Source organism: Anticarsia gemmatalis, chromosome 20 (assembly GCF_050436995.1).
Source record: "Anticarsia gemmatalis isolate Benzon Research Colony breed Stoneville strain chromosome 20, ilAntGemm2 primary, whole genome shotgun sequence".
NCBI classification, from domain to species: Eukaryota; Metazoa; Arthropoda; class Insecta; order Lepidoptera; family Erebidae; genus Anticarsia; species Anticarsia gemmatalis.
The window spans coordinates 370670-438290 of NC_134764.1; the positions used below are offsets into that span (position 1 = coordinate 370670).

General features: G+C 34.3%; 1 protein-coding gene across 1 annotated transcript; it reads left to right on the forward strand.

Moving 5' to 3' along the window:
- Positions 1-36189: 36189 nt before the first annotated feature.
- Positions 36190-49487, forward strand: LOC142981740 (uncharacterized). The gene is made up of 5 exons (XM_076127836.1): positions 36190-36262; positions 40837-40905; positions 41450-41523; positions 41951-42170; positions 49238-49487. Exons 1-5 carry the CDS (start codon positions 36221-36223, stop codon positions 49328-49330), a joined length of 498 nt encoding a protein of 165 aa, XP_075983951.1. The 5' UTR covers positions 36190-36220; the 3' UTR covers positions 49331-49487.
- Positions 49488-67621: the final 18134 nt, after the last annotated feature.

Sequence of the window (67621 nt, forward strand, 5' to 3'; positions counted from 1 at the left end):
TCAATTCTGATCTACTCATATTAGCTTGATCGATCCACGGAAAACGAGTAATATGTGGTTGAATTGTTTTATACCAAATACCTTTTGTTAATGATCTCACATTGAAATATTCAGTCCATGATTCAAAACAACGATTTTTAATAACATATAGCAGGTCTGTATAGTATGGACGATACGTAACTTCAAAACCGTCAATTAAAGCTTCTTTAGCTAGTTGATCGACCTTTTCGTTCTCAATCAAGCCAATATGAGAAGGCATCCATTGGAGTGTGACATTTTTGTTCTTACTCATAAGATCATATATGTCTTTGATAATAGTATAGGCTATCGGTGTTCCTCGAAATGTCGAGGTACACCGAGCCAGATGCTGGAGGGCGCTCTTGGAGTCTGAGATAATTACATAGTAACCTTCTGAAAACGAATCAACATATGCTAACGCTTCCGCAATCGCTAAAAGTTCGGCATGCATTACACTTACATTATTATTAATTTTAATTTTTATGGACACATTACACTGCGGATCGAATACCGCCGCCCCAACCCTATCGCCAATTTTTGATCCATCAGTAAATATTTTGTAAACATAATTATATTTCGAATTTATATAATGGGTAGCTAGTCGCTTAAGATTGTACGAATGATAGAATTTCTTGGCTTTTGTTACAGTTTCCATGTTTGTATTTATGATTTTTGAGAGATCCACATTGGCGACCCAGGTGTTTAACGTAAACATCTCTAGTTGTTCAGTCACATGAACTGTAATATTTTTAAGATATTCATGAACTGTAACTAACAAAGGTTTTCTCCACCGTCGCGAATTGAGCGTACTTTGACAGAAATTCTGTAGTTCATTTAGTAAAGGCATCATTTCATTTTTTGTAAAAGATTTAGATGTAAGCCAAAATTTACCCGCAAGATAATGTCTCCGTATAAATAAGGGTTGAATATGAAGTTCATTTTCCATAGTATGTATGGGAGTGCTTTTAACAAATGCCCCACTCAGTCTCATAAATATATTTTGAATCTTATCTAGTTTGCCTAGGTGTGTTTGACACGCGTCGTCATAAAACATGCTACCGTAGTCTAACCTACTCCTTATCAACGATATATATAACCGACGTATATGCATAGGATGTACACCCCATTGTGACCCGGTAAGTATCTTAAATATATTCACAAACTTAACTACCTTACATTTTGTCTCATTAATATGTTTTGACCATCTTAACGAACGATCAAGCCATAAGCCCAAATATCTAACATTGTCCACAACCGGTAATAATACATTATTTATCCGAAGATCTACAGTGTCTCTTTTAAAACCTTTTTTAAACACACAAACATGGCTTTTTGATGTTGATATTTCCAGGCCTAAATTTAAAAGTAAATTGACTAAAGTATCTAGCGCATTTTGTAAATTGACTGTTGCTATCGATATATTATCACCAGTTGTGTAAATCACGAAATCATCCGCGTATTGCGAAACATAGACCTGGCGTATATTATCACAAATGGGTATAGTAGCTATATTAAAAAGTAGTGGAGAAAGAGGGTCACCTTGTGCCAGTCCCCGACCCGTACTACGACATAAACAACCATTGTTTAGAGTAATTTTTAAATTTCTTTCTTTTAAGTAGTTCCACACGTATGTACAAATTTTATCCCCTACGCCCAATCTATCCATTGTTATCATTAAACAAGTTAAGTCGATATTGTTATACGCATTATCTACATCAATAAAACATCCTATCGTAGACTGCTTATTAAAAAACCCTATTTGTACTCTTAAAATTAAATTGGCTAAATTATCTAGCGCGGAACGACATTTTCTGAATCCAGTGGTATCGTTAGAGAAATATTTATTTGTTTCCATGTACCACTCTAATCTTCTGGTTAGAATGGTATGAAAAACTTTACAAGGACACGAGATCATCGATATTGGTCTTAATGATGATACATTATTAGGATTGCGGCCTGGTTTGGGGATTGGGACAATAGTGACATCTCTCCACTGTTTAGGTACAAATGCTAGACTGTAAAATTCATTAAATAATCTTAATAATATTTGCTTTCCCCCTTCTGGCAAATGTTTTAACATTGAATAAGAAATATTGTCATATCCAGGCGACGTATCCTTAGGACGAATCGCTCTATTTAATTCTTGAATTGTAATTTTTTCACTCAGTGTAGCGTTATGTGTATAGAAACGTAAGTCTTGTGGACATACAAAGTCAGGAGTTAAGCTTCGCAACAAAAGGTTAGCTCTATTTTCATCAATATAGTCTCCACGCGACTTAGCTCCTTTCATCCATCTAAGTTTATGCCATATTTCGTTAGATGATGATTTTTCGTTAATACTGGTGCAGAAATTTTGCCACGCCGCGGTTTTTGCATTACGAATCGATTTTTGAGCAATGCGTACCTTATCTTGAAGGACAATTAAGTTGTATGGAGTAGGATTACGCCTGAATGTCTTTAACGCTAACCTACGTTCTGCAACACATTTCGATAGTGTAGCATTCCAGTAAGGTTTCGGTGTGAATTTTGTATTAGGATTTGGATTGATAGTAATAAAAGGTATAGTAATATCTGCCGCAAGGTTCATGTAATCGATAAAAGAATTATAAGTCAGTTGTAAATTACTTGAAAATTGAAAGTTTGTATATAACTTCTCTAGTAAAGTTTTATATTCATCCCAATTGGCTTTTTTATAATTTCTACGCATGACATTACTAGGATTAACGATGAGATTTGTAGAAATTCTTATTATACAATGATCACTACCCAACGTTTCATTCATAGGAGACCAATAAAATTTTAACGCTATATCTGATGACGCCAATGAAATGTCAGGAGACGATTGTTGTAATATTTGATTAACTAATTTAATTCTGGTCGGTGAGCCGTTATTTAACATTATTAATTGATGATCAAGTAAAGAATCACATATTTGAGTACCTCTTCTATCAGTTTTACAGGACCAGTTACTATGATGACCGTTCAAATCCCCTAACACTAAAGTTTTTTTATTGCATTCAGAAAATAATTCATCCCATTCTTTTTGACAGGTTTGCACAGAGGGAGGACAATAGATCGAGACGACAAAATTAATATCCATGCAGTTAAAGACCTTTATACAAACTATTTCTATCTAGGGATTACTTAAACGAATCATATGGTGTTGAGATTTAATAGAGTTATGAATAACAATAGCAACTCCTCCGTAGTGGTCACTTCGGTCACTTCGATAAATGTAATAGCCGTTTAATTTAAAATAGCTATCTTTTTCTAGCCATGTTTCACAAATCGCAGCAATGTGGATCTTTTCTTGTACTAATAAATTTTCAAAAGCAACCGATTTAGGACGTATACTTTGAGCGTTCCATTGTACAATATTAAGTTTTTGTATCTTACCCATTAAACAAGTCTAAAAGTTTCTTCAATACTGGCCAATCCGATATATTTTCCACGATAACTAAAATTAACCATTGCACACAACATTTTATAACACTCTGAATTTTAGATTGTATTGTAACGTTTCTTAAAAAAATTATTTCCTTCAGTCTCGATAGCAATTCATCAAAGTTTACTTCTCTTTTACTTTCCTCAGTGCACTCTTCAGGTTTTTTATTAGACACATGTTCTTCAACAATAGGCTCCTGAACAACAGCTTGTGTTGGATAAAATGGTGTCTGCATTTTATTCTTAGTGAAGTAACTGTTTTTGGGTTTCTCTTTGTGTATCACAGCCTCAACCTTTACTACATCAGCAAATGTTGGTGTATTACAGCTTTCGTATGTCACAACATTTTTGGTAACGGGTGTAGTCAGTGTGGACTCACTAAATATATCATGCTTCTCATTCTTATCACTCATAGGAGGAACATAGATCATCGTAGCGCGTCGATACGTACAGTTGAACTCGGCCATCAACTCTCTTATTTTTTTCTCCTTCAAATACGCAGGACAACCATTATATAATACCATATGATTCCCTCCACAATTACTACATTTAAGTGTTGTTGAATCGCATAATTCATGGTTACCAGCACACCTAGGACACGTGAGATTCTTCGCCGAACATGTCTTGCGTGAATGCCCAAATTTCCAACATAAACTACACCTCGTGACTGGAAATAAAAAAGGTTCAACTTTGATTCTCAAGCCATCTACAATCACAAAAGTCGGTAAAGAGTTACCCTTAAAGCACAGTCTAACAGCTTCACTCGGTATCCATGTCTCGTCGCTATCTCTTTTATCAATATTACGTTTTTTGAGGCGTAATACCGATAGCAATTGCACATCATTCGAACATGTAATACTTTCTAATATGTCTTTTTCAGACATATCTATATCAACGTTTTTTATCACTCCATAAGAATATGCCATCTCCATAGCCCTTTGAAACCTCCATCCTTTACGAATAAACGACTCACATGTCTCAAGTTTAGATGCGTCTATCTCCTCTTTAAAATCAACCCGTATTTTATATAAATTCAGGTACTTCACCGTACTGATGTTGTTTATGCCTTCTTGTTTAAACATTCTTGCAAGGGAAAACTGTTTAGGCAGCATCTCTTTGCTAGTTATGTAAATTTCAAAGTTATCGTTCTCTTTTATCTTTTTTTCTTTTCTTTGAACTACTGTCCAATCGGCCTCCGTTTCTTCGCGAACTCTTTTTATTGTATTGTTACTCATATTACTATCATTGTTTACGTAATCCTCTTCTAAACGTTGTTCCATCATCTCTTCCGACATATCATTCTCACTTAATGAATCACTATTCATCAATATATTTGTATATAACGGCGTATTATTCAGTTGCAAGTTGTTATCCTCCATAGTTAGAAAAATAATACAAATGTTGATTCATAATGAATGTTGTAAAGAACGGCACCGGGCGGCCGGCCGCACTTCAAGGTCAACCGGCTGCAACGGATAGAACGAATAAAAGTATTTATTTAACTTGGTCACTCGTCTATTACGTACGAACGCCGTAACGCAACTGAAAAACGTATTTTTACTGTTTAATTTTGTTAATTGCAATTGCGTTTCCGTCCTATATGAATTGTGTGAGTACAGTGCAGCTGAAGCGTTGTTCAAAAGTAATTTATTTTATGCACTTCTCATGTTGAAATTGTACGAATAATAAATAATATGAGCCTCTGTTTTGCGAGCTTTTTATAAATATTAACTCACTGAGATCGGTAGCTAGTGTTGTTAATGATTCAGTGATGTTTTAACGAATTGATTTTTTGTATGATATAATAATGCAACGGGTCTTAAACGCAATAAATGGAAAATTAAAGGTTAGGATACCTTATTTGTTCACCTGACTTTTACATCGAAACGTCTGGTGAACAAATAAGGTACCCTAACCTTTAATTTTCAACCGCGTTTAAGACCCGTTGCATTATAATATTATGTGTACTAGTCACAAGAGTTTAAAAGCGTTAATTGATTTTTTGTCTTTGTTTGTTTTATTGAGTTATAGGAAGATAGATAAAGGTAGAATGAATTGGGGTTATGGGGTTTTGGATGAATGCACCATGAGATTATCGGTGTAGTAAACTGTAATATCATTTATGTTTTAAAGTTTGTCTTTTGATAAGGTTAGGTGTGAGAATAACAATCAAAATATTAACCTCAGGGAAAAACATCACATTTAATTTTAAAGTAGCCATTAGTACTAACGAAAAAATTAAAGCAACAGAAATAACCTTTATTTCTTAAGTAAGTTTTCATGCTCCAGTCCTACCCTTTTAATCCCTTTAAAAAAATCTCAAATATCAAAAATATACCCAACAATTAATACCAGCACACACTAACTAACTTCTGATAATAGTTGACGGTCAAAATCCTAGTGGAGTAATAACCTATTCCTAACTTTATACTTAACTCTAAAGTGAAAAGTTACACCATGTCCTAGCTCTGATATGTCACTGAAATGAACTTTGCTTTTAATATTCTACTACTTTAGTTAAGGCTAAATTATTATGAACTAAAATGCTTCTGTTTCGGGCCAAGTTTTACGTAAGTGAGAAAATAAATGAGGAATAAAGGAACGATTTCTTTTAGGACTAAATATTTTGGAGTATTTTGTCCTAAACCCATGGTTTGTGCTGTGGACTAATGCCCGGTTTCTGAGGTACACTTAGCGGTAGTTTATCTATTCAATAGTGTTTAAGCCAAGCTAAGCTAAAGCTAAGTTTACATAGACAAACTACCATCTAATATGCCTCAGAAAACGGGTATAAGTATATTATAGCTTAAAGATGATATAATAAATATTGCAGCGACAGAAACATCACCTGTAAAAATTTCAATTGTCTAGCTATCACTGTTCATGAGATACAGCATGGCGACAGACAGCAAAGTCTTAGTAAATACTAGCTGACCTGCGCAACTTCGCTTGCGTCACATAAGAGAGAATGGGTCAAAATTTTCCCCGTTTTTGTAATATTTTTCCCTGTTACTCTGCTCCTATTGGTCGTAGCGTGATGATATATAGCCTATAGCCTTCCTCAATAAATGGGCTATCTAACACTGAAAGAATTTTTCAAATCGGACCAGTAGTTCCCGAGATTAGCGCGTTCAAACAAACAAACAAACAAACAAACTCTTCAGCTTTATAATATTAGTATAGATAGGGTCGGGTCTATCCCACTAGTCCCGTTGAGTTGTCCCGTGACGGGACAACTGGCACTATTTTGTCCCAGTTGTCCCGTGGCGGGACAAGTGACACTGTTTTGGTGCCAGTTGTCCCGTTGCAGAAAAATCACGGGACTAATGGGACAGACGGAAGGGTCAAAACAACTGGTTCCATTGAGTTGCTCTGTGACAGCAGGTACTTGGTACTTTGGTAAGATAGCAGACGTTATACAAACTCGTACATTTTAACAAGGGTAGATATCTTAAATGGAATATGCACTATACTTGTGTCGATAAATTGTAAGACCAAAAGTATTTAAACCTATATCTTAGTAATAATACTCAGTGTACACAGGGATAGTTACCGGATTGTGTCCCATTACATCTTTGTTATACTAAAACTGTCTAAAAGGGTCTCTGCGAGTTGGCTTCGTACGTAGGGACGCATGGCTAACAAAAGTACGGAACTCCATAGTCCCGAGATGGAAAAGACAAACAAATAATATGTCACAGAGCAACTCAATGGAACCAGTTGTTTTGACCCTTCCGTCTGTCCCATTAGTCCCGTGATTTTTCTGCAACGGGACAACTGGCACCAAAACAGTGTCACTTGTCCCGCCACGGGACAACTGGGACAAAATAGTGCCAGTTGTCCCGTCACGGGACAACTCAACGGGACTAGTGGGATAGACCCATAGGGTCTACCCTGTTACTAACACTTTGCTGTCTGTCGTTTTTACCCTTTGGGTACGGAACCCTAAAAAATAACCTATTAATGTCTCTAATAGATTGAAATTGGTTTCAGAAGTTTAAGTTTGAATATTGCAAAGCGCCTGATTTTCTATCTGAACAAACAGATTGTTATTAACTTTCTATACAAGCAACATTCCTATACTAATTACCCGGAACATTATGAACAAGATTTCTTATAACACAAAATTCTGATCCATAATCTTCAGTATGAAATGTTTTCAAGTACAGTGTTCTACTTTCAAGAGCTAACAGATTTCAAAGAAAAGTAAATAACAATTAAACCCCAACTATGTATTTGAACAACTTTTAACGGAAGTACTGAAAGTAATTACAAGATATAAAAACTAGTGGAATTCTGCGATTTTACCCGTGTTTAAGACGATTACACTCGCTCCTGTAAGTGGTAGTATAATAGTAGCCAGCTTGAACTTTTTCTAGGATTGTGACTATCATATAAAAATCAATCGAAAAGAATGAATAATTATAATTTATTTACTAATCCGACTAGTATTTTCATAAGTAATAAAACGAACAAAAAATCTAAAGCTATATTTATTAATACTAGCTAATGAGCACGACTCCCATCACATGATTTAAAAAAACCAGCCTGTTGGTTGCCTAGGCCTTCAACTACCTATCTCAATCTTCTTCTTCTTGTCGTATGGTTAGTGGTCAACCTAGTGTCAAAGTTGTTCAAGCCGCCCAAAGGCCTTTGACGTGGCTTAACGACTGTTATCTTAATTGACAACAACCGGGACCGACTTTTTACGTGCCCTCCGAAGCACGGAGACGCCTTGTTCAAATACCACTATGCGGTCACCCATCTATGGCATGACCGCGCCAAGGTTTGCTTAACCCACAGATCGTTTACCGACCGGTGAACGCAACTGGCTACGGGCGCCTCCTATCTCAATGAAAAACTTCTTTTAAATCCGTGAAAGCGAAGCAGTCAGGATCTCGCATTTATAATACTAGTACAGATAAATAACTTTCCATAAACACACAGAAAAACCACAATTTTAATATAACTAAGCAAAACAGAGATTCAAATTAATAAAGCAAGATTTATATAGGTCGGTCTTTGCGGTCGGCAACAAAAAATGTCTGGCGTTTTTGTACAGTGGTTTATTTATTACAAGTTCACCTGGCCGAGGTAGCCTTTGTGTAATTTGTCTTGCAAATTGTCCTAAAGTGTACAAAGTATTGCAGATTTTTAACTTGGCTGTGTTTTCTTCCGTGTGCCTTTAATTATGATCTTGTTTTGATAATGTTTGAGAATTATTGTTAATTTGTTGTATTTGTTTTTGTTTGGTAAATGAAGATTGTTTAGTTTTGTTAGTATTCGATAGATGGCATTAGAAGTATTTTCCGGTAAGGTTATTGAACTTTCTTGATATTTTATTGTTCATAATGTTGTATTATCCGTCTTATACCTAATAATAAGTATAAACAATAAAGGTATGTTAAAATCGTTGTAAGCATGAACAGAGTGTGCACTCACTTTATTTTTTTTTTTGCCAAAAATATTTAAGTAACGTTACTAATATTTTCGGCAAATAATATACTAAAGTACGTACTTAAGTAGGCATATTATTTTAGAAAATGTATGCCATTGTGACATAACAAACATACTCTACCAATCTACATACTCTACCAATCTATTTATTAATACAAATAAATTCACATACCCACCATATCCTACTTTACGTAAACATAAACAAACAATTTCAGCTGACCGTCCGCCTGAACGAAGCCTTGATTATTTAGCAGTCGGCGTCCCTTCCGGCTTGAATATCATCACACACTGAAGATACGGCGACCTTTTCATTAATATTCTTATATCTAGACATTATAGCAATGTACGGATGTCTGTTTGTCGGTCCTACCGATACAGTGCAACTGCTTGGCTTTTAATAGGTTAAATTTTGAGGAAGAGTTGTGTTTTTTTAACTGGTAGCTTTGTTACAATTGTAGTTTGATGTAAATCGTATTGTTGAATTCAATTCTGTGATAGTCACTTGGGTATACATTTGAGAGTACGTTTTGCAAGCGGTAAGAGGTTAAATTTGAGATTGCCTGGCCTGCGTCAGGTAAATAAAATAATTATTATTACTCCAAGTAAAAAAATATGTTATGAAAACAACAAAATCTTTTCCTCTCTGACCAAATAACACACTTTTGTACCACTATCCACGAACCTGAAAACCGATCATTTATTGTTTCCTTTCGCCGGGTGACGTCGCGTTAGCACACTAGTCTAACAATAAACCCAACATTTTACATTTGGTTTTGCAATTTACTAACATAGCTACCGGATGCATAAGTTCAGAGGTAGCAGTATTTTCATAAGTTTATGTTAATGTACGAAGGAACTGGCCACCAAATAAATGTGAAGCTATGAATTTTGCATGTTTATTGAGCAGGTTCTCAGAGGAAAATAAATTGTTGAAATTACTGTAAAATATTTACAGTATTTTTTTAAGACACGAAGAAATATTATATTTTGAATATTTAATATGTTATGTATTATTTTTTTGGCATAATACTTTTTTATAACTAAGGTTTTAGTAGATACTTCATTGAATTATGTAATAGATAACGAATATATTACCCCATTTTATAGAGTTTACGGAAATTATAAAATTTAACTAAAATATATTATCATTATCTTACAGGTATGCGACTGAAATTAATACGAAAATTCATAGCTTTTCCCACACAACATTTTCTTATAGGCATTAAAATGTGTCAAAGTTATCATACACAATATATGAGGTAGAAAATTAAATCGACACCCCTTTGTAGCGGACCTTAGAAACAATAATTTAAAAATAAATAACATCAAAGCAACTAAAAATAACATTTCCCTTTCATATCTGAAACATCAAAACGATCTCAACACAACATTGACACAAAGGGAGCCAAGATCTTGAAGAATCAACTTGCCAACGTTAAATGCGATAGCTTGGACAATCAAAGAACCATCAAACATAGGGCTACCATTACACAAGAGTACGTCAATTTAAAGAACTTTGGATTCTATTATGGGTACCTATTTTTTTCTTATAGATTTTGATTGCAAGTTTTTTTGATAATCCGATGTTTTTAATGGGAGCTACTCACGTTCAGCAGTGGTACACAGATGCAGGCTTAAAAAGAAGAAAGAAAGAAAAGGTTTTATGTGAAAAAACTGTTAATTATTTAAAATTTAACCCAGGTTTTGGTTATATCGCATTATATTTTTGTCAAATTGGTCGAGCTAAAAAAGTTTCAAGATAGTCCTGAAAATTATTCAGACATGTTTAAAATTTTACCCGATTTTTGATATGTAGAACGCGACGTTTAACTTTTCAATCTTAATTCTAGTATGTGTTAACCCTACCTGAAGGTCACCTGCCTGATTTGTAAGGTACCTACAGACAGACGATCAAATATCACAATGTTTCGTGCACAAAGAGTTGACTCAAACAAAATATCCGTTTCGTGATTCAGTGGGCCGCATCGGGACATTACTCAGTTGAGTTTGGTACAGCCTGTAGACTGAGCGACTGGTATTATAGTAAATAACAGTCGCTCCATGTAAAATACTGGTATCCAGCTGCATCTGGTGAGACTAGAAGCCGACTCCAATATAGTTGGAAGAAAGGCTAGGCTGATGATGAACAATACATAACTTATTGCTATGAGACAACAATTTTGGTCGTGAACTCTGGTACTAATAAGGTACAGCAATCAATAATTTTCTAAAAAGGGCTAATAAATGACCTCCTGACAGTTTAATGTGACGAGTATGAATGGCTCGGAATAAGGCTTTTTAGTGGATAATGAGTTCTAAGTCATTAGTTCGAGTTCAGTTCATATTTTAAGTAAAATTAGTTTGAGAATGATATTGAAATATTGCTGAAGTTACTTTATATTAGTTTTTACTTAAAAAAGCTGCGTGGGCTTTACTAAAAATATAATTCGTTTTATATAAGTTTAAGTCGTAATCTCGTTTGTTTGTCAATCTTAAAAAATGTTGTCGTGTGACAGATTACCCATATACCTAAAACATATATATTTTTTTAATCTGCTGACACATAACCAGCTAAATAAAAGCTAATATTAATTAATTATTTTTATTAAATAATTAACGTTTTCAAAATCGCTAGATCTCATCACTTAAATCTCACAAATCGTTCCGTTCGACTTCAAATTTGAGCGAAAGTCGACAATTTTGCAATCGAAAATTTTGACCCCTTCCTCTTTGAAAACAGTAATAAAGAAAGCCTCGTCGTATTGATTGCTGTATTATTCGCTTTGCCGGAGCGATGCGAAGCGAGGCGATGCGTTGCGGAGGGAAGCGAAGCATTGCGAGGCTTCCCGATAAGTTTTTAAAGAGATTGCGGCCGAGGCTATTATTGATAGAACGATTTTTAATCTGTGCTCAAGTCCCGGGTAAAACTGTTTTGTGTTTGGATGAGGAAGGCATCTAAAAGGATTTCTGTACCGACTGAAAATGGAGTAACTTTACTTAATGGCTGGTTTGTATGGTGTAGTTTTTAAGGATCATTACGAAAAAATAATTAAAATTACGAACGAAGCTTTAATCTAATGCGTACATGCTACTGCCTTGTAAATAACTACTTAATTGAGCATCAGTCAACGCTATCACAGAAAAATATTTCTGCATACATAAGTAGGTACATACAAACAAACATACATCATGCCTGTTACTGTAATACCCAGTAGGAAGGTGTAGGCAAAGATGTATGATTTACACCCGTGTTCTGCCATTAACAATATAAGTCCCATGAATAGGGGGCGAGTCAATCATCATATACCGGACACGTTACCAAAGTCTGGACTACTATTCTGTGTAATCTAATATTAATTATAAAATACCACTAGCAATTCGCCTGGCCCCTAATCAGAGATCAGTGATAAGAAAATAAATATTTAAGGTTAGGTTTCTATGTCGCTTATACTATCGAGCATACACACCAACTATCAATAAAATTAAAATGCTATTCATATCTTTACTGTCATTTATACAAGCTCTGTATCTAGAAATGTGAATTAAGTACAATTTTCAAAAGTCCGAGGTCAATAACCTCATAAATCACTGCAGTGTACAAAGCAACAATTAAACCGTCGGTAAACTATCTTGTGTTCACCAAATCTGTCCTAATATGTAAACTTTGATAGTGCTCCCTTAACCCTACAGCGTGGAATGTGTGACACTAACACATTGACATTACTGACCTCAAACTTGACCTCTACTCAAAACTTGTGATATTTGGAGCTCGTTCAATTGTGTGTAAAACAACGTTAGGATTAATTCACACAGAGATACTAGTAAAGACATTATTGTTTACTTGCACTAAGCAACTGAAAATCTTCGTGAGAGGCATTTGTTAGCCGCGAGACAGAAATTTTGGCTAATTAAGTAAACTACTTCATAGACGTTGGTTTAAAAATAATTATATGTGCAATAACCATTCCAACACTTCAGCAGCTGATATTATGAAGACTTGACCTTTTTGATTAGCAAGAGATCAAAAGCAGGACCGATAGCTTCGCGTGATTTTCGACTTAGTTTACCTATGTAGATTTTCGATCAAAACCTTTTTGACAATCACTGAGAATCATTTTTATCAGTACTAAGTCAGGTATTTCAGTTTACCCCTTACAGAACCTCGTTTTATAACAACACATACGTAAATTCATACAAATATTTTTGACAAACTTATTTTTCTCAGCAAGCTACTATGAACAAAAGCTGTCACTTTTGTCCACTGTACAGTGCTACTACAATCTACAACCTGCCTTATACGAAGGCTATCTAAACTGACACTTATTAACTGTCAGATAACCTTACAACAAGTATCTCGGGTTGAATTGTTTCACGGAATGTTCCAGAATAGTTGAGTAGATGAGAGCCGTACAAGTGGAGGTCTAATGACGTCTTCATCAGGGTTACAAGATTTATGTTGGGAATTTATTGTAGGATTGATAGAGCTGATTGGTGATGTTTTTAAAAGAAAAAAAAATACATTGAAATCTATTAAAAATAGTGACCGGTCTCAATACTTTACATGTTTTCTTCGATAATGTCTAAATCAACTTTACTTTTTTATAAAGATGATAAAGTTATTTTATTCCATGCAAAGTTATAATTAACTATAAAAGTCATATTCGAATCTCAATACAGACGCAATTTGTCATAATCTTTTAACGAGCTCTCTATAGTAACTAAAATGTATTGGACTGACGCAAGGTTAATATTAATTATAATAATGATTGTACATAATCAGTTTTTCTTCGGTAGTTTTAATGTTGAATAATATTAATTTATGCGTTCACGTCCACACGTATATTGAAATCTAGATTCAATATTTCCAACTCCAAATGCTCTACAAAAATCAAATCCCGCAACCAAAGTGCAAAATACGATTGTCAAAAGAACCTTGAGTGCAGTACAGACAACCGCATAAATGAAATATAGTGTTTTGTTCCACACCGTCGCCTTGCAAGTATGAAAGAATTTTTGGAAAATTTCACACTCCATTTGAAATTCTTGTGGAAGGAATTTGTGTGGCAAAGTGCACCAGGTGAAACCTTGTAAGGTATTATGAGTATATTATATGAATACTGAACCGTGAAAACTGTGCGGTGAATAAAATTTCGATACAGGAAACTTTTTTATGAATAATTTAATTAGATTATATCCAACTGCCTCTGTGGCGCAGTCTATTCGATTCCCAGTGTGGCAAAGTGCTATCGGTCTTTTCTTAATATAAAATAAATATAATAATAAATTCTAAATAAAATATTTCTCTATAGCTATTTTTTTTGCCTGGAATTTGGTAACATGCTTGGTATATGGCAATAGGTTCGACCCATATAACATAGGACTTACATAGTTCATGGCAAAACTCGTGGGTGTATTTCATATATCTCTGCCTACACCTTTAGGTATAATAGGCGTGATATTATGTATATTTGTAAAGTATACCATTCTAACAACCTCCCAACTTTTGGGCTTACTCATTCCATCTTTTACTCTATATAAGTCATTGACCTTTCATCCTCAAGGTTCTTATATACAAAATAAGCACATATTAGGAACCGCAAGTCACTGGAGACGGCTTCCTTATTTACTTTCAATATAATATCATAGGCAATACTTTATTATGATTAGATATTTTATTACCTCCCTTAATGTTGGGTATTTGCATCTAAAGTGAGTTTCTTATTAGGCGCATAGATTGTAGCATATTGTAAGTACCAGATAAAGTACTTTATTCACTTTATGTTTTGCGCAATTTTGTTTGTTGTTTGCACAATGGCCTTATGTTGATTTTGTAATGGTCACAGTTAGCAATAACAAAACATAATAATATAATAAAATTATGTGGTTACTTACTACCACAATCTAGTATAATAATTGCTTATCTCGAATGCCACAATCACACATTTGTTTCAAGAAACCGATTACATAACAAAAGCAATAAAAAAAACTGAAAAGCGTGTTAATCTATAATATTGATTTTTGATTTAACGAGTTAACTTCTCATTTACCTACGAATGTAAAAGTATTTGCTAAAATTACTGACTGCTTATTTTACCGCCTATCTGTTTCAACTCACAGATCGTCTAGCAACCACTCTGCCACAAACACTACGCCCAATCTTTCCCCACGACCACATTGGCGGCAAGCCACGGATAAAACAAGCCGTTTTTATAACAGTCGGCAGCTAACTTAGTTTATGGATCGAGTTTATGATGCTACGCTTGCTTCGTATTAAGTTATTGCGTTATGAACTTGACTAGCGATGGTTAAACTAGGATAGCTTAATGGTGTTGGTTAGTGTATTTTTGCCGTTTAATTTTTTCAGTTTAATGACAGGAAAATAATATTTTTTTGAGGTGGAAGTGAGGTTGAGCTATTGTTCATTTTGCTAGTCAAGAATTATGTTTTTAGAAACTGTTTTAGAAATAAGTGGTTATGTAAAGTTTCGTCGTGATGATTTTAAATAATTTTAGATGAAAATACTGATCCTGAATTAGAAATTAACGTAAGGAACTAAACATGAATTTTAAGCAAAAATATGGTAATTTCATTTGAGTTTAACTTAACGAGAGGTATTTAGAAAGTAATTTATTTGAAATGCACTTAGCAATCGCTGGATGCGCTTTTAACTCTCAAGTACCGCACCGGTGCGAAATACTCATACAAATACGAGTAGGAGTTTTACTCCCTAGTTTCATGTTATTTATCAAACTGATGATGCTTAAACTAAACATCGATTGAACTAAAAGCCGTATAATCCATGAAATAACATTGACATCGGTACTAAATGATAGTATATCAGTGGTAGAACGTCATAAGTGCACAAACAGAACTGCGGCCGTCGCTCTGATTGGCGCACCATTGTACACGCTACATCGACAACGAGTTGCACGTACTGGAATGGAAACTACATAGTAATATTACATGAAGCACGTGCAATATTTAGATTGAAGAAGACAGGGTTTGTTATTTATTATAAACAACCCTATTCTTTGTATCCTACTAATTAAATATGCGAAAGTTTGGAAAGATTGATGTATGTATGGATTTATGAATGTATGTTATCTTTCACGAAAATCCTTCCGACGGATTTGAACGAAATTTTGTACCCAGTTACTTAATAAATTGGATTAATTTATAAGATGACGGGATATTTTTTACGAGAACGAAATTGCAGGCTGTACCTATGAAAAAAAAAAAAAAAAAAAAAAAAAAAAAAAAAAAAAATTACAAACGGAAAAGCCGTGTCTAAAATTTCAAGATAGATAAATACCTGTCAAACAGTGCGAAGAAGAAACACTAATTTAATTTTCTCATATTAATCAACAATTTATTAAAATGAATATAAAGAACAAAGCGTTATCAAATAAAACGTGAATAACAAAACAATTTATCGTTTTAACAAAGGTACAATCAAGGACAGTTTCAATTATCCTCCGCGGAGTACACTTGTGTCCACAAAACAAAGAAAGAGTGTAGTGCTTCAATGAGCTACGGTAAGGATTTATTCACACAAGTACGATGGGAGACTTAAGACTTGCTCATACCAATATCTTATACCGGACTTCGTTTGATCGACAAGATGTTATTTAAAGATCATTTATTGGGAGACCTTTAGGTAATAGGATGTCATGTCAGTGGAGTAGCTAGGCAGTCTGGTGAGCAGTAGAGCATTTTATAAACTATGTCGCCCTTGGTGCGACGCATAGCCTAGCTATGCTATAATAGCTAAGCAACTGGGCTATGTCTATCTAATGGGGTATTCTGAACTTATTAATTTGAAAAAATTATAATTAGGTTTGTTAAAAGGTTATACAATTAATATGGAGATCGTATTCTCCAAGATGAAAAACAATCACTAGAATGATACAATAATTGCAACTTGAGGCTTTGCGATAATTCCAATTTGCCAAATATTTGTGTAGTCCTTTGATCAAATCACAGGAAATACTAACAAATTACCATAACAAATATTATTCCCATAGATATTAAGGGTATCTGCAGAGAAAATATAATTAAAGTCTAGAATTGGAATTTAATCTATACTTAATATTATAAAGCTGAAGAGTTTGTTTGTTTGAACGCGCTAATCTCGGGAACTACTGGTCCGATTTGAAAAATTATTTCAGTGTTAGATAATCCATTTATCGAGGAAGGCTATAGGCTATATATCATCACACTACGACTAATAGGAGCAGAGAAGCAATAAAAAATGTAACCAAAACGGGGAAAATTTTGATCCATTCTCTCTTATGAGACGCAAGCGAAGTTGCGCAGGTCAGCTAGTTTTTAATAATCACCAATCACATCGTACAACTGATGATACACGCACAGGTTGTTACGTATATTTCTAACGATTTTTTTTACCTCAAGAAAATCGCACAAGTTTTAATAGCACTGTGGACAAAGCTCAAGCCGCTGACCCATCTCTTGATTTATTTCCTAACTTGAGCAGCAAGATAAGGAGATTTTACCCTTTTTACGTCACTTACAGAACAGGGAAGGAATATTTTTACGAATACCCGACAGGTTTTGGTAAAAAGGTTTTGATTGTACTGTGTTTTGTTAGTTAAATGTAAATTGTGTTTTTAATGAGAAATTGACGAAATACTATTTTTTACTAATTAGAAAACGTTTTTCACAATTATTTTGTAAAAACTATCATACCTAAATTATTTATATATAGACAGTTCGCAAATATTTTTGGAAAGATGCTCTCATCAACTCCGTATTTCAGCAATGGTGGCTTGTAATAATAGGTTCACATCAGAGTTGCATTCCATAATGATGAATTTTTGAGCACGAAATGGGTTGAGTTTTCATCAATTGTGACAGTCCACCGTTCAATCTATACTATACTTATATTATAAAGCTGAAGAGTTTGTTTGTTTGAACGCGCTAATCTCAAGAACTACTGGTCCGATTCGAAAAATGTTTTCAGTGTTATTGAGGAAGGCTATTGGCTATATAACATCACGCTACGGTCATTAGGAGCGGAGTAGCAACGAAAAATGTTACAAAAACGGGGAAAATTTTGACCCATTCTCTTAGGTAATGCAAGCGAAGTTGCGCGGGTCAGCAATAAAACAATAAAAACGCCAGAATTAAAATTGTCTCCGCATCCAAAAAAATCTCTATCGAACATATCTCAAGACCGTGGACGAATATCGCTACAATGTTAATAAAATTCCTATCCACATTACTCTACTCCGTTACACAGATATGTCGGCGACGGTCTGCGGTCAGCATGACGGCTGCCCTTTAATCAGAGCCCTTTCATGGCGACATCGACTTCGATTTAAAACATATCAGCTAGCGTGTTCACTGCATCCACTATCGACTATCGACCAGCTACCGACCCACTGGAGACTTGTTAATAATAATATCGTCCTGGCCGATTTCGGCTAGGGCGGCCAGTTTCTTTGAACCAAGCCAACTGTGCAGGATTTTGTTTATAGAGTTCAAGTGTGTGCACAATACACAGGTACACTCTCTATTCCTTTGCTCCATTGGTCCGGTGCATCGAAACTGACACAACCAGTGACCGGCCTGCTTGTCGCGCTCTCCGAGGCAGGAAGGTCTACCGACCTAAACTTCTTAACTGCGGGCAATCTCTGAGATTTTTTTACAGAAAATCTCAGAAAATACTTTTCGGCCTACCCCAGGATTCGAACCCGAGACCTCTTGCGTGGCAGTCGCATGCACTACCGAGTGGATCACATAGGCAGTTACATAGTAGCTGACCCGGAAAACGTTTTGCCATATAAATTAAAAAAAATGTCACTTAAAAAGATATGTTGGCCTACTCAATATGCTCACAAAATTTTAGAAGAATCGGTCAAGCCGTTTTGAAGGAGTACGGCTACTAACATTGTGACATGAAAATTTTATATGCATATGCATAAGATGTATATAGTATATAGCGACTGTTACCGAGTCACTACCGACCCGCTATTGAAACACCACCGGGAGGCCAATCAGAGGAAAACATATCATATTTGTTTCCTACCAGTGATACAATGTGGTTGATTGCGGAGTTCAATACGTTCCTAGGTAAATGAAAAATTGTATGGAGTTTTTTTTAAAGACTATTTTATAGTAAATGTGGCTTGATGAGGTATTTTCTTTGATTGAGTATTGAAACTTAGCGTGGCTCTAACAGTTGTGTAGTACCTATACCTAAGTAATTGCAAAGTCTTCAGTCTTGTTTACTATGAGATTTTTTTTAAAACCTGCTAGCATGGAAACACAAAATTATTTGCTTTCTTGTGGGTTGTTAGTATAACATATTCAGCTACATGCTACCAAATCTTAGTAAAATTTAAATGCGCTATATTGCCTTCCAGAAACGAAATGAAAAACTATACGAATAAACAAATTGGTAGGTAACTCCTGCAGTTGAAATTCAGTTACTTTTGTTTTGAGGTCAAAAAATGTATCATAAAATATGGACAGATATATTATAGACTGTACACTTCTAAATAAATATCTACTAGCTTTGAGAAAACAAAAATGGATTTGCTGTTAATTTATCTATTAGATACGTTTTCCAACACTTACCCATTACTCGTAAGACTGGTCCTCAATGTCTAATAAGTTTTTATGAACCATCTTCCTAATCAGTCCTAATGATAAAATCTTGCCCTATCATTACACCGACCAACAAATAACAATAAAGGGACAAATAAGGAAACTCACTGTTTATTGTATTCATTACTGCTGAACTATATTTAGCTAGTTTTGCTCCGAAATAATCCTGAACACGTGTAAGATAATTAGATACACGTTTCTTGAACTAACCCTTTCATGAAATTAAGAAGTTTTACGAAATTTTATGCCCACGTTTGGTCTACGTGGATTTTACTCCCAAAATGTTACTAACATTTTAGATATTATCGTTTTGTAATTTTACATAACGATACTTTATACACGTGTACAGTATATCTGTCATTCCGTTAGCACGCACAGCTTAGGCCCTTTCAATTATAACAAGTCCTCGTTCGAAGGTAGACCCTTGCCCAGCAGTAGGACAGTGGTGGATTAAACACAGTAGCTGCACTACCTCTTTACTTGATGAAACTAAATCCATAAATTTCCCGGCTGGTAGAAGTCTGCTTGGTTACAAGAACTCGTAAGGTAAAGCAACTCTGTTCAGCATAAGAACCTGCCTGCTTTAAATACTAATGTTGGGAGATCGATCCAGTCGGTAGAGCAATAGTTAAGACACAACTTTTGATCGCAAGACAAAACGAGCCACTTCAATTAATCATAATTTTACTTTTTTTAACCTGAACTAAATAAATTGAATCTCCATGTACAATTTAACAACATTCATATGCAATGACAAATAGCGAGTCATGTCCCGGGCGGGTGATGCCGGGTGACAAACTACACCCATTTGACAACGGTGAAAGATTTTTATTACGAGCACTCCGTCTTGGCGGGGGTTACGAGGTTGTTTACTTATGTTTATCGGAAGTTACGAATGAAGATATACAGGGTGTCCCAAAACTCAACGATAATCCGAGACAGGATGAAAGGCCAAGTCATACTGGTTCTAGGAAAAATAAAAAAAAAATCCATAACACTTAGTTCAGCAATAATAGACATTTTCAAAAAAGTTGAAATTCCACACCCTTGGTCGCATTTTCAAGTCCTGTGATCACCAATGTCACAATTTCGCTGTGTTTTTTTTAATTTCGTGATCTTCATTAAATATGCTATTAATCGTAAAACAAATTTATGCACAAAACATTGTTGATTTCATAAAAAAAGTTAAGTTTTAGTGAGTCATGGTTCACAAAAATATCGTTAGTTAACTTTGACGCTTCATATTGAAAAAAAAATGTACTACACTACCCTTGGCAAGTTATTTCAAAAGTTGGCGCATTTAATCAAGATTTCAAAATGGTGAAACACTTGCCACTTTTCTTTCCATAAAAATGTTATTTTTATTTGAACGAAGAGTATCCTCGCAGATGGATCGGACGCAGTGGTTGAATTTTATGACCTCCTCGTTCCCCCGATCTAAATCCAGAGATATTTTTGACTAGGAATGCATAAAAGAGGAAGTCTATTCGAAATCAATACAAAATCTATCGGAACTTCGCCAGAAAATTGACACAGCGTCAGAAGAAATAATAGCAAGGAATTTTGCACAACTGGTGAAAAGGTCTTTTGTAAGGTGTTGCAGAGCCTGTATTCGTGCCAGAGGAAAACAATTCGGATTACTTTAGTTTTAGGAGAATAATTAAATAAGAATGATGGTTCGTTCACTGTTTTTTTTTTAATAATTATTACCTATTATGTTTATTAAATTAAATATTGGTTATGGACTGACTCAATTACCTCTTTACTAAAAATAATTGCGTTCCTCTGGCACGAATACAGGCTCTGCAACGCCTTACAAAAGACCTTTGCATCGGTCAAGCAAAATTCCTTGCATTTATTTCCTCAAACGCTGTGTCAATTTTCTGGCGAAGTTCTGATAGATTTTGTATTAATTTCGAATAGACTTTTTCTTTTATGCATTCCCAGTCAAAAATATCTACAGGATTTTGATCGGGGGAACGAGAAAGTCATAAAATTGAACTACTGCGTCCGATCCATCTGCGAGGATACTCTTCGTTCAAATAAAAATAACATTTTTATGGAAAGAAAAGTGGCAAGTGTTTCACCATTTTGAAATCTTGATTAAATGCGCCAACTTTTGAAATAACTTGCCAAGGGTAGTGTAGTACATTTTTTTTTCAATATGAAGCGTCAAAGTTAACTAACGATATTTTTGTGAACCATGACTCACTAAAACTTAACTTTTTTTATGAAATCAACAATGTTTTGTGCATAAATTTGTTTTACGATTAATAGCATATTTAATGAAGATCACGAAATTAAAAAAAACACAGCGAAATTGTGACATTGGTGATCACAGGACTTGAAAATGCGACCAAGGGTGTGGAATTTCAACTTTTTAGAAAAATGTCTATTATTGCTGAACTAAGTGATATGGAATTTTTTTTTTATTTTTCCTCGAACCAGTATGACTTGGCTTTTCATCCTGTCTCGGATTATCGTTGAGTTTTGGGACACCCTGTATAAAGAGGAGCATATGTAATGTAACTACAAATGGAATATTGTGTACAAAAATTCGGCCACGGGCAGTTATGTTAAAACTACCTGAAGACTAACGTATGTACGAACTCAATGCCATCTTTTTCAAAACGAGATTGGACAAAAACTGCAAACATCTAAAAGGTGTCAATTATCTATGTACCGATGACTTTTGCTAGATACTAGCTAAGGCAAGGATGTTTATGACCTCAAATGCAATACACCGAGCATTCCAACTTCGCAGGCCGACTGACGATTCAAAGAAACCTAGGCAGCTCGCTCACACTACCGATGCGCGACTGAAACCATCAAACATAGATTGCTATCATCATTGATATAACCAAATCTTCTTCCCGAACAAGGGAGGTGTAAAGCCTTGAGGGACGCTAGCTAACTTTATCTTTACCATACAAAGACATTTACATACATACACGCCGAACGAAAAGCACTAACAATAATCCAATCCCTATAACAAACAAAAAGCATAACCAAACAAAATTACCATCAAACCATAACCAGATGGAAGCAGATACTCCCCCTCCCCCCACACGTGACCTGTCAGTTTCCCAAACACGTTAAGATCTAATCTGCACGGATGCTGGCGTCTTGCTTGACAGTCAATTACGAGGGCTCATCCCTTCTGAAGCTTTCTTCATAACGAGTTTAGTTTCGATATGGATATTGTTTATTGTATAATGTTTGGTGTAAAACTTTGGATTTTGTTGAAGTTACTATTATAGAGGGGTTCTGGCCCCTGTAGAAAGCTACAGCTTACATTTTGACCACCCATGATCTTTAGTATCGCGTCATTTTATGCCACTTCAAACGCCGGGATTTAATTTGAAACTTAATTGATTCACGCAGAAAATTACAGGCTGCCAAGCTCTTGCCACCTAAGCAGCCTGTAACCCTTTGCGTTCAAATACCCGTATCCTAGAAGATTTATCGATTTTACTGAAGCGTTCCATAATCTATAAGAGGGGCCTTTGATTATAAGTAAAACACATCACTCTGCCAAAAGATATACAGTTTTACTTCCACTCCCAAAAACAGTCACAACAAACTTAAACACATTAAATCAAGTGTGCAATTCCACACCATAAGGGGTATCTAATAAATAAATTAAGAAACAACCCCCATCCCCTGCAAACATCCGGAAACTTACACCAAACAAAGAACACGCGATATTTAATTTAGCAGAACATTTTCCGATTACATAGTAAATGCAGCCCCTAAGGCTAGGGGCTTGCTAGGGGTTTGCTAGGGGCTCTCCCAGGGGACCATTCCGGTGTCCGGTTTATATTTACACCACTAGGTTGTGTGTTGTATGGTTAGAGGGAAAAGTATGGATAAAGTTGACGCTACGTGTTTGCTTGGGGTGAAATGTCTGGTCACGAAGTATGTGATTGTGGTTTGTTGAAATTGAAAGTGTTTGTGACTGCAAATTTATAATATTGATCTATAAGCGATTTTCTACATTGATCAACAACCGGCTAGCTACGTTGTATTCAAATCTGATCAGCGCCTACTAGCGGGTGGTATGAGAAATAATTTTTAATATCGTTAGATACAAACTCGATTCCAGAACTAATTAAAGAACTCTAAGGCATGTAACGATATGTACACATTATATAACATGCGGTTCAACACTTATATACTTTTATTACTATAAAATATTGGTGTTACCAACATATATTTTACAAAGAGTTTTGTTACCGCCAGTACTTTGTAGGTTCCTTGTTATCAGTCAGGTAACAACTATTTGAGGTGGGTCGTTTTTATAAGCCACTACTCAAAGGGTGAAAGATGAACTGCTAACCACAACATAATAATATAGTTTTAATACATTTATTCAGATATATTGATAAGCAAAAACTAAGATAAAATTACTAAAGATATGAAAGTCACAGCCTCATGAAAAACTAGCTTTATTTGTTAATCCAGGTTAGCTAATAAGCTATCAATTAACTTTCATACCTACATACATATACATACATAAATACATACATACATACATTCATAATATCACACTTTTGTCCCATAGGGGTAGGCAGTGCCCAAAGAACGCCATTTGGAACGATCCTTACAAACTTTTCTTGCATCATTCACATCCAATGACATCCATACATCTAAGTTTTCATTCGTAATTAAATTAAAATGAATTAATACAAAGGTTTTTAACGTAACAGAGTAACCAATACTCAAATAAAATTTCGCGTCTATAACATTACTTGGATACGGCTCCAGATTGATAGAAGGTGACCTTGCCTTTTACTTATTAAGATCCCAAAAAGTATAAAAATTTATGCGAATAAAAAAGCGGGCGTAAGTAAGCGACTCAAGTCATCCATCACAATTTACTAATATCCCTTTTTTCCTTATAAATCTTACTTTAGCCGAGTAATCAATATTCTTCTCCGTTACTTATAAACGTTAATAACAAGTCAGTTTTATTGGTTCACTACAATTTGTCCAGTATTTCAAATATCAGCCCAATAACAATTTTCACTTCCCCTTCAATTACGCAATCTAAGAAAAAGAACGCTTATTAAATAAACTCGCAAAGAATATTCCAAGAAAAATATTCCCCGAGTCGACTTTTTACGTGAATTCCCCCAAAATGAGGAAATAATTAAGGGCATAACTTTGCTTCGACGAAACGGCCCGCCTTTTTTCCGGGAGATTTTTGTCGTAAAAGTTGGCAACACTGAGTGCAAGACAGATAAAATGTAATTTTAAAAGTTTGATGTTTATGCGAGTTGAGCGGCGGCGGGCGGTGCCGACGGGCGACATTATGTTCCGATGGAAAAGTTTTCATTTGCCTTATCATCGAAGATTATCGTAAAAATATTACGTGTATTGTTGAGTGTATTTTAAAATTATTTCATTTTACTACTGGCTTATACGAGTATTGCTTAAAAATGCCCCAAGATAATATAAGCAGTCGATCAGGATTATAGATCTTTATATAATATACCGATCTGTTATTTTCGCTACCGGGAGTACATACGAATGACAAAAGATATGATCGTGTATTAAATATACCTCAACCTAAACTGCGACTTTAGATAAAAAAATCAATAGCAACGAATCGCATGGCCTATAATATCGTAATTGTATCTATCGTGCACGTGACTGACAAAGACACTAACCAAATCTAGAATCTAAGTTAACGGTATCAACAATACAAACTGTACCTCGATTCTCTACCACTATCGACTACCGACAACCGGCTAGCTATCGAATTTTGACGTTTAGTATGTACTGCCAAAATGTTTCCTACATCACCATACACCCGTCAGAGGCGCTGATTAGATTTTCATACAAAATTTCTCGATGACAGTTCGGTTGTCGGTAGTCGATAGTAGTAGAGAATCGAGGCACTGAAGGTTGGAGCTACCCACAGTTTATTCTATGTAGTATATCTACTATAGTTAGAAGGCCAGGTTTACTGAACAAACAGCCTTGATAGACACACAGACAGACAGTGCCCTTTGATCTATGTGATAGCAACATGAAAAGGGTTAATAAAGTAATGCCAAAACGTCTAAGATATACTACAAAGCATTTTTCAAGGGATTTTATTATTACTTTTTGTTATTCTCAATAAATTGAGTTAGTGAGACAGTAGCTTAACAATTGACAGATTGTTATTATGGCTATGACGGTAGGAGATAAATAATTAGTATTAGCTAGTAAAGGAGTTGTAATATTTAGGGTTCCGTACCTTTACAAAGTGCTTTTTTGTTGAACATTAATTTTCTTTTATAGATGATAGTATATAGAAGTATATTGTAGATGTATAAGGGGAAAGGCCTTTGCTCAGCAGTGGGACACAGAAATAGGCTAATTAAAAAAAAGATGATAGTACGCAACCCCTCGTGCAAGAGTCCGACTCGCACTTGGCCAGTTTTTAACATCGTTATGCAATAATTAATTTTAAACGTCCAACAAACGAATTCCTCTCGTGAAAGCAAAAGTTACATAGCAATTAAATTATTCTTTAATAATAGTGCCGCAGAAAACATCTACTGACTGAGGTTTGGGTGTGTTCTCATTTATGTATATTCTGTTACTTTGACCCTACGTTTCTATGTAATACTTATCATATAAGATAAAATAGGCACATAGAAATAAGAAACAAATATCTAGGGAATCAGTCAAATCCAGGAACATCGCAACATCGCTATAACCACAAAACTCTTTCCGAATAAATTCCTAACGACATTTCCTCATAGAATTTTAAACGAACCAGAAATAAAGGGAAAAACGAAAATCCATCGGAAAAAAGTTCCTCAAACGGTTCCAACACTCCACGAAAATGTTATCCGTCTGCTATCAAAAGTATTGCTTTTCAAATAAATATCGGGTTTCTAACGTTGAACCCCCAGGGAAGTTGTTAGTGGGGTTATTGGGTTTCTCCAGACCAAAGTCCGGGGTTCGAGGCCAGTGGAAACGGGAATAAACACTCCTATTATATTCGTAAATGAAAAATTCACGGTGGCGTTGAGATGAAAGGGATCGATCCATCTCAATTTGGTCGGATTATATTATGTAGACAAATTTTAATGGTAGGATCGGAAAAAGTGTCGTTATCTGAAGGTGAGTTTCCATTGTACACTTCTAAATTAAGAAGTCAACTTGTTTAGTGCTAGGACTTTCAATATCGCATTTATTATACCTTAACTTAAATATGTATAACAAATGCAAAGGATTTTGATACGGTTCAAGCATAAATATCTAATTATCGAAATTGTGAATTTAGTGACTTTAAAAAGGAGGAGGTTAATCAATCGGTACGTACTTATTATAAAAATAATTTCATGTAAACACTAATTTTAGGTTATAAGTTGCATATAGCTTACATATAAGTTAGGTATGGATAGATATTGCTTAATTGCACGTGGGATTAAAACCTGCGACTACTGATTGTAAATAACCAGCCTAACTGTACAAATCGTGACGTCCATTCCAAAATATCGTCATACAATGGAAACTGTGGCTGATGTAACAAAATTTCGCCACTCATTACAGGGCGGGCTGTAAAACTGTGAAGCCTCCAATCGGGAGGCGTCGTTGTTTCAGAGCGTGACTCCCGGCTGAGATGAGTTTTACACGCGTCGCCTTTACGAACTGATCGGAATTTAACATCTGATTGTAAATTCATTGGCTCGTTTAGCTGACGGCGTTTTTAAAACTGTATTTTCTTTTTTTGTTTAGGTATTCATAGGTTTAGATTATGGATTGATTCCTTTACTTGGCGTTTATTGTATGTATATTTAAATTATTCAACCGAGTCAGGATTTGGTGTTCTCCAAAGTAGATTTATTAAAGTTTTCTATTAAACTCACATTAAGCGTGCATAGTGGTTTATGAATATGCATGTTATCTGTGCATAGTTTCATGAATCCATGAAACTATGCACGTATGCATATGCATATTCATAAACAGTCAATTTTCTCAATTTTTAAACAGCTCGCGCGTGAAGCTGCGCTTCCCTTCTGGTTATACTCCAACAGAATAAGCTGTACATCAGTACAATAGATATTTACATACACTAGTATTATGCGAAGGTCTGTTCGTCATTCACGACATTAAGATAATAATATGGAGATGGTTTAAAACCTGAATGAAAATAGGCGCCACTTAAAAAAATACAATTTTGTTTTTTCCAAAATTATACGCAAGCGGCGCAGGTTCGCTAGTTAATAATATGTAGGTAATATGAGGCTTTGGTCAACTCATCCCGCTTGATCTCATCCCGCGGGATGAGTTGTCCTAGTACAATTTTTGAATCGGACAACTCATCCCGCTGATATATTTTACGATTTGTACAGACTTGTAAAAAAGTGGTTCACGCATATTATTAGGGCTAATTCTTAGTGTGGCAACCGACTCGCTAATGGACTATTCCTCATTATGGCCAATGCCCTTTCTGAATAGGGCTACTTCTTAAAATTCGGAATTGATTACGGAAATAAGCACTACTACTAAGAGACTACCTGAAACTATGGAAAGCAAGAAAAAAATTGACTATGCCATAAACCAATTGATCACCGGCCAAATTTCAGTAGGACATTTTTTAGAAAAACTAAGATTACCTTGTATATTTATTTGTTCAGATTTAAATTTTAATTTTTTACATTTTTTTTATTTGGCACTTAAAATTATAATTTGTGATTTTAGCCTTTTGACCGCCACAGAAAAAACACTTCCCCGTACCCTCCACGCCAAGCCGCAAATTCAATGTCCAAAATGTTATCGATTAAGCATATTGATTTGACTGCCTCCGTGGCGCAGTGGTTTAAGTCGCCACGCCGATACCACCGCGTCACACGAAACAATTATTTGTGCTTCCATAAATTATTGTTTCGGGTCTGGTTGTACTTTGTGTCCGTTGTTTATATGATTGTAAAAGTCCCCGCGACACAAGAGCAATTCTTAGAGCGGGAGTTGTCCTTTTAAAAAAGAAAGAAAAAAAATAGATAAATAAGTGAGTAATAATATTCATTAGACATTTTTGAATATACAGCTTATAACACAAAAATAATATTCATTTGACCTCATGTCCTACATAAACTTGAGACCACATTTTATAGTAACTATAACAAACAAACAAACACTTTTGTTCACGAATGTACAAATATTTCAAATAATACAGTATATTTTACCTTTTGTTTAAAGCGGGATGAGTTGACTAAAGAAAAATAATAAAAATATTAACGTGGACATCTTATCCCGCGGGATAAGTTTTTAGCGGGATTAAATGACCACGACAATTACTACTTTCCTTCCTATTAATTCAATAGTAGCAATAGCAATTAACCTCTCAAAATGACCTTGACCGCACAAGGAAACAGGAAAGTCCAGGACACACTGTACAAATTGTTAGTCTCCTCATCGCTCCCCGGAGAGCCGTGGACGCAATAACGCAGGTGTGTACCGCCTTAATAAATAATATTAATATATAATGATGTGGTTTGTTTGTAGACGTTTCTTGTACTTTTATTTTTAGGAATTAACTTTTTCTTACGAGCAACCTTATACAAAACGGTAAGCAAAGGCATTTTTTTGCGAAGTTTGTTCATTCTTTTAGAATATAAATAATATATTAAATTTAACCCATTAAAGTCCCACTCCTGTGCAAGGGTCTCCTCCCGTAATGAGGAAGAGGTTAGGCCTTGAGTCCACCACGCTCGCCAGTTGCGCGTTGGAGACTTTGCGTACCTTCAAGTACTCAGGCTCAACTCAGGCATGCAAGGTTGCATCACGATGTTTTCCTTCACCATTGGAACAAGCGATAATTATCTAATACACACATAACCTCGAAAAGTCATTAGTGTGTTGCCTCGGGTTCGAACCTGCGACCACTAGCATGGGAGGTACCAACTTATACCACTCGGCTATCACGGTTCATTATTTCATGATAGATGATTATCCTTTTCCCTTCAAACAAAACTATCAAGATGTTATATCTTGATCGATTAGTCAATCACAAATTGCTACATCTAAGATTCGAACCCACAACACCTACATAAATTATAATAGAACCACTTAAATATCTACACGTGCCTGTACTCAAGTAAAATATTAAGCACAAATTAATTCTCGCTTTTCTTCCAAATTAATCACAATTTCCTTAAAATACAAATTTAAAGCATTATATTTTCTGACCGACCAGTAACTGGATCTTCAATTAAAAGAGGACTGTTTTAAATGTGCCCTCATCAATGTAAAGGTACAAATTATAATGGTCAGGTAAAGTTTAGGGCTCACAAATAAAACGTTTGGGAAATTAAAAGGTACTTGAATATGTTTGTATGATTGTTTGTTTGTATGTATTGTATGGTTTTATACTGGTGGTAATAGATGTGACATTACCATTTTGCCTACGTGGATAATATTACTCTTTATACCAATATGTACTTTAATAATTTATTGTTGATAATCATATTGTATGGCAAAATGTTTGGATGTGAATAAGTCAAAGGAAGTTGGTAAGGATCGTACAATATGGCGTTCTTTTGTCTCTGCCTATCCTTTTGAGAAAAAGGCCTGATATTATGTATCAGTATGTATAATTATTGTTTTTTCGTAGATGTATAAATGTAGTGCTGCTTGAAAGCCACAAAGTCACTTCATAAAATCGTAACTGCAAATTATACTATATTACATCGCTCAAACAAACTTTTCCCGATATTAATGAAAATAATCGTTTCCCAAACGGTTACAGGTAAAAATAGACATTCGCGAAGGCTTCCAGCGAATTACAAGACTTCGTGGTATCGCTTGAATTATTTAGTAGTCCTTTATTGAGAAAATTTCTAATTTTAATATCTATTGAATTTATAAAAAGGCTTTGGAAAGACGTCAGTTTCTATTGTTGTCTATAAAATGGTTAAATAATTGGTAAAATATGTGAAGTGTGCGCTGCTATACAGCCAATCTACTAGGAAACCTCTCATGACAAATTGGTATAATATGTTTTACCAATTGTCATGAAAACGTTCCTGATAGTTTTGTAATCGGGTTTGATTTCTAAGTAGGGTAAGTATTATGATCCTTATATATGATACTTACTCTTTTCAGGAACCAAATCCAAGACGAGGCATCCTAAGGACAAAGACGCCTATTGAACCTGAGAGGAGTCAGAGGTTGTTAACAATAAATTAAACACATTTCTATCTCACCGCTGAATTGTATATCTCAGTAGACAACTAGTTTAGATAATAGTCGGTAGTGGTAGATTCCAGCTATCGTTGCATTATAATACATATTTAACATCAATATACCTGACCTTTAAAAAGACTAACTAAACACACACTAAAAACAATCCCCTAAAATCTTAACCTTTAGAATCGTTAAAGCGTCAACTAAAACAAAACAATAGTTAGAACAAGGACAAACAGGGCCTTGAACGAGCCCCTAAGTTTACTCACTCACCTTACTTAAGGGCCATACCGTTCTAAGAACTTGTACATGTTTGTACAAGTATTTTGAACTAAAGGTTCGATAAACACCTGATTTCTGGGAAGGTTGATTAATTGGAATTAATTTGTATTATTCATAGGTGTAACTTTAGTAATACATACATACATATGTGCATACTTAATATCACGCTTGTTGTACTCGAAGGAGTATAACATTTCGCCATTAATATTGTCGGTGCTATATAAAAGGTGGCGAGTCTATCATTTTATACCGGCCATGCTACCAAACTCCGATCTATAAATTACAAAAGACCAATAGCGCTTTCCCGACCCGAGAAAAGAACCTATGACCTCGCGAGGTCATCTTATCTAAGGATTCTATATTTTATTTGTCTATTGAGAATTTAAAGAAATACAAATATTCTAGGATATAACAGACATTCAACTACCTATTATTCTTACACATAAAAACACCGATTGTTTACTACGCAGGGTATTGTTTCATATGATCAAGAACTACATGTACCAATATATATGTATGTTTATTTTAAATTAATTAAATTACACTAGGAACGAAACCTGACTATTGCAAACCAAATAAAAAGCAAAAGTCCCTCCGCAAAAACTATTTCTACCTAATAAAAAGTTAAAAAAGATCCACAAAATTCTATTTTTAGTGCTTACTACCTGTATATTGGGAACACGTTTGCCCGCATGTCGAAGTTGTAAGTATTTTATAAGTCTTGTTCCTACAAGTTTGAGATAAACTCACGAGATACACTTTTAAGGTAACTTACTTGATAATTCAAGATATTTTCAGCTTGTTTCAAAGTTACTATTTGTTAAAAACATGACGGATATAGGTATAAAGATGTGATTAGGTACATGACCTTTCAGTTTTTTATTAATTGTTGGCTATATTTGTGTTACAAATAGTCTATAATTTATTAATTACAAGAGTTAACCAATAGTTGAACTGACTCGGTCTACATATACTAGGACAGTTCAATTATTTTTCTTTCATCTATTTTTTGTCTCTTACCCTTTCATTGGTAAACGGCTTAAGAAGTTTAGATGTTGTTAACTTTACATTTGATAGATCCGATTTCCGGAGTGATAATAAAGATTTCTTTTTTTAATTTAACTTAATAGTGTGCGTGCAAAAGTAAGTCTGTACACAGATTTTTCAGAAAGTACAAGTTTTACATTTCACATCCAAGACTAAGAAAAGCTATCATACATAATCATACATAGCTGGAAGTTATACTAATCAACTACATCAATAAAAAACCTAACACACACTTTCCTATACTATTAACATTTCAAAAATAAAAATGTTTCAACAGTTGCCATACGAAACCTGTAATAGAATACCTATTTCTAATTGTATTATTAATATTTCTAAAAAAATAAATGCTTCTAAAGTTGCCCCACGAAATATTCCAAAATTTCAAAGGCTTTTCCCATGAGTGATGGTAAACAATAACAAGGCTGCAGTCTCAGGTGCTGCACGTTAATGCCTCCCATTTGATGAACTCTCCACCAAATTGTGCAACATTAATAAACATGGAGCATCGAGCTTTACTGCTTTAAATAGGCTGTGGTGTATTTATTTATTTATTGTTATATACTAAGTTTAATTTATAATAGAATACGGGAATTAACGCGAACACGCATTTTACCTTAAAATTCGCGTAATCTATTATACATTAAATATGCAACACGAGAGTTTAAAAGTTATGATATACTAAGTGGTTTTTGTATTAATTTGACACTTAAATCATATCAAATACCTATAAACAGATAGAGAGAATAAAGACGAATAAATAATCATCTTTATTGTCTTTATTTTCCTTGTATAACGTAATATATAAATAGTATTTGATAATATGTTACGTCTAGTGTATGTAATGTATAACGTAATAATATAGATAGTATTATCAAATACTATTTATATATTACGTTATTACAAAAAAAAATACTATTTACACGAATGAAACTACTGGGCGTTGTCAAAGAATTCACCCATTCTGCTCTATATCGGAAACGTGCCCAAAACATAATAATTGCATTAATTTTACTAGGGTAAAGGAGCTATATCTGTTTGAAATCCTACTGCATTCCTGACAATGTCTCTATTTCCGCAAATGTGAATAAGGTACTATAGAAGACGCTTATTTTTAGAGTTATAGTACGAATTTTAATCAATCAAAAATATTTTAGTAGCTTTTCCAAAAAAATGTGCTTGATTGCATCTCAAATTTCACATATTTATTGTGTTTTATAATAAATTTTCCTTCATACCTAAATCCGTAAAATGTCAATACTTTTACAAAAGTTAAAATTACTGTACCAAGAATTCAATAGCACCAAAAATGGCCATCTTGGATATAATTGAGACGCTTCGAACCTCATAATAGACAGTCAAATTCTCTATTTGTGTACCCAAATGAATAATTAAAATGTTCAAGTTAATTACCGAATCATAGCTGACTTCGCATTGAACAACGTTGTGGAAACTTCTTCAAGATTTGCCGCTTTTCAAGCAGGGGGTGGAGGGACCTTTGTTTTAAGAGATTGGAAGTCAAATGATGGTGCTATCTTAGGCTATTAGATTAATAAGCTTTACTACTTTAAAAGTATATTTTAGGGTTTTTGTTGAAATCCGTTATATTCTTAAATTAGCTGACCAGAGTAACTTTGCTTGCGTCACATAAGAGAGAATGGGTCAAAATTTTCCCCGTTTTTGAAACATTTTTACCGATACTCTGCTCCTATTGGTCGTAGCGTGATGATATATAGCCTATAGCCTTCCTCGATAAACGGGCTATCTAACACTGAAAGAATTTTTCAAATCGGACCAGTAGTTCCTGAGATTAGCGCGTTCAAACAAACAAACAAACTCTTCAGCTTTATAATATTAGTATAGATTAGTATAGATATACTAAGAGTATATTATATTAAAAGAGCGCTAAAGTTAATTATTTGAGACTAGCTGACCCGCGCAACTTCGCTTGCGTCACATAAGAGAAAATGGGTCTTATTGTTCCCCGTTTTTGTAACATTTTTCGCTGCTTCTCCGCTCCTTATAGTTGCAGCATGATGTTATATAGCCTAAAGCCTTCCTCGATAAATAGTTTATTCAATACAAAAATAGTTTTTCAATTCGAACCAGTAGTTCCTGAGATTAGCGCGTTCAAACAAACAAACTCTTCAGCTTTATTATATTAATATAGATTAAGATACATTTTCTGGTTTTGATTAGCCCTCATGTACTGACTGTCGCGTTTAGGTCCCTTTCATTCAATACACTATATCATATTCCAATGCAATCTAACCATCTTCTAATAATAATTAATTATAATCTTTTTATCGAAACACAATTACTATAACATATTGCTTAAGTGTAAAGGCAATCAATTCCACTACTGCATCAAAATGAGCGGCAAAAAAAATCTAACGAATAAAACCAGCATTCTCCTTAACTCTCGACCTCGACTCACCGTAGCACTGAACCAAATTAGATTTTAATCTATTTCATTGTCCCCCGTACCAAGTTTTAATTGATCGAGTAAATTAATGTCTTCTAGCAATAAGCCACAACACGATTTATTGGTACCTGAGTCTGAATTTGGGACCTAAGTGCCATATTTAGGTCGTTAGGACCCAAATTTGAGCTAGATTTAGGGTTTGAGTTTGTGTTTTGTGTGATTGATCATTGTTGTGGCAAATTGGTTAGTTGAAGATGAAACCGTATCAGAGCTTTGTAGAATATTAAACAGCTCTATGTATCATAATTGACCAAATCTGCTCCAATTAAACATTGATGAACTTTGACAGAGCAAAAACAATGAATTGTAACTAAAAGTCATTTTTATAAGTAAATAATAACTATTACGACTTGAAACTTGAAACAAAGTCAACTTTCTACAATCTACATATCCTCATATTATAAAACCGAAGATTTTTTTTGTTTGAACGTGCTAATCTCAGGAACAACTGTATCGATTTTATTTTAAGTTCTACGAACCATTAATTGACAAAAGCTATGTAACACCACGCTATGTCAAAAGGAGAGGAGCTAAAAACTAAATACCAACTGATGATGTCCCCAACAGCCAGTAGTTACAAACTAAATTTTATTTTTGGGTTTAACATGTGAGAAATAATCACCAATCAAAGACTTCAATAATGCTATACAGTCTAAAACCAACCAAGACCTAAAAATAACATCTCCCGTTCTAATAGTACCTACCACACCGTCAACGCTATACCATCACGCTACTCCCATGTCCGATGTGGGCAGAGAAAGCAGTGAATCAGCGAGGGTCACAACAGACGCAAGTAGGTCGCGGCCGGAGAGACAGACGTCGCGACACCGCTGGCGCCAGAACACACTTGTACCACTAAGAGTTGAGGGCGTGTGCAGAGGGCGAGGTAGGTAGAATACTTGATGACGTAGATGTTTTAGAATAAAGAAGTGTTTTATTTATACTGCTTTATACATTTGTGCTAAATAAAAATTAAAAAACGGTGCTTCAAAGCATTTTTTAGGCTTCTTTTTTGCAGGAAAAGTCGATGTAAATATACAGTTTACCAACTCAATCCGTTTCCTGATCAAATTCAGCGGAATGATAGTAGTAAAAAAAAAATGTAATGTTTGTGCTGAAAAACGTTTACAGGGAAAGAAGATCGTAATGCAACGGGTCTTTTGTCTCGGTTCCGTTCGGACACATCCGTCTAATTGAAAGTTAAAGTTTATGATACCTTATTTGTTTACTCGACATTTCAATCTAATTGCAAAGACGATCAATGTAATTTATGTCAAAAGTAATTTCACTAAAAAGCAGTTGACATTGTGTTGCAGGGAAGATACGTAGGTAACACATATAGTTTTACTACTACAACATGTTTTGAACATAGGCACAAAACTTTCCTCAAATATTTTCCATACTCTTTGTCAAATACACTGCAGACGATTCATCCCCTGTACACAGAGTATCCTCATTGGTAGCTACAGTTTCACTTAACACACTAACCAATCACACGCACCCAAAAATATATCCACCAATCATGATCGAGAAAATACATTTAATCATCCAATCGAAGGATTCTTATTTTGAACGAAGGAATTGAAAGTCTGTGGTGTTTTGTTGTCATAGCGTTTTTAGTTTTAAATGATGCAAAGGTGATTTTTTTAGTGTACAGTGTAGTGAAATAAAATGATTATTATCTATATTGATATTCTACTTTTAATTATACTGGTGAGTGACGTAACTATTTTTTGCTTGAAGTGTATTGGTTTTAAGTTTGAACGGAACAGTTTACTATTGTTTCTGGAGGTGAAAAGCTCAAAATAGAGCAGGTTCATTTAGAAAACATTTTGTTTATATAACTTTGTGTAGCAGATGTTTACTGCCTCAGCATTTAGCGGTTGGTAAACGATCAGTGAGGTTAGCCCTGCGGTCAGTGTTTTGGATGGGTGACCGCGTATTAGTTGAACTACTCTTAGCCTCTTTAACCGTTGACACTGGTGCATTTAAAATTATATAGCACTTAGACAAAGGTGATTATCTTCAATAGTTTATACCAGCAACAAAGAACCTCACCAGAAAGATGATAATAATTATACTAATTTAACTCATTAATGTCCCACTGCTGAGAAAAGGTCTCCTCTCGTAAGGAAGAAGGGGTTAGGTTTTGAGTATACCACGCTGGCCGAGTGTGGGTTGCATACCTTCAAGAACTGTATAAAAGAGCTCGCGGATATGCAAAGTTGGAACACAATGCTTTCCTTCACCGTTGGAAAAAGTGATAATCATTTCTAACACACACATAAAAGTCATTGGCGTATTACCTCGGGTTAGAATCTGCAACCATTGTACCAACTTATACCACTCGGCTATAAATGATAATTTTAATCTAGTATGATGTTATTTAACAATAATGCAACTTGAAAGTCCAAATCTGGTAAACTAATGGACACTTCGCAAACCAAGTTTAATAAGAAAACACATAATTCAGTCTAACTATAAAGTTATTTGTACAAACTCTTGCTTTCTTTACCAAAATGCTATTTCAAACAATTCGCATACTATTACGCATTTGCAATTATCAAAGTGATTAAACTTTAAACTATGAAAGTACCCTGCGGTCATATAACATTGCTTTCAAAATGGCTGCACCAATGTTAATATTATACGTGGGCCACTACTTATATTTTGAGCCTAACTATGAAAAACGGTAAACGTGTGAGTGAAAACTAGTTTATCGTGTTCTCGGGTATTCTAATGCATGATCTAGATAGATTTTTATCCGATCGAAATATTTTTTTAATATTTTTTTTTCTTTCCCGAAGACCCCTCAAAAACAAGGTGTTTAAAAGCATAACCTGTTTCTTGAGGCGATGAAAAATCAATGTTTACGGTTTTTATTTTTGACGTTTTGGATCTAAATAAAGTCATTTGATGTCAAACTGTAACGGCATTACGAGAAACTCATTAATTAGTTTTTTTCGTGCATATAATAGCCGGCTGTTTAGCGAGATGCGTTACGGCCGGCATTGATTTTATTGAGCTCGACCTGTAGGATTTTGTGATTTTTCCATATTTTAAACCAGTCTTTAGGTAAATTTTTGGTTGTAAATCAATAAGAATTAACCATTCTGCATTTTTATAAAGACACTTTGTGCTGTTATAAAGTTTTTATAAAAAATCAAGGGACCATTTGTTCCGAAGTGCTTCAAGCGCGAATATTTTTTTCTGGATTTGGTTCATCTTAAAGCTTCCATAAAGTCGACTGGTGTTTATTTTTGGGCTCATGCGCATTATATCCTAGATCCCTGTTTTATCACAATTTGATACACGTATTTTGAAGCCAAACGATGGACTTTTCAAACATTTGTTTGCACTAATCGGCGGGAGGACCTTCTCGAATTATTGTAAAAAAAAATTGGTTCATTTAGAAAAAAATCTTCTAATCCGAAATGTTGTTACCTAATATTTTATATCTAAGAGTGGAAATAATATTTAGGATTGTGTCATTCTTTTCTTGTATCAGGAAACTAAAATGCATAATTAATTTTCGCACAGCATCAATTTTTCCGGAGACAACTGGTGACCTTGGACGACCTTCAGGAATTTCATTGGTGATGGAAAAATAATCATGATAGAACTCTATTTATTGGCGTTCTCAATTTTCAAAGGATCAGACTTTATCACCAAAATAATAAATAAATCGATATAGACACGACTGTTTCTATAAGTCACGTCGAAAGTTGTAAAAAATATTTGCACGAAAATGTTAACATCCTAATGCCATTTTCCCACACACTTACAATTTTCGATCGACGATATTGAAAATATTTTCAGCGCAGATTTCAAAACTTTCTTAGGAATGTAGTAGTCAAAAAGACCAAACTTTACGATGAAAACGCCAAATGGGGTCTAAAACAATCAGATTCGTCAAGGCTCAAAATATAAATAGTGACCTAAGTACTAGCTGACACGCGCAACTTCGCTTGCGTCACATAAGAGAGAATGGGTCAAAATTTTCCCCGTTTCTGTAACATTTTTCACTGGTACTCTGTTCTTATTGGTAGCAGCGTGATGATATATAGCCTATAACCTTCCTCGATAAATGGACTATCTAACACTGAAAGAATTTTTCAAATCGGACCAGTAGTTTCTTTTTTTAGCGCGTTCAAAAAAACTAACAATCAAACAAACAAACAAACTATTCAGCTTTATAATATTATAATATATAATATTATATATTATAGTATATAGTATAGTATAGATTAGTACAGATATGCAAAAGTGTGGATGTTTGTATGTTAAGATGTTTGGATGTTTTGATGGTAAGATGTTTAGATGATGATATGTCTCATGTGTGGATGTTCGAATGCTTGCTATTAGGGTATTTGATGTATTGATACTATTAGGATGATTGGATGTTTGAATGTCTGGATGTTTAGATGTTTGCTTAACGATTGTGAACTTTCGTAACTTGTACACCTAATATTATAATGCAACGGGTCTTTAAAGCGATTGAAAATTAAAGGGCCTTATTTGATTACCCGACGTTTCGATCTAATTGCATCGACTATGGTCACGGACCCCAAAATGTTCAATAACGTTAAAGTCCCGTTGCATTATAATATTAGATGTTTGATTGCTAGATATTTAAGTGTTTTTTATTAAATATCTTAGACACAGTTTAAAACCACGGTTAATATTTCTACCGAGAAATTGTATTACACGGGCGAAATCGCGCGCCCAATCTAGTTTACAATATGGAGTTTGAAATGCATAAGTTTGTAGAAGTTAGGAAGCATCTATTGAGGCAATTTAATTAAAACCTTCGTCTGACCTCCCGCGGTTCGAATGCTAAGCTTCGTAACTGCACTTTGACTGGGACTCTAGGAGCCGACTTCTTTAAGCCGGTAATAAGCTTAGTATAATTATTAGTTTGGGGAAGTTTGGAAGGTAATGTTCACGTTATTTAAGAATGAAAAGCTGTGAAAATAAATTTGTAGTTAAAATAAAGTATTTATACGTGTAAGTTTCAATTCGTTTTACAGTGTTTTGTAACTTTTAATCAATTTATATATGTATGTGAGAGAAAGTTTTTTTTTGTTTTACAAACAACGGGCACAAAGTACAACCAGACCCGAATCAATTTTATTTGTGGATCGCACAAATAATTGTTCCGTGTGGGGAAACGAACCCACGACCACTGCGCTACGGAGGCAGTCAGTGTTACTAGTCAGAGCTTACAGGACGTTTATTAGTAAGACTTTTAAAGCATAAAATAAAAAATAATTAAGTATAGTAGATATACTCTAGAGAACAACCCTAATGTTATTTCGCAGGCATAAATCCTGAGTTATTTACATTTGATAGCAACCTGATAATCACTCTACCTTATCCGGGAACTAAGCCTAACTTTGTCGATTCTTAATTTTAATTGAATATATTAAATAATTTAAAGCCAAGTGGTTAAAGTTGGCACCTCCCACTCAAGTGGTTGCAGGTTCAAAAGCAACTCACCAATGACTTTTCGAAACTATGTATGTATTAAAAATACATATCGCTTGCTCTAATGATGCAGAAAAACATCGTGATGGAACCTTGTATACCTGAAACTTGTTTAAAACATTTATTGAGGACATGCAAAATCCCCAACCCGCACTTTGCCAGCGTGGTGGACTCAAGGCCTAAGCCCTTCTTAGTTTGGGAGAAGACCCTAGCCCTGCAGTGGGACCGTAATGGCCGTTATGGGTTAACAAGATAGCGTGCACAAGTTTAGACACATTTTATAATTAACAAGAAACAAAACGCACCACCTTGACTTCAGTACGTCGTTTGTCAGCCACATCTTAACATGTTATTTTTAACTAAATTACATCTTCAACAATGAAAGAATAACATTCAAAGTCCTTTGATGTGTTAAAGTGTTGAGAAACTCGTTACACACAAGTTTTGTATACTTACATCAATTTTGAATGGGTTTGAATAATACATGGTACATAAAGTTTATATAAACTGAGCCTGAAGTCTTAACTGTCGATTCAATTTAGAAAATTATTGTTGTAAAGTCTTTCATACATCTTTGACAACAGGTCATTGACCGTTTGGAAAGGTTATAATAGTAAACTTTATATAAATAAAATAAACGAAACCTAAAATGAACGGTGGTGTGATTTTCTACCACTATCACACAGATATCTATTATTGTAGAATATTTCTTGATTATTCAATTCATAAAAAAATATATATAGTGTAATAATATATAAATAACGTTTTATAAAAGAAATAATTTTCTATGCTTGTTACAGCTATGTCTCACTATATTCATGTGCGGTTACTGTTTCTATCGGATCAACAGACTACGACAAAATGGAGAGGTAAATATTTCTTTCATTCATTTTGTAAACGTATATTATATTACAGTAAACACTAAAAACAAAGGGTCCTAAAAATTTATTTTATAGAACAACCAAATGAATTACACAATTAATTTGAGCGAAAATTATGAAAATATAATGTAAACTATTTAAGCACAATGCATATTCTCACCTAGTACAATTAAATTTGATCACTATATGATTCACATGATCAAAAGCTTAACTTAAAACCACAACTATATAATATGCAACATCTCAACTATTCTACAAGAAGTTTATAATACCTATCTTATTTTAGAAAACAGTATAAGTTACAGACCAAGTTATGCCTAAGATAGCCTCCTAGTTAACTAAATTAAACTCGCTGCCATCTTTGATTTGAAACCGCCAAAAAGTCAAAGATATAATCCAAAGTCAAGTTTGTAACAATAACATTTTGTTATGAAATTTTAAGTAAATTTGTTAGATGTTAATTATTTACAATCCCTTTGGGCTGTCTTAACTAATTACTGGAGTTGAATACTGATGAATTATTTGTTTGTAGATCGCAATACTATTGAGGCCGACTAAAGTTGTGTTTTCGCATAAGAAGGAAGGAGAATCTACTGAACAACTAAGGTATTTATATGACATTGTTAGTTGAACAGTCAAAGATTAAGGTACTTAAGCCCTTTTTTCACAGTGCCCCTGTTCGTTTCCACTGATTACGTTGACAGTTACTATGTACGTAATATTTTACATTTTACCCATTAGTGTTATTTTTTTATTAGTGTAAATAGACACTAAAGTGTACCATCCGTATAGTACTCTATACAACAACACATTTCCCTAATTACTGAAATTGAACTGTCTATTACAAATGTTCTAGTAACAAAACTCAATAACACAGTTGACCCGGGAAATTGAACCCAATGCACAATGCAATGTCTAACAATTACCCCTTGATGCACTAAACCACTACAAAATTCAACATAACCAATCTATCCATTTCCTAACCAATATTAAAAGTTCCATAGACACACTACATCTACAATTTTCCTTTCAGAACGGTAGTAGCCTACCAGAACCCATTCACAGGCGACTACTGCGTGCACAAGAGCCGCCTGGGCGCCAATGGCTACATGAACAACCTTCAACCGGACTCCCCTGACAGCGGGGTGTCTGATGAGTACGAGCCTCTCAACCTGGAGACCATGGGTCCTCAGCCCAGTCTGCCGCATGTGATGCAAGATAGAATGCCTAGTGAACTCGTGTCGAAGGCACATGTAAGGAAATTTTTGTTTTTCGATAGTGTTGGTAGGCAGCAGCTACTTACATCATCAATGATTTATAAAAAGCATAAATATTGTTAAGACCATTTGGCGATTAAAAAGAATGGCTAGGAGTTTCTTGCCGGCTCTTCTCATTGGCCCTAACTTCCGAACTGGTGGAAAATTCACTCTCTGTATCATTGACTGTCATAAGTGTCAGCACTTGACCTAAATGAATAAATGATTTGATTTTGATTTCTTCATTCTGAACCTACATGAAAAGTAGGAGATACTGATAGTGAGAAAAATAGGGTAGGCCTTTGCCCAGCAGTGGAACATACAAATATTGAAACATAATTGACTGCCTCCGTGGCGCAGTCGTTTAGGTCGCCACGCCGCTACCATTGCGCCGGGAGGTCGTGGGTTCGATTCCCACACGGGACAATTATTTGTGCGATCTACAAATAATTGTTTCGGGTCTGGTTGTACTTTTTGTCTGTTGTTTGTATATACATATGTTTGTAAAAGTCCCCGCGACACAAGAGCAATTGTAAGTACGGGAGTTGTCTTTAAAAAAAAATACGTTCGCATTATTCCACACCTTGCACTCGACCAGCGTGGACTCAAGGCAAAAAAAAAATATCTGTAGTTAATTCAATATTTCCGATTTTAGTATAATGTTTAATATTAAAGTCTGAAGTATCTAATTAAGTAAGTTATTTCTCAATAAATAATTAACATAAACTTAAACGATACCAATTACTTCAAAACTCCAAGTTTAAAAGAAAAACAGCCTAAGCGACTTCAAGTTTCAATAACCTTACGACCTTTTAAAACCCATTATCAACATCTTAGCGTTATTACAGTTTAAGTATTAAATTCAATAGCCTTCCTTCAATAGGCTAAGTAGTATTTAATCGTAGTTATAATGTTAGCAGCCCTTAGGCTATTAGCTGAACCTTTAGCCGATCTTAAGTGTCATTAAAATGGCCAGATATTATGCAGACTAATTTTGAAATTGTGTTGTAACCAAGTTTAAATTATAATTTTGGATATTGTATTATTAATTGTTTTATAAAATCACGCCTGGTATATGCATAGTTGTAGACAGAGATGTGTGGAACACAATGTTCCACTGTTAAGATTATTGAACCCAAATAAAGAGGGTGAGTCTATTGCCTTATAGATACCTATATTATATTACTGCCGGACAATAATTGAAAAAAATCTACAGAAATTGAAATATAGGACTCCATCGCTCTTTACCCGACTCGGGAATACCAAACCTGTGATTAATTTTTTATTATTATTAATTTAAAAAGACAACTCCCGCACTAAGAATTGCTCTTGTGTCGCGGGGACTTTTACAAACATACAAACAACGGACACAAAGCACAACCAGACCCGAAACAATTATTTGTGGGTCGCACAAATAATTGTCCCGTGTGGGAATCGAACCCACGACCTCCCGACGCAATGGTTGCGGCGTGGTGACCTAAACCACTGCGCCACGGAGGCAGTCAATTAAGCGGTCAACGGTCGTGTGCACTCATATATTATCTTTTTTAAACACCTCTATGACGTTGTTAGTATTGCATATGACTGCTGGTCATAAGGTCTCGGTTTATTTCCCGGACGAGCAAACTACTATTGTCTTTTTTTTTACAAAAGAATATTTCTTTAATAGTAGCTCGGAGTTAGGTAGGGTCTCGTAAAAATACAATAGGCTCACACCCTTTTACATAGAACTTATATTGATCACAACTTAACGTGGGCACTCTGCCTACAATTTTAAGTATAACAGGCTTGGCATTATGTTTGTACCTACATGTATTTTATAATACAGCCCCTAAACTAACAAAGAAAACACCAAAAAGGACTGGGAAAACCTATATAATAGGTCCACAAAAAGACAACACACACTTTAATCTCAATACATAAGTATATAGTCCTTCCATATTCATATCTTATCCGAAACACACGGCTCTCTCTCTCATTGACTATGTATTGAACATTACATTTACATATTATAATTGCAACAGTGCCATGTTTTTACCAAACTGTTATTGGTTTTAATGTATTATTTACTTATTTATTTATTTATCAACTTAAAAGATGTTTCTGGATTTAATTTATTTATGTTTCTCGTTTAAACAGTAATTTCTAAATGCAGTAGTCTTGACTGTTTGTCTAAATATTAAGTTTTTACGACAAAACAGCTAAATCTGAACCTTTCAAATTTTCATTGCATGTGAAAACAGTTTTTTATTCATCATTAAATTTACATTACTAACATCCTGTATCACAGTTCATAAATAAGTGTCAGATAAACTATCTGTAGGCAAATTTATAACACCAACTGGTAAAATTCCATCTTATAAAATATCGTTATCACGATGAAACCGGCCTGAAGCTACGCGTTTCCATTTTTTAAGCAATTTAGTCGTACAGACCTGTAATTGCTTAAAAAATGAAAACACGAACTTTGTCCATAAAACTATGACAGTAGGTATAAACTTATTTAACTAAACGTCAGTAATAGGTCGATAGTTAGTACGCTGCTCAGTGGCACCGCTCACCGCTGCTACTAGACGATGGCATTATCCTGACGAGATTTACAGACTTACTGGTACTGGAGCCATGATGGAAAGGAGGTCGGGACCATTGGATTTTTAAGGACTATTTTATAGTGTTTTACTAGCTTTTTATCCGTGGTAAAGGTTATTACGAACAAAAAGATATTTTTTTTATATTGCTCTTGTCTCGCGGAGATCTTTAGAAACATATAAACTCTTGACACAAAGTACCATCAGACTCGAAACAACTATTTGTGGAACGCACAAAGTAAACTATTGTTCCGAGTGGAAATCGAACTCACGACCTCCCGACGCAATGGTATCGCCGTGGCGACCTTAAACTGAGCCACGCAGACGTGACAATAGCAGGTAACCGGATGTGTAATGTAATGGAGACTGTAGATACTAACTAGAATTACCTATTCTTCGTATACATTTATTCGTTGTTTTTTACTTTTACAAAAGTTTCCACAAACAACTGTCAGTTCGTAATCTATACTTACTTTATAATTTAAAATTTTTTCTAAGATATTTTGCATTCTTCAAAAATGGTTCTAAAACCATGGTCACCCTACCCACTTCGTTAATACCGAGCACCTTGCCTAGCTTTTTTAACAAATTTGAAATTTAAACTACACCTCGACTCCATTAGTTATTAGCTGAAGTATTTTACACAAAGGATTATTTTAAATGGCCCCTGAAGAGATTGACTTAAACAACCACTTACTGACATTTATGCAAGATCTCATACTAATTGGTTTACTTTGGAATTTTAAGTTTTATTGTACGTAATCGTCTTCGATTTTGTGTTAGTTAATTCGTTAATTGGTTTGTTTTGTAAGCGAAGCACTTGTTTAGCGAATTTGTGTACTTTAAGATTTGGATGAAATGTTAATATTGTACTACAACAACTACCTATATACACCGATCAACAGAATAAACATGTAATTATTAATAGTTGCAACTTAATTTCATAAAATACTAGTGGCTCTGACTTAGCCCGGGTTGAGAAAAGTCGGAAATTTGTTCAATACATTTTGAGTATATTGCAAACAGACAGGCAGACGAGTGGACTACGTTTTAAAATGTGTAGTGTAGAAACTGAGAGCCTGAATTTCATCACCCGCTTGTTGCATAATATACTATTTCAACAAGTGCAAGCGCATCACAGCATTTCCCGTTTCATGTACAGTTCATATTTTTCGTGTAAAATACAACCTCGTTTCAGTGACGAGTGAACAGCGAACAGCTAACACTAACTGAAGATTTATCGTGTTGACGCGCGTTCTTTGTTTATCATATGTTTTTTTGAAAATTGCTGACATGGCAGGTTGATGTTATAGTAAACGTACGCATTTACGTGACTCTAAAGTGAAAGGATGAGTAATCATGAATACTAGGATTAAGTGATGGTTACAAAGGTAAAAGATCTTCATTGCTTTAGTCATATAGTTATTTTAGACATTCGCTAATGGTTCCTGAAGATAAAATTTATACTAAACTTACCCCTTATACTCTTTAAAATATAGCTTGATTAGAATGACAGATGTCAAACTGTTTTGACTAGGGTTGTAGAAGTATTGATCAAAATCGATAGCGAAAAAATCGAATCTAAAATAATTATATTCGATTAAATTATTTTTGAATTTGCTTTTTACGAATTGTTGTTGTGAATCTTATTGTTTAAGAAAATTCGTATAGGACGATCAGCCCTACTTTTAACACCGCATGGAGACCTTTCCTAGTTTAGTATTAATTAGGATCAATTAAATAAAACAATGAAAACGGTTAAATAAAATTAAATTATTCAGTAAATGGTGCAATTCTGATGATAGGGATGAGGATGATAGTAATATAAGATGCGCAGTTAATGGTGCGCATCCTAAATCAGTATAATCCTCATCGCTATCATCAGAATCGCTGGAACAATCTTGGAGATTCATTATTAATTCTTGGTCACAAATAGTATCAAAGTGTGCTTCGCGATTAACGATTAATCAATCGATTTACTCTTATCAATTGTGTCTCCTCACTAAAATTTTTGCAACATGACGTAGCCTTGTAGAGAGGTTGAAAATTATTAGGTTTATTTTTAAGACTTAAGAAAATAGTACTGATTTTTAGTTTAAAGGCTGATTGTATTGAATTATTCTGATTTCTTATTGAGGATCTGTATTTAAAAAATAGTTATAATGCTAGACAAAACAGATTTTTCGTGTTTCAATTTGTAATACTCGTTAGACGTCGCTACAAAGTTGTGTCATCTGTTTTGCTTAGAACTGTCATTTTAATCAAGCTATATTTTAAAGAGTATAGTTTAAAATACTTTCAAGCGTAAACTACAGAATTCCAATCAGTTACATTATAAATATATAGTAAATAGTTTGGGTTTCAAAGATAAACTATTTTACAATCACCTCGCAAGAGACTAAAATTGGAAATTATCTTTATTTGGCATACAAAACGAGCGGTACGCGTAAGCTAGTGTTGAAAACGTCCAATGACAAATGAACTAACAGTGTTAACTGTAGATTTATTGTGTCATGTTGTACGCTGTGCTTTGTTTATGCAGTGTTTTGTGAGCTCGCTGACAGCAGGCGACGTGTTGACGTAGATTGAGCAGTTGTTGCTGACCAGCTATTTGTAATAGAAGCAAGTTATGTACGTGTGGTGGGTTAAAAAGTGTAGAAAGAATTGTACTTAAATCATTATAAACGACTCGAAAAAATATTTTTTTGCGGATCACAAAATTAATTAATTATATTCTAGAATCCAGGTCTATGAGTTTTACGAGTTTACGTAGATTCTTAAGGAGTATAAATCATTCCCATTATTATTATGTAAGTCTATACCACATCTCGGGACTATTGAGTCCCGGATTTTTGGAAGGCGTGCGTGGGGCCGAAGCCAACACGTAGAGGCCCTTTTCGACTGCTTTAATATTTCAAAAATGTATGTTTACACAATTATTATTATTATTCGCTAAACAAAAGCACGTAATTACCAAAACACAATTCTCCAACAAAACAAATCATTTATCGAATGAACCAATACAAAACAACACAATTAAGATATAAAAAAGTTGTAACTATTAATAGTAGCAACTTCATTTCGTTTATTAAAATACTAAACTAAAAAAAGCAATCTAATAAAATACTGAACTAAAAAAAACAATCCTTAAGAAACATCGCTAACGATGTATCTTTGGGATTATTATTTATTTAATATAAGATACGAAACTCATGCTCACATACTCTTTGAAGAGCCTTTAGCCGGGTTCCGAGTAATCAAGCTATCTCACAAGGAAATATCTCGGTCACACTCAATTCGACTCGAAAGAAGAGCGACCGAGATTTTACCTCGCGAGGTTGCTTGATAAGTCAGGACCCTGCTAATTGAGTGTTGCCTCGGTTTCAAATCGTCACGACGGTTTAAACCCGAGACAACACACCAAATTGGCGACTTCCACGGAAGTAGTCAACGCGTTGCCAACTTACGTGAAAGTTGCCAACTTATACCACTCGACTACAATTTCTGTATCTAACTGCAAACTTAAAACTAAAACTGAAAGTAATTAAACTAAAATCATACATCAAACCCAACACCACATAATACACTCTTACGGCCAGTTTCTTAATCAAAAGTAACAGCCAAAGTATAGGGTAAAGTAAAAATGACAATCAAATATGCTCGACCAATTATGTCATTTTTACTTTGCCTGTTACTTTTGATGAAGAAACTGACCGCTACTTAGCAGTATTTACAATTCAACCACACCAAACAATAACTCGATACTTGACGAAGTAAACAAGAAGTAAGCACTATAACCTCAAACTAAGCAGTCAGTCCAACTAACTCGTGCACTAACTTACTGTTATACAATGTAGCTGATTTACTATAACCGTTGCAAATACTAGTTTGTTATGTAAACTCTACTTGCTGGGAGCTGAAATATTATGTATTTCAAGTTCAGCTTAAATACATATATTTAAACCTACCAGCCGGTTTTTTTAGGTTTCTAACGATACATTTATTTTTTTTAAGAATAGAGAAGAACATTAACAAAGAGATTAAATGGGTTACTTACGCTACCAAAGGGTTTCCTAGTACTATCGACAACCAGCTAACTAAAGAATAATTTGGTATAAAAACCCTCAACGTTAATCGCGTATCTCAGTTGATAGCCACTTAACAGTACATTGCAGCTTTGACATAAAATGTACGGTCCAGCAGTTGTCAACTAAGATACACAATAGCCCCGCTGGTTAGCACCGCTAACGGGTGTGTACTAATTGTTCAGACCATCTTTAATGTCATTTTCTCAATACTCGTCAGTACCAACTATAAAAAAAATATCGTTGTGTAGACAAATAAGGTATCGACAATCCTAACCAACTACAAAAATTTTTTTGGACTAATTTAAGGAAATCAAAGATTTCATTGACTGCCAAATTTTGTATTATGTTTATTTGAAATACCTAATTTAGCACCATTTTTTTGTTTCAGCCGGACACAGTAAAACTACAAATAACTCCGGACCACGAAGACAACAGCGTCAACAAAACATGGAACTGGAACTACAAGGAGTATCAGATCTGAACTCATCATCATTATCATCATCACCTTGTCAACACATCACCGAGGCTTGAACAGCCAACTGTATTGTATACTCCCGAGCGTCAAATTATATGTAAAAAGAACAAAAATATATATTGCATCTTTAAATTCCCTTACTTGGTCTCATGGCTCATGGTACATAGACTCTAGGCCTAACTGCTCCTTTATTCCAGGAGGAAATTCTTGTCCAGCAGTGGGACAGTAATGGGATAAATAAAAAACATCTTAACTTACTTTATAAGTGACATTAGCTCAGTGGTTACGGAGTCTAACTTACAGTTGAAAGATAGTGGGTTGGATTCTTTACTGTACTGCTGGTGTTAACTTTATTCGTAGAATATCTTTGCCATCATTCAAATTTAGGATTAATGTATAATCTTTTTTAATTAATTCTCTTCCTGTGCCAAATTTAAGTGCCAAATACGTCTCCTAGATATAATAAAAATAAGAAAATTAAATATCTATATGTACATAAATAAAGTTAATGAAGGCTTTACACCGTTGTGCCAAACAAAAAGAGATATAATGTAAATAATATATTATATTATAAATAAATATATTCAGTCCTGTAGCATGATTCTGTATAATCGGTAGTTTCGAGTATCGAGAGTTTGACATTTAAAATGTACTGCAAAAATAGTTTCTACAACGCTCGCTAGAGGCGCTGAACCGATTGTCACACAAAATTTCTCGATAGCTAGCCGGTTGTCGATAGTCGAAGTTGTAGAGAATCCAGCTACTGAAATTTAATATGTGATCAATCACTGTGGGCATTAAAGTATTCATTATTGATAGTTTTCTTCCAAATTTTAATCACAAATTCAATTTGATAGTTCTAATGTAATAAATTATTATATTCGGATCACTCATACAAGATCATTTAATTACAACAAAACAGAGCGACAAGTGTAGTGAAAAAAAATTAAACACATTGATTTGATCTACAATTTATTTTGAAGAATACGCCAAGTTGTTATGTATAATATATATTTAATATAATACAATAGTACTATATATATGCCAAATATTCATTTCATCTGCTCAAAGTAATCGTTTAGGGAACTACGTTATATTCAATTTTCATCAATTAAGACAATTCTCGACCATTTCCAAAATAACCTCGTTTCAAAATAACCCTCCGAAGCTATTATTATAACGTACACAAATTGTTGCCAAAATATGCTCAAATAATAATTATATTATAAATATAGATAAAATATTAATGTTATGAAATTCTATAATACTGTTAACTTTTGAAAGCTTGTATCGATGCTAACATAATTTGATTATGTGAAAACTATATTAAAGTGATAAAAGTGAATTTGTTTTATTTTTCAGCATCCTGTTAATATGGTACGAGTGCTAGTACACATTAATTTATTTATAATTAGAACTAATATTAGTACTGTGAAAGTATTTGCCTATTTAATAAATAATAGACCACGAGAATCTACGACAGTCAACATGTGACCACGGCCAGAGCAACCTGCGCCGAAACGTATATGAAACACATTCTAAGGTAAAATGCGTGTTCGCATTAATTCCCATATTCTAATATATTACTTGTCTGTCTGATCTGGTGCTACACTGTACTGTGTAACTGCCGAGTCAACATTTTCTGCTATATAAATAAAATAGACTTTCAATCAAATAAAATCAGTGAGAGATAGCATGATAAAAATTATAGTGATATATTGAAATATATCACTATAATTGTCAATATAGGATGATAGGTGAACTATCATCCTATATTGACCATTTTATTTAAATCGGTGAGATGTTTTAAGTCTTACTATAGAAAGTTCGTGAGCCTAATGGTTGCATTAAATCGTTAAACACATATATTTTGCATAACATTATTATCACAAATAGTTTCTTAGAAAAATCACTGTGTATTATTTTTCCTTACATAAGTTTGTACAATAGTAGATTGCAAGCTACATAATGTCTTACACGCTTTGAGAGCTAATGCGATTGCTACGGTATTGAGTCAAACTCTAAAGCGGTACGGAAAATGTATAGAGTTCAAGCTTCTATAAACAGTCTTAGTATAGTTTAAGTTTTTTTTTTTAAATTGCAATTGCAAAGACAAATAATGATAAGCTTAAATGCATGACTTTAAAAACTTATAATGATTGCTCAAATTGGGCAAATCATTTTAGAATTAGCCATATTTTTGGCTTGAGACTAGACTCGCGTCACATTTCCCAATTTTACTAAGAGCTTTCAAACCCCAAAGCCTTACTATAATTTTCTTTTGTATATAATTATTACATTGAAGAAGATAAAGTAGGTTTTGGGCACTAGATCCTTCCTCCTAACTTATATTTTATTTGACGTATTTTTAAGTATGGATGATAAATACAAATAAGGGAAAGTCAAAAGCTTGCACTCCGCATTACAACAAGTTCAGAACATCGCATTCACGATAATACTAAGATTATGAGTGTACATCGCAATAGCAATACGATGCGCTGATAAAAGAACTGCAGTAAGACGAACAGATACCCGCTTTATGAATATCATGGATATTGTAAGAGAATTGTGTTCTGAAGGAATCTTTAGAGAAATTCTATGTTTTATAGAGTTTTGTTAAATGTTAGTTTAATTTTCTTTGCATAAATGTATTTTGTGAAACGGCCTTGAGATAAAAGAGTTTCAAATCAAAGTATCTGTTTCTTTCTATGGTTATTAATTGACAAGCAAATATTTTCTTTTTATCTCCTGTAATTAAACAGAAAATACCACCATCTACTATCTACGCATAAAATATTATAATCATTATCATCAACGTTCTTAGTTTCATCATATAACCCGATCTAACACATATAAAAATTGTCTTTAATACATTTCAATATGATCATCTTCTTATATATGAAATTCTCGCGTCACAGTTTCCGTTGCCATACTCCTCCGAAACGGCTTGACCGATTCTCATGAAATTTTGTGAGCATATTGAGTAGGTCTGAGAATTGGCACACAACACTTTTCTTTTTCAATTTATATGGCAAGACAACGTTTGCCGGGTCAGCTAGTAGTTCTATAAATCAATTTAGAAATCATAATATTATAATGCAACGGGTCTTATACGCGATTGAAAATTTAAAGGTTAGGATACCTTATTTGCTGCCCGACGTTTCGATCGCATTACAACGACCGTGGTCACGAGAAACGTCGGGCAGCAAATAAGGTATCCTAACCTTTAAATTTTCAATCGCGTATAAGACCCGTTGCATTATAATATTATGTGTACTAGTCGCGAGAGTTTAAAAACATTAATTTAGAAATCATTTTAAAGTCGTATCGCTCTATTCTTACTTCTATAAAACATTAAAACACACCTGTAGACATAATTCTCAGTGAAATACAGTCACTTGTAGTGCCTATAAAGTAACTGGTAGTCACGTGCGCAAGATGGCAGCAGATACATTAAATAAATAACTACGCTTAGTTTAGTACTTACACCTGTCTAATGGACAGGTCCAGACTTAAACATAGGCCATAAGAAATACAATATAGAGACTATTTTGGAACTTGTACTGCTATATTCTAAAATGTATAAAGTAGGTATAATTTTATTACAAATCATTGCACAGAGATTTAACTTTAAAAAAAAAATCTGTGACATGCTTATTGTACAATATGAAATAATAGTGACCTTCTTTGGTCTCTACTAGTGAATGCAATCCCGATCTCGCGGGATCCCGATCTCGCGAGATCCCGTGTATTTTTTCGGGATCAATCCCGAAGCATAATATGACGAGATCCCGTTCGGGATTGTCGGAGAGGGCATTTTCAGCAGCTGGCTACATTGCAATAGACTTAAGATGCCGATTAGAAGCTCGTATTATTGATACACTTTGTATTTTAAGAGGCTACTTTCAAAATGCCATGTGATTACTTTTTATTTTGATCTCCTGGAGCTACACCTACTTTTTTGATTATGTTCATGTTATTACACCTGTTAATTATGTTACGTTGTTAGTAATATTAAAAAATTAAGGCTTTTATTTTCTTTCAAATAATAATTTATTGCATTCACCACACTATCACACGCATATTACATTAAACAAGCCGTTCGAATCGTATTATTTTTACTAACTAGACGGGATCCCGAAAATCTCGGGATCCCGCGGGATTGATATTTCTGATCGCGAGGGATCTCGAGTTGACGATCTCGAGTCGGGATTGCATTCCCTAGTCTCTACCCATATGGTGAAAAAGGTGTATATTGTGTATGTTCATATGTGAATAACAGCTGGTCTCAAAAAATCATCACTAAATCACCAAGTTGTTGCTTATTGTAATTGAGGCATAAGCGCAAAAAGTACTAATATAATAATACGACAACACTGTCCAATTTTACAAATAACATAACAAATCAGACAAACGAATAAAATCGTGAATTGAAAAACTAAGCTACCTAAAGTCGTAGCGACTACGGTGCTACGTCGCTACGGCGTAGCGGACCGTAGCAGTGAATTCGGGCGCGATCCATCAGCGGAGAGATTGCGGCGGAACATCGATCAGTGTCGCTGCTCACCGCACGCTGACTACATTCATGTAGGAATTAAGGGATGTTCGACATTTCTCGATGTTCGTGTATTTAATATTTCATTGACTTAAAACGACATGTACTCTAGAACAGGTTTAATTGTAACCAAGAATTACATATAGAACAACGAATAAATGATTCCCAAATAGCCATGGTTATGTAGAAAAAAACGAGTTATAACGAATTTAATAAAACGTTACAAACCCTTACGATTTAGATTTGCGATTTATCATAAATACTTGCAAATACAACTGAACCTACCTACCTGTATAATAGAATCATGAATTAACGCGAACACGCATTTTACCTTGGAATGTTAAGCATTCTCAGGTAAAATTCATTTTCGCGTGAATTCCAGTATCCTACTATACATTCATTATGCAACGCGAAAGCTTAGAAGTTATGATACTACCTAGTACCTGCTTGGTACCTACCTAATACCTACCCAGGCTAAGTAATTAACAAACAAAAGACTGATCACCTAACGCAAAGCTACAACGTCAAAATCAGTTATTGCTTCTTTCCTTTAGTAAATATACCTCCTCAATTCGTACACACAAGTATTTATACCTCAATGTAATTGTCCGCCCACCTCAAGTGGTCGTGTAATCGTGGCCGGGACTCCAAGCTGTTTTTATTGGAGCGCCCAATCCACGATATATGAACCGAGTCACTCGCTCGATTGAAAGAATCGTTCCATTCGCTGTTTTAATCAGGAATTTGTTGGTACTTTATAGAGCCTTATTTGTAGAATGAACGTGTGTACGATTTTAGATTTACTGTATTACTTAACTTAGTTTTTGATCATTGTTACATCTTTATTTCTGACTGTGCCGCAGGTATTGTTACGTACATTAGGTCGGGGAAAAAGGCTTATCGCATTATAGTATGTATGCACTTGTAATAAAATCTCTTTGGTTTCAAGAATCACGAATGAGTACACGGTTCATTAGGTTTCTTTCAGCGAGCTCGTGAGGTACCCAAATATGGAGTTTTTTTGTGTAGAGAAAATATTTTATTACAAGTTCATACATACTATAATGCGGAAAGACTTTTTACCCGACCTAATAGACACGTAACGTTGTTGGTTGTACTTTTTAAGTCCCAAGAATAAAAAAAAACACAAGAATGTTCCTTTTTTATTTTTGTTTTCTTTTTGTAAACTTACGGTCAGTTTCTTTATCAAAAGTTACAGTCAAAGTAATTTACAACTATGTATATCTTTTTGGCTGTTACTTTTGACGAAGAAATTGGCCGTTTGTCACAGCAGGAATCTCAAAAAAACTGTAATGAACGCCAGAATGGCCTCATTTGTAATACTCGTGTACTTGATGCACAAAATAAGACTATTCAAAACGTCTACAATATATTTTTATATACAATTTGCACAAAGAAAAGCAATAAAATTTAATTGCCTATCATAACAAATTCCATGATTTATTTAAATTATTTTATCTTTATCTTATAATTCATCTCACCCTTACCAGTTTTACTTCCTTCTGATATTTATCTTTGATTAACCATTTATCCTCATTTCCTGAAACCCGTGTAACCTTCAAACACAACACGAGTATTATATAACGCGGAATTCTCATTCACTCTCATTCAACGTGAAACAATAAAAAGTTATTATTATTTCATAATGAAACGAACAAGGAAAGATGTTATGAATTCATAATTGTAAAGCTGTTTTGAAAACACGATATTTTGGAGGCTCTTCTTACCATGTAATAGGAAATACAATAAGGCTTTTACTTTCCCTTATTTTTGGACAACGAGCCCGATAAATACCCGTATCGGTATCCTGTTTCTGCCTATTACAGGTTGGGGTATATTTCATACTAGCTGACCCGCGCAACTTCGCTTACGTCACATAAGAGAGAATGCGTCAAAATTTTCCCCGTTTTTGTAACATTTTTTATTCGTACTCTGCTCTATTGGTTGTAGCGTGATGATATATAGCCTATAGCCTTCCTCGATAAATGGGCTATCTAACACTGAAAGAATTTTTCAAATCGGACCAGTAGTTCCTGAGATTAGCGCGTTCAAACAAACAAACAAACAAACTCTTCAGCTTTATAATATTAGTATAGATTAGTATAGATTTTTTCTTATTAAAACCAGCCTGAATATGTGCCAAATGTGAACATGAAAATTAAACTGTGTACCACTCAGGGACAAATAGCAATACACCGTAATATCACCTTCGTTTCGCCAATTGCAATGGAAGTGAATGGGGCGAGCCTATTGCCATATTATTAAACTAGTCACGATATAAGACTCAAAGGCTTGCTACACACATTCGACGGCAAACCAAATATGTGTAGATGACTCTGATCGGCACAAGTCGAATATATGTGAGTCCAGTCACTTTTGTTGTTCAGTAAACATTGCCAAAGTGAACATGCCGAACCGAATGTGGGTGTAGCAAGCCTTATTCAAAATATACCATCAGAATTGGAAAACCCAAAAGCACACTACCAAGTACTAGGGCATTAACTCACTAGACCTAATGTTCTGAACGACTTAACTGAATGTAATCAGTCTACATACAACACATAGAACAAAAAAACCACAAAGCTATAAATTAAATACCTATCTATACTAATATTATAAAGCTGAAGAGTTTGTTTGTTTGAACGCGCTAATGTCAGGAACTACTGGTCCGATTTCTAAAATTGTTCCAGGGTTAGATTGTCCATTTATCGGGAAAGGCCATAGGCAATAGATCATCACGCTACGACCAATAGGAGCAGAGTACCAGTAGAAAATGTTACAAAAACGGGGACCCATTCTCTCTTATGTGACGCAAGTGAAGATGCGTGGGTCAGCTAATACTAGTATTACATAAGCAACTAACATTATCTAGGGAAAGTACTAAAGCATAATAAAAATATTACATCGTCCATTTTCATTTAAAACCTTCAGCAGTCTTAATTATTTTAGCTCAGTTTATTTTTAACGATAACTTGGGCGGTATTTTTAATTCCCCTCCGTTTAAAGATAATTTTGGGAAACCTCTAAATGCTTCAACTTTACTTAGAACCTTTTTTAATTACGGCAGGAAAAACGTTACAGAAATTAATTGTTCATTGACTTGAAAATACACATTTTAGACAAAGATTTTGATTGAGACTGCTAATTAGTGGAACAATTTGGATGTGAAATGCTTATTATATTAAGTTATAGTGTTAGGCGAAACTATTTCACAACTAAACTAATAAAAAACCAAATCATTTATTTAGGTCAAGTAGAGATACTAACGGTGGTCAAATAAAGAATGTGAATTTACCTTCACTTAACCAATGGAATTTAAACTTGGATATGGTTTGGTTTGGTCTTAAATACGGGTAAATCGCTGGCAAAAACGAGTGTAAAGGCATTGAAAAGCTGAGAATATCAAACGTCTAACACTTTAATGGCCGAAGAGTACTAAAAACTTTACTATAAAATTAATGGACATAACAAAAAAACTGAAAAAAAAACGGATTTGATTTTACACACATAGTACAGGTTTTTCAGATTTTATTCTACATTCTAATAACTAAACAGTTAAAGAAACAGGTTTAATGTCATATAAAATATAGGCCACGATTAATCATTACAAGATGCAAACCTAGCAAAATATGTAGAATATAAAAATTCCAACATCGCAATATTCAGTTCATACAAACAATAAAAACCACAATGTAATCTAACAAATGAATATGGAATCAGTTTAATCCAATTACCCCGGAACGAGACAAGACCGAAGCAACAACCCACTTCAGTGGAATACCCTCAAAGGAAATAATTAAAAGAAAATAGAAAAGTCCTCGAGGCGTTTTAGCTACAATTAATATCCGACGATTTCAATCCAACGTATTTTGTTGACGAAAGAGAAAAACGTCTTTTTACAATTTTACTTTTTAAGGTCAATATACATTAGAGACTATAATAGTAGAACATTTCTTGTGTAGTGATGATAAACATAATAAATGCCATTTACTTACACAACGCGTGTGTACTTCCTGATAAACGCAAACAAATAACTCGTATGTCATTTGGGTGGCAATTAAGAGATCAAAATTAGTGCAGGGGTTTGGCTGTGCCAGCGTTACAGACAGGCACACACTTTTGCATTAAATTTAATATTGATAAGGACTAGCGCATCGCTTAGTTCGCATTCATACGTTTATCAAGTTTGTAATATGCTATAACGTTTAAGTTTAATTATGTATCTGTGACGTAACTACCGCATTCGTAAGAAATAAACAAATAAAGTTATAGCCTACTGCATAGGTTTTAATTTTGTTAAAAAAGCCGGATCGTGTGTTTGCTATGAATTTTACTATTGTAACATTCGGACGAATGCAACAGATTCTCGAATGTGTTCTAACCTTAAAACGTCTCTCTACAGTTTTTAAGTGTTTGTTTGCAATTGATTTCGTTGAAGAGTCTTTGATGTTTTAATAAATATGTAAGTAGATTTCCTTAAGTTGTTATTTGGTTTTATTTTAAGAAAGGTGATTGGTTTGTGTTATTGGGAACCTATTCTTAAACAATCTTGATTCGTCAGTATGTATCAAATGTTCATGACCTCATGAGCTTAACACATTCATTTTAACAGTTGTTTCCATACATTTACTATCACTTTATCCAGCAGGTAGATTATCTGACACTTAAATGTGACCTTGCCTACTTTGTTCAACTATTATCGACTGCAAATTGAAAATAATTAAAAAAGGATGAGAAAAATAAGTTTCAGGCAGAGCTGTATGAAATATACGTTTCACCATCTACATTGTTAGTCCTATGTTATATTAGCTTATTGCTATATATCAAGCATGTTACCAAATTCCTGACAAAAATAAATCTAATGAAAATTCGAAAACGGCCAATCGCACTTAACCGGGGAATTTAACCGAAGTCCTCTAGATCGGCACTCGTATACACTAGCAACTTCACTACAGAGGAAATCGCAGTGCAGTCTTTTAAAAACATAATCAAATATTAAATCGTAATAACATTGTTATACAACAATCAGTAACAAACGCAACAGTTATTAGCTCAATACCGATATTCAGTGTCCGTTTGATTGGCCTATCGATACACAAGCACATTGTTTGATTATTGCATTGTATGCGAGCATGCACGTGCGGCATGCATGCATGACATGCATACGAATGCATGCGCATGAATAGAGCCAATGAAGCTGTGTAGCTTCAAACATTGCGGTGGGTAAGTTTGGCGTTCAATAGTGAATGGGGATGTGACTATGTATAGATAGGTACCGATCGGTTAGGTTTACTAAATACGTTTAGTATATCTATACTATATCTATACTAATATTATAAAACTGAAGAGTTTGTTAGTTTGGTTGTTTGTTTGAACGCGCTAATCTCAGGAACTACGGGTCCGATTTGAAAAATTATTTCAGTGTTAGATAGCCCATTTATCGAGGAAGGCTATAGGCTATATACTCACGCTACAACCAATAGGAGCAGAGTACGAATGAAAAATGTTATAAAAACGGGGAAAATTTTAACGCATTCTCTCTTATGTGACGCAAGCGAAGTTGCGCGGGTCAGCTAGTATGTAATATAATATGTCTTTTTTTCTGGCTTAGGTCGCCATTAGACGATTAATAAAGCTATATACAGAGTGGAAATAAATTATGGGTCATGGAGGTAAACTTTTAACATTGAGGATATCTTAATTCACTGAACGGAAACTTACTTTTATTTTTTTGAAACCACGTTACTGGCAGACTAGGCAAAGAAGAAACTACTGAACGCAAGAAGTCGGACATGTTTCTTGAGAGTGTAGGGGACTACTAAGAGAGGATTTTCAGAAATTGCATTCCGAAGGGGTAATTCCATAATATTATTGACGGTTTGCGATCCATTTCGCGGCTGTCATTGACGGAAATACAGGTGTGTAAATTTATCCAATAAAATTTTCCATCTTTTAGTTCCGTAGCAATTTAACTAAAATATGCTTGCCATATATAACATGGCCTAATCTTGTTATTTACCCACGACTGTGCCTCATATGATTCCACCTAATCCTTTGGACATATTATTAATATTATAAACGTGATATTAAAAATCTATTAAGTCAAACCCAACAAAGCCAAATCAAATTATTTTTAGAAATAAACGAAAAAATGTTATCGTTTTTATATTAAAAATTGTTTTTCTTTCATTCACCTCGCACAGCCGTTACATTATATTAAAAACATGACAAAGCTGAAATTTTAAGGAAAATATTTTTAAAGCTTCAAGTCTCGAAAGTTAGGAGTGTCCGATGTGACTTTGTACCGACGGGCTAAGCTCAATAACAATAGTGCGCCTTGTTGAGGTCACAACTAGGATACGATTAAAGCCTTGTAGGTGATGGGCAAATAGTTTGTGACGTAATTACGGCATAATACGTGACACAAACTTTGACAAACCGTATCATGTTTAAACGATAGGGTAATGCGGAACAAAAGTTTTCAGATTCTAAAGATAGCTTTTATGCGTGACTAATTCTTGTCTGAATATTGGTAAAAGTTGCTACAAAATAAAAGTAATTTAAACTGATAACGGTGAAGTAATAAGAACTGATTGATTTACTAAAGATATTGCAATCTTAACACATAATTACGGAAGGAAAAATGCTCCGTTTATTCAAATAAAAATTAAGTAAACCTAAAAGTCGGCAGCAAACTCTGCGCCCAATATAAACACGACCTTAGCGTTCAAAATTAATACAAAATACAATTAAAGTAAGCTTATTGCCAACATTATGATGTGACAAGATACAAATGATTCTTCTGAAGCAATCTTATTAATTCTAAATGATACAGCCTCAAAATAAATGTTTACATTCTCTTAACAATATTTAAAACGACAGCTGATTTTATTTTTCAGAAAATTTAACAAATTTTAGTTAAAATTTGCAAGTGTAATTTAAAAAACAGATTATGCTATTTAGCATTTTTAGGGATTTTAAATAATTTTATATTCAAATCGAGAAAATCGCTTGGAGATAAATTGTTTTGATTTAAAAAGCAAGTAGATTTTAAATAACCTTTCATTTTTATTAAATCTTGGGAAAGTTAAAACCTTTGCCATAGGATCGTTATTTTGTATGTATGTTTATAACTATTTTACATAATTACATAAGTTCCCATGTATAATGTATATGCCCTACAGCCTCTGTGTTGAAGACTTTGCGTTGGGTATGGTCCGGAAAAGTACTTCAAGATTTTTCTGATATCTAATTTTCTCAAATCAAGATCTTGGTTACATGCTTTGTATATAGTAATAGTCTTGCCCCCTATTACATAGCACTAACATTATTATTAGCGAAACGGGAAAGTATTTCATTGCCTCTTCCGACACCTTACAGTATAACAGGCGTGATGCTATAAAAAGATAAAAGCTACAACTAACAACTAAAAATAAAATGGACACTCTTCCTAACAAAATCAGCAAACTATTAAGAAACTCGATCCCTAATAAAAAAATTACCAATGGCTACTCAATTAGAAGTAGTATTGTTTTAATTGGAAACTACAGGGTAAAGTACTTAGACGTCCAATTGATACCTCTCTAAACATATAATGTTACGACTCAGGACTTTAACACAGTAAAAGCGGGGCTATACTACTACTATAAAGCGTAAAATCAAAGAATCAAATAATTTATGCACATTTAATTGCACGTTTGGCGCAGTAATCATCATTTTCTAAATATGCTATAGCTCAAAGGTGACTGACTGACTGACATAGTGATCTATCAACGCACAGCCAAAACCACTGGACGGCTCAGGCTGAAATTAAGCATGCAGCTGAAATTAAGCATAAAGACTTTTCTCAATTCTCCCCAAGGGAATAAAATAGGGGATGAAAGTTTGTATCAAAATTCTGTGCTAAGTCACCAACCACGCGTTTGAAGTCGCGGGCAAAAACTAGTATATAATATGTATGAAACCGCATCTCTCTCAAGTTTGTTTAATTAAACTTATGTCATATTGACACACACATATTTACTGTGCTTGATACCGTAACAACTTGGTTTTAAACGTAAATACAACAACTTGCGATGCGTAGTTGCAATATGCTTTAGGGTAGTTGAAATGTCAAATAGTAATATCATTGGATGTCTCGTTTATCATGAAATTACCAAGTATAGGAGATATACAAGATATTTGCCTTAGAAAATCTTGCATCAGTGCAGATATGAGTTTGATAAATATGATCTGGCTGACTCATTTACGTTTTCATATGCAGGTTTCTTAATGAACTCGATATGTCAAGCATTTTCTTTAACATGTTTGAAAAATTGAATGTATTTAAAATTGCCATTGATGATGATCCAATGATTTCTACAAAAAAAATACATAACGTATGTCAGTAATCGGTTTTTATATCAATTATATATTTAAGTTTTTATTGTATTCGACAAAAATATACAAACCATAAGTTAAGATACTAAAATAAATATTCACCGTCGGAAGGTAGCTTTTGTAGGGAAACAATATCTTACATCTGACTCTACACAACAAGGCGATACTTGTGGGCTCTCAATGTAGAGTGCCTATCAAGTATCATCAAGTTTATTACAAGTTTACAACTACCCTCGCCTCTACACCTCTACAACTACCCTCGCCTCTACACCTCTACATCTCGTCGCTATCGACTCTCACAGTACACTGCAGACTGCACTCTGTTATACACTCAAACTTTATGCTGATAGAGCACTTAGAATAGTAGGGATTTATAACTTTTGCTATGCTCTGTGTAGAGCTTGTAAAAGGTATTTTGAGAATAAAATAGCGATGTGATTATTTCTTTATCAATTTATTATTTAGCGGATTTTTTCTCCTTATTAGGTGATTCACACGGCTTTATTCGTATTCAAAGTTTCAACCCATTTTTAACCACTTGGAGGACATGTCTTGAAGAAAAAGATAGCCTATGTATGATTTTATCCGTGGTCTGCTACAGTCACTCTTAACGCAGATTTGTGTCTGTCTGTTTTTGAACGCTTTTACAACTAAACTTAAGCTAAATACCCGTCTAACCTATCCTAAACATGAGTATATGTAATCAAAATATACTCATGTGGATAGAAGAAAATCTGTCTAGATCCACTTTTTTTTTTTAAATCAACTCCTCAATCGTTTTTTTTTTCTTTTCTATATGCATAAAGCAAAGTCTTCGATAGTTAAAACCTAGCTATTCTCAAGACCCTTATAATAAACAAAGAAACAATTTCCCAGTACTTCAGTACTAAATTACATCTTAAATCTAACTTCGCAGCAATAATCCGGGGTATAATAATAACTTGGATGATTGACGGCTATCGGCGATTCGTTTAATAGTCAGCACTGGGCTTTACAATCACGGCTTTAAATTAGTTTCAAGTTTCAAATTATAAATACAGTATTTGAAATACGGCTTAGATTGTTTTAATTGAAGAATGATTTGTTTTGTGATTTGTTTTCGTTGAAGTTCTATTTATAGCTTGTGATTTGAATGAAAATCTACTTATTTGTTCAAAAAATGTTTTGTGGATTTTTGTTATGAATTGACCAGCGTATTTTATTAGTCTTTTTGCATTTGGGTGTTGCACTATATATATTATATTATATCGGTCGAATATAATATAGAGTAGCCGGAGATTTCCCACCAGATCGTCTCAATGTCTCTTCTTTAACTAGCGGTAAATTCGCTTACTTTATTTTTGATAATCATTAGTGTCTGTACTTGACAAAAATATTTGGAGTTTGCTACTGAATTTCATTAAATTGTTTTAAGTGTTTACCGCTTAAAACATTTTAATAACAGCCTAACATGTCTTTAAAAAGTAGAACTACGATTGCTAAAAGGCTCACCTTCTAGCAATCGCTGCTTCAACTTTTTAAAGATAATTATTACGATTTGTTTACCTTTCGTTCCCTTGATTTGTTTTTTTAAGAGTCTAGATATTTATAAGACAAAGAACGGTCGAACGATCGTGGAGACAATTTCAGTGATAAAAACTTCACAAAGAAAATATTCAAGCTCTATAATATTCTAATACAAAGTGCAATAAATAAGAAACGTATTGGTCATTTTATTATAGCAGATCAAAGAAATGCCTTCCAGCTATAAGGCTGCGTCCACACCAGTCACGTGGAAGCTGATAAAACGGCTTACTTAACTTTAAACGAATAGTTTTAAAGTGTGAACAACTTGTATGAAACTGGGCTTTGAATTTGTAAAACAGTACGTAACTATAACGTTATAGTTTGTTCGGAGTAATTTAGATAACTGCATGATTGTTAGACTAAATTGCTGTTCAATAAAAGCAGTATTAGATTATTGAGAGAACCTGTGTCTTGGAGATTTAGTTAATTCTATCTCCTTTTTTTTTGCTAAATTCTATGTAAAATATTAATATTTGTGTTTTGCCTAGGTTTATGTTACTAGAACCCATTCCCAGCAAAAATAGGAGAAAACTTCAGGGTTAAATTAGGTCACGATTGACGGAATACCGCAATTGAGATATAAACAGACCATCTCTTGGTTGCTTAGAGTACCATCAATAAAAAATTACATAAAAAATTACAAAAATGAATTCTAGGAAATCATAATCTAAATTGTTCTCAATATAAACACAGCCTACCAAGAAGGCAGGCGGCCAGTCTTTGTCAATAACCCTTTGCAAAGCGCCGCAGTTATTTGCCGGATGCAAATAAAATGATCTTTTTGTGAAATAATCGCCTCAAGCACCCGACTATGGCCGAGTATTGCCGAGTATTGCCGAGTAGCCCCGAGCTCACAGCGTGGAGGTTTTTTATGAAATTGCGATCAAATAAGGATCGTGATATTTAATCATATCGCAGCTTTGAAGAAGCCTGTTTGTTTGAAAGTTAGGGTGGTGACTGACTCGAGTACTATAGAGATACATAATTTATAGGCAGAAGTAAAATAGGAAAGTGTTATGGCATCACGCAATAACTGTTATAAAACAACTAGCTGACCTGCGCAACTTTGCTTGCGTCACATAAGAGAGAATGGGTTTATATTTTCCCCGTTTATGTAACAATTTTCGCTGGTACTCTGCTTTTGTTGGTCGTAGCGTGATGATGCCTTTCCTCGATAAGTGGGCTATTTAACACTGAAATAATTTTTCAAATCGGACCAGTAATTTCTAAGATTAGCGCGTTCAAACAAACAAACAAACTCTTCAGCTTTATAATATTAGTATAGATTACACCATAGGTTCGCAATGGGGCGATTTCCGCCACCTGATGTCAGCTGGAGCTGTTTGTGAAAAAATACCCATGTTTACAGGGAGAAATTAACATACAACTTAATGGTCGAATGAAAATTGAGACTTAATCAAATCTTCAGTGGCACTAATTTTCACACTGCTTTTGTAATTTTAACGTATATGGAAAACAGAAATAACTAAAGGAGTTTGTTCCCGTTTCTTTTTTCACACACTTAGTATTCCACAAGGATACAACACACCGAACATTCGCAACAGCACATTACGCACAAGTAAGTACCCACCCTTGGTACAGACATATTGATATTGGATTGATATGAATCCTTTCATCGGCCGGTCCAATATGTTCGTGTTCATAAAACTTGGTACAGATCGAGCCGTTTGAACTTCACCCGTTTTACATACGGGACCCTGTTGTGAGGAATATTTGGGGTTTGACTTATTGAAAACTAAGTTTTGCCCGTGATTTCTTCCGCTTGTATTACACTAATATCCATTGGGTTCAGATAGAAGGACATCTAGGTTATTAACAATTAAAAATGCCAAGGGTGTCGAATTTTATAAATATCTTGCCAAGAAAAAAAATAAACACCCATATTAAAATATTAATTAATTGTTAAAAAATTATAACTTGTTGTGCTTAATAGACCTACGAGAGAAAGAAAAATTTCAACTGAATATAAGATCGAATAAAATGAAATTATGCCACAAAAAGTCTTACGCGGTAATTTACAAACAGATTAAAGACAGAGATTAGTAAGAATGATATTTCGCGTGTCTATTTACATAATCCATAAAACTGAAACATTAAGATTTCCCCTTTATCTTCAGGTTAAGTGCAATAAATGTGCTTTAAAGCACTTCTACGAAGCACTCAACACAATTTATAGCAGAGTTCATTCACTGGAATCCTTTGACATGTTCAAAACGTTTAAAGGTTCATATTAGACTTGAACTTCTACTGATAGTTTAAGAATTAGATATAAGATGTTCTTACCTAGAAGAGACATAAATTATGTATAGATAGTGTTAGTACGTAAGGGAACTAATATTTTCACAGCTTAACCTCTGAAAACTAAAATTTTGTTGAAAGTGTGTACGGGGATCGTTGAAGACTCACGTAGGTTACTTTATTAACAAAAATAAGCAGAATTAATACGTGTGAATAAATAAATATTTAAAGCTCCCGTATCTGGTGGAATATTTTACTAGCAGCCCATCCAAAAATACAAATTGACAAAAGCGTCTGCTTTATTTAGACACTGAAAAAGCGTTTCGCATTCACTACGATCATATTAACAATCAGCAATCGTTAAAATAATAACATACACTAACGAAACAAAAGTAAAAAAATATTTTAAAACATTCCTTGTTTCATACAAAACTTTTATACACATCGCTTTGTTATTGCAACTATGTGAAAAACTACAGCCTATGAAATAAAAGAGTAGAAATAAAAATACATACCTATGAAAAAATAAACTTAAAAAAATGTAGTTTCAAAGTAATATCTTTCAAAGAATAGAATTGAATGCATTACTGTTATTACGTTTAAATTAAATCCATCTTATTTAAATCTATACTACTCGTAATATCTATACTAATATTATAAAGCTGAAGAGTTTGTTGGTTTGTTTGAATGCGGTAATCTTAGGAACTACTGGTCCGATTTGAAAGAATCTTTCTATGTTAGATAGTCCATTTATCGAGGCAGGCTGTAGGCTATATCATCACGCTATGACCAATAGGAGCTAAGTACTAGTAAAAAATGTTACAAAAGCAGGGAAAATTATGACCCATTCTCTCTTATGTGACGCAAGCGAAGTTGCGCGGGTCAGCTAGTGAAGTAATATTTAATTTAGAATGAAGAGAATTTAAGTTGTTACTTTAGTTTTATGCCTATGTAATTTGCGTATAATTATAACAGTTGGGTTTGTCTTTTAGGGCTGCCTAAATGAACATGCTTAGATATTATTAAAATTGTAATTATAAGTCCCCCTGCGCACTATCGAATAACCACTTTTACAGTAGAACATGCAACCACCTGAGATTGTACGCACTTCACATGCTATGAATTTACAGGCGGTTGCATATTAAACTGCAACCGCGCGGCTAGCCGCTTTCACGATTAACCGCTAGTGCGTAAGGGGCCTAAGATTTCACTCTCATCACACCCACTGTCCTGACAGGCAAACATAAAAAAAATCATTTATTTTCAAAAAGTTTACAACGATGTAGAGATGTAGACTAGGCAAGCCTGCCGAACTGAAGCATATAGATGTCACATTGTCATATTAAAGCAAACGGCACGGTATTCGACTTATGACCGAAAGGTCGTTGCTTTGATTACACTGCACTATCATGAACTCGATGCTAACATAAGACTACCTTGGGAATTAAGACCACTGTTAATACTGTCCATGTTGTTAGTAAAAAAACTGTGAATAATTTGTTTCATTTGGGTGTTGA

What these genes read in the sequence shown, in the direction of transcription:
- LOC142981740 (XM_076127836.1), top strand. Translation starts at nt 36,221, where the DNA reads ATGATTATTATCTATATTGATATTCTACTTTTAATTATACTG. An exon ending in GACTACGACAAAATGGAGAG is followed by an intron (nt 40,906 to 41,449) that starts GTAAATATTTCT and finishes ATTTGTTTGTAG; the next exon opens with ATCGCAATACTATTGAGGCC. An exon ending in AACTCGTGTCGAAGGCACAT is followed by an intron (nt 42,171 to 49,237) that starts GTAAGGAAATTT and finishes TTTTTGTTTCAG; the next exon opens with CCGGACACAGTAAAACTACA.